This window comes from Dasypus novemcinctus, chromosome 16, assembly GCF_030445035.2.
Source record: "Dasypus novemcinctus isolate mDasNov1 chromosome 16, mDasNov1.1.hap2, whole genome shotgun sequence".
Taxonomy (NCBI): Eukaryota; Metazoa; Chordata; class Mammalia; order Cingulata; family Dasypodidae; genus Dasypus; species Dasypus novemcinctus.
The window spans coordinates 59,803,737-59,875,825 of NC_080688.1; positions in this window are offsets into that span (position 1 = coordinate 59,803,737).

Genomic DNA, 72,089 nt, shown 5'->3' on the forward strand with positions numbered 1-72,089 from the left:
AAAAGAAATTCCAGGAAATTCATCACCATGACATTCCTTGTGTCTTGAGGTCACTAGCTGGTCCTCCTTCATCTCTCTACTTTTCAGAGTCTCTTTATGCTTATTTTATATATAATGTTCAAGCATTTAGTTGTACTTAATAGGAGAAATAAGGACAAGTATGATCACTCCATCTTCCCTGAAAGTTTTATTCAACCACATTCACATTTTTAAATGCACCATTAAATTAATTATCAGAAAGAATTTTCACAAAATGAAATTACTCTGAAATATTTTAAATGATTGCTCTATTTGTATTAAATGGAAGCGTATGAAATTGCCAATAGTCAATAGTTTTTGACCTATAGAAATGGCAATTTCACTAGGAAAATTATTTTCTATATAACATTAAAAAGTATGATATGGAAAGATGTTATGTAATAATGTCATAGCAATCCAAGTCACAGAGAGGACCAGGGGATTCAATCACAGATAATTTCCATGACATCACAGCAATTTTGCTAGCACCCACAAATCGAGACTTTCTTGGCTATTGTTATGTTTTAATGAATCCAACTATTTAAATGGTTTGGTTGCAAATTTCAGGTAAAGCTTCAAAGAATAGTTTGTAGACCATGCTTCCAGCACATTTAGGAGACATTCTCATAATGTAGACATAATAGCATTGTTAATTATTAAGGAAATTTTCTGTCAAATGACAGTAAAATGTCCCACATGAACAAAGTTCATTTATTACAATTGTTTTCCAAAAGATGGAAGTAAACTGTCTTAAAAGGGGACCACCTTTTTATAATGTGGACAGTTATATCTCTGGGCTAGTAATAACATATAATTATTAAATCAACTGGGTTCTTAGGTCATTAAGATAGCTAATATTGAAGATAATTTAATTGGGATAAGTGTGGTTCTAGGTAATGTTAAAAGCAGCACCTACATAAAGCACAGAAAGGACATTCATTCTGCTTTTTTATCTGCACAGATTCAGTGTCTCTAAGCCACGAGATGACTGACAGCCAGGAATAGACCTGAGTACAACCTTTTTCTTCATGGAAGGGGTTACAAGGTTTTTTAAAGGGGAAGCATTAATTGTTCCTAATAAACCACATCCACCAGGTTTATATTAAGAGTTAGTATTTCCCAGATTCTGGAAATTAATTTTCATGATTTAAGAACAATTTCTACTCATTTTCAATTTTTATCCTTACTATATCTTCACAGATATTTTAAAGAAAACTGTATGTGATTGCATCAGTGGCCAGATGACATTTTAAATAAATAGTTGCCTACCAAGACACTTTTTTTTCCACCAATTCTCCAGCCAACATCTTAAAGTTCAGTAAGTGCTTTCTGAATTTTAGGTACAAAGATAGCTCACTTAAGAAAACTGCCAGGGTCAATGGCTAAATGGTATTCAAGTCAGGGAGGAGGTTAGTGGATGGATGCTGGACACATATGCACTTTAGATTGGCACTCTTTCTAGAGTGGGACAAATTGTTCCTAACTCTTGCCTAGTAGTTACTGTTAGAAATACAAACCCATTAAATCCAATAGTGACCTCAGCATCAAGCCTCTCCCAAATAGCTTCCAGTTTCACAGCTTGAATCTCCAATTTCATTGATTCAACCCCATCGCCTCTCTAGATGGTCTTCATGATGAGATTTTTTCCCCATGGACTGAACTTGATTTTGAAAATCCCACTCTTGGTAATCACAGTGCTTTGAACTCATTCCCAGGCATGAGTTTCTACTGACGATTGTCAGTCAAGCTGTTCACTTCCAGCTGTAAAAGTTCAGAATCATTGGACACAATTAAGAACAAGAGAAGAAATCTTCCATTATATAAATGGTGGTGATGTAATTGGAAAGAATCACTCATTTGATTACACATAATTTCTGCAGTTTCATTTGTAAAATCTGTCTTTCTAACTTCTCTATAATGCTATAAGAGGAACCATCATGTATTTTTCTTCTATTATCACTCATAGGGTCTCTGCTTAGGGTTGGGCATAGTGTTAACAGTTAATTGATGCTTATTGGCTTAGCTAAATGAGTCTTAGCTATTCAACTATATTATGTAGTTTAATTATTTAAAGAGGAATGATGATTAGCTACATGTGGATTGTTATTCTCACTGAGGCTTACCATAAGAAAAAAAACTCTGCTAAGTACAGGGGAAACAAAAGAGGAGTAACAAGAAGAACTTTGTTGTCAACAGTTTTACAGACTAGTAGAAGAAATCAGATGCAAAATATAAAGTGATGCATCATGGGAGAGATACAGATACAGAGCTAGAGGAGATCAGAAAAGAAAAAGACTTATGGAAGAGATGAGTTTTGTACTAGGATTTTAAAAGCTAAGTAGGAATTAGATGTGCTGCAATGAAAGGATGGCATTTTAAAAATTATTTATTGATTTCATAATTTAATCATATCATGCACTTAGTCAATGCTTACCTTGTTACTTGGATGATGCTTATGCTTATCTCCATCAAATGACGTCTGAGATAGCAGAAATAGTATCAGACAGAGTTCAGAGACCAAAGCAGGATTTCCTGGAGGCCTTGCTTAGCTAAGAAAGAAGCCAGAAATGCAGAAGGATGACATGCCAACTCTAAAATTATTATCTTAAAATGTACTTTTGGAGAAATAGTTGCATATTTAAAAAACTTTTTTGTTAAAAATGATTGCTGAGGTCATTCTATGTACAAGGTACTTTATTAATCTCTACCGTATGTATAAAGGCAATCATTAACTAATGTATTATATCAGCTATTGAAAAAATATTATATGGCAAGCAAATGCACTATACTGCTATGCATTAAATATTATAATGGAGCTATGTTCAGTGAATTTGTTATGGCATACAGATGTGGGAAAATTAATTTTGCATGTGAAAGTCAGGGGAAACTAGAGACAAGAAAACACATTTGAACTAGACCTTAAAGAATGAAAAGCAATTTGAGACTTCACCAAGTGGACGATATATATACAGGTTGGGGCATTCCATGACAAAGGGTACAGCAGGAACAAGGCAAGGAGTCACGAACATTAGGGTATCATCACGATTTGGCCAGGGTCTTGTGTGTCTAAAGAAGAGAAAGTTCAGTAGCACCCGAGATTTAAAAGGCTTGCTGTAACACAGATCTGGAAGTATAGACAAGGTCAAGGTGGGATATATGTATTTTAGAGTCATAAATGTAAAGACAGCAATTATTCAGGAAAAACCTTTGAATGGGTTGAAGAATCAGCACTGAGACATAAATACCAGCTCCAAAACTTATATAGTTCTGTTTATAAGTTACTTACTTCCCTAAATTTCAGGTTGTCTTTTATAAACAAGTATGAGAGCATTATCCACTTCATTGGTATATTGTGATGGCTAACTGTGAAAGCATCTTTTTGCAAGCCACAGAACAGAGACTGGCATAGAGTAGAACTAAAAAATAACAGTTATCATTAATAGTAAAGAAGGATAAAAGTAGAACCCTAGAAAATATCAATACTGTTATGGGTCAAATTGTGTCACCCGAAAAGACATGTTTAAGCCCTGTCATGTGAATGTAACCGTATTTGGAAATAAGGCCTTTTAAGATGTTATTAGTTAAAATGAGGCCAGACTGGATTAGGGTGGACCCTAATGCAATGTGACTGGTGTCCTTATAAGAAGGGGAGAACTGCACACAGAGACACAAGGGCAAAGGCCACGTGAAAAGTGAGGCAGAGATTAAAGTCTGAGTATTGCCAGCAAACCACACTAGGTAGTGTCAAGGAGGAGTTCTCCCCTACAGGTTTTGGATTTCTAGTTCCATAACTGTGAGGCAATAAATTTCTGCTGTTTTAAACCACCCAGTTTGTAGTACTTTGTTACAGAGCCTCTAGGTAACTAAGACCAACAATAAAGCAATGAAAAGCAAAAAGGAGAAAGAAATTAAAGAGGTAGCAAAAGCCAATGGGTAAGTGACTTTATAGAGCCTTACAGAAAGAAGAGTTTCAAAATATGGAAGGATGAGCATTTCAGATTCTTTTAGATTTCTAATATGTCCAGGAAGAAGGAGCCTTGAAAGGAAACTGCAAGATTTGACAATTAGCAAAACTTTGTTGACCTTTTGTTAGAACGGTTTCAGCTGGACTGTGGGGGTGGAAAGTTGATGTCTAGGCTCAGAGGTAAGCAAGGGGATGGAGAGTCAGATTATAATTGTCACAGCAAGGAAACAGAGCTGGCGCTTAAGTGAGAATGGGATAGAGGATATAGTTTCATAAGGATGTGGATGTCTTATACACATTGTCAGGCAAAAGGAATTCCATCAGTGGAGGAGGAGCAATTAAAGAGAGAAAGATGAGGTATTTGATGGAAAATGTCCAAAGATTTAAAAACTAGGATTAAAGGTACAAGTGGAGAAATTCACTGTGAGAAAAGGTAGGGAAGCCTCTTTGATTTAGACGGAAAAAAAAATGGATAAAAATATAGACTGGAGATAGTGGAAGATATGTGAGGGCATTATGCTTAATGGCTTCTATTTCCTGAGAAGTGGTAATCTGAATGCCTGAAAGTGAAGGGTTATTGACAGGGGAACCTGAAAGAGAGTGGTAAAGCCTTGGAACTGCTTGGAAAGAAAAGGTTGTGGGATAGGAAAGTGTTTTTAGGAAAAGTAAAAATTTTGTAAAACATTTATGGATGACCACATGATATGGGAATGTATTAATGAAACAATGAGTCCATCAAAACAGCTAAGTAGGTTTTCTCTGGGTGTCCTAGAAGACTCAATAACGCAAAGAGAGAAAAATAAACAATTGAATCCAGAGGTGGAAGAATTGAGAACCCTCAGAGTCTTTTAAAGAGTTTGACCATGAGTTTTAGCCTAGGAAAGGAGGTATTGAAGCCTTGAGGGAATAGAAGAATAAAAGATATAGCTATGCCCTCAAGAAGCTTATACATAGAAGGGAGAGGAGACTAGGGCACAAGTAAAGACAAAATTACGAATATGTACCAAGTACTATAAGAGTGATTAAAAATAAGTATTATATAAGGGCCCAGAAAATAAATAAAAATAATTAAAACCAAGGTGATCAGAAAAGTTTATGTGATGAAACTGACATTGAATATGGGACTTTTAGGAAAGATTAAGAGCATAGTCATGCTCTTGCAATTAACAGAAAATTCTTCTTGCTTTTATTTTGAACATACTTTATTTTCCTATTCTTTGATTTATAGTGGTAAGATTTTGGAAATCACTTTCCATCAAATCAGGCACTCAAATGAAGACCCCAAAATAACCTAGATATTGGGCAACATTATGAAAAGTCCAATGACTTGTAAGTCTTAGGCCCAAAGCAGGATAGGAACCTCTATTCTGATTACAATAGAAAACTAGGGTGAACAATAAACAACACTAAGTAATATTTATTGTTAGTTATTCAGTAGATTCTAAGCTGTGAAATGGAAAGAGGTCAATAGGAGAGGGGAAGGGTAGGATGTGGGCCAACTGCCAGGAAGGGGTCATCTGATTTGTGAAGCTAACTTTTCACCACTTAGCTTTCATAACTAGGTATGTGCTACTGATAAGCCAAGCCAAGGAGAAAGAAATGAGTAAGAGCAGAGAAGACAATTTTCAGGTATCAGGGACAGAGAGACTTCCAGCATGAAAAGTAACTGGAAGCCGGTGTAGCATAGTGAAAAGCCAAAGAGAGGAACAATTGTGATTTTTTTGATTCATGAATTAAGGAACCAGAACAGAACTGATATTAGGGTGGCCATAGAAAAGAAGATGCAAAAACCCAGGAATGGAGGGAATGAACTAGGAGACCAAAACCATATTAAATCTTTAAGATCGTTCTGGAAGAAAATAAGAATCCTACTAGTCTGGGTGTTGGTGCCAAGTAAAAGCTACCATGGGTTACAAACTGTATACATTCACCAAGCATCCTAAGCAGATAAATTGAACAAATTCCAAACTTGGATATCTCACATGGGAATATCTAAGGTAGGAGCTTAGATAAATGGACTAGAGAAAACAGACTTAGTGCTATGTATATTTTAGTAAATATAAATTATTTAAAATTGATAGCAAATTCCAGTAGATTTTCTATCTATATGTACAAGAGATGCCTTCAGGACTATCTCTCACAAACACTTGTGTGAAGATCATAGAAATTTAAACTTCTCCAATATTGCATGTAAATGAACACACTCAAGTTGGGGTGGTATGTTGAGAAGCTGTAAATACATAGAGGCATAAATCAGGGAGAAACTAAACCAATCAGGCTAAAACTAGGAGTGGGCAAAGGGTGGTACAGAAAGATCTATTTGAAAAATATCCACTAGTGCTATTTCTTCAGGATGTCAGAGATTACTCTTGAAACTATTTCACCTAGGTAGAATTGCTTGCTGTCAAAGCCTTCTTGAGAACAGAAGCATAGCTCAGTCCCTCCAGGTAGCATTCAAGAACTTAATTATAAAATGTTAAACTAGTTCTGAAACACTGGATGTAAAAAGAGCTGTAAAAATAAAATGCTTTCCAATCCCCTTTTTTCTTCTTGTAAAGACACTAAATGTCAAAAAAGTTCAGCTCAAATGATGAAGAATTTTATCCATCACAGATCCTCATTCTTTCCAATTCCCAAATCCAGGCTGATGCAATGTCCCCAAGAGGCACCCACTCTTCTTTTCACCATAATATCACTGCAGAGGAAAACAACGAGGTTAACTTCTTGATGTTTTCCAGCTCTCCACTATGATTTTCCCAATGGAAATCTTCTGAGAGATAAGATATAAAGGGAAATGTTCTATTAATATTGTACTTGTAGAAAAAAAGAACTGCTAATCCAGACTGTATCCAATGGACCTAAATGATTCACATCTTCCTAAGTTCAAACACTGTTGATGAGATTGTGTTCTCAAAGATCCCTCCATGGGTACTTATATTCATTTTTATATTAAATCTATCACTCCCACTCCCACATGCTGTACTCACTCTCAACAAAAACTCTTTGGTTCTATATAGTACCACTTAGCAGTTAAGATCTTAGACCTCTAAATTGGGCTGGCTTGAGTTAAAATTCAGACTTCACCATTCACTAAGCCTCAGTTTCCTCATCAGTAAATTGAGGCTATTGTTAGCTCAAAGGGTGGTCGAGAAGATTAAATGAAATGATGTCAGTAAAGTGATTAAGAAATTGTAAGTGGTGTAATTGGTAAAATTATTACTATGATTGCAATTTTCAAGGGGAATTTTCCTTCTATTCTATCTATATTTATTAGCCTTTCAAGTTATAGCTTAAGTCCCATTTTCCCCACAATTTCACCATTTGCTGCATTTACTTTTTAACATACATATTATATGAATCTAAGTAATTTTAGTATCTGATAATATCCATATATTATTTCTTTATATATATATATTTGCCATAACTAGATACTTAATAACTCAGAGGCAGGGTTACAGCTTTTGTATAAACATTTGGATTCCTCTAACAATTTGCCACAAATAAGGCACATCATAGATATTTTAATAAATCTGGAATGATCGAACATATAATGCCTTTATCTATGAAATGATGACTCTCAGGACACAAAGAATAAAGAATGAAAAGATCTCATTGACCCTTATAAATTCAAAATTATTTCAGGGCAACATCCTGTTGGAATTATTGAAAATCTTGATGTTTGGTTTATTCTCTCTAACATCCAATCAATTTTAGACTTCTGTAAATCCTGGCACATTAGCAAAGACAACTAACAATGTTCTCTATAATTCCCATAGTATTGACGAGCAACATGGGAAAAATGTGGAAAACCCCTGCATTAGTCCTAGAAGATAATATCATTCATATGCAAAAAATGTTGAGGACATTTTTCATGATAAATGGTGTCATATCTTTCTCCTATTAAAGAGTAATATACTTAGGAAATAATTAGGGAAATGATGACAAACCACTTAACCTCACTAATGTGGGAGGGATAAAGCAAACTTCAGGGTTAATCCAATCAGATGGCAGAATACTAACTAGGAGTCTGACTTCCTCTGAAAAGGTGCTTGGAAAGAACAGAAAATTGCATCTTTGTAGAAGAGCTTCTACCCAGAGGTAGAATTCTACTCATTAAGGGAATGAGAGAGAAAAAACAAAATCAACCAGGCAAGACCTTTTCTGCCAAGATCTGATGTTTGCATTGACTAAGAAGCAAGGGCTGAGGTTCATCTTTCTTGGGGATTGGCCCATTGAGCAGACCACTTTTATTTGGGTATTATGGTCACAGCAAGCCCAGAGTAAGTGCAGTGGAATGCACCCTAAGGATGTATGTGTATGAAAACCAGGTGGCTGGAGTGCAGGTGGAATTGTTGGCAACAGGCAATGACTCATTTCTGAACAGAGAAAAATGAAAATGGCTGTAAAAAGATACCACAACGCAGGGGGAACACTTCTATTAAGATTTCAAGAAATGGTCATTTTGACTAATATCGCTAAGCAAAACGGGAGAAAATTTTAGAACATGTCTAAGTGTTTATAAAAAGATTCAAGAGACCAGAATAGCTAAGAGAGTAGAACAAGCAATAATAAAAGAAGAATAATGTGAGATGAGGAAAGCCCACATAGAAATAAAAATTGATTTGCTAAATTAAGAAGCAGTGAGGAACAGATAGTTAATGTAGAACAACTTGCAGTGCTGTCACATGATAACAATGTAAATGATTAGAGAAGATCTGAGTTATATAAAGGACAAATGCAGGATATCCTGAAATTTACAAGAATCTCAGAATATCACTACTAACAGAATTGGAACAGTGATTGATGAATTGCATAATCTGAGGGTATAAATCACCATACATCAAGGAATATTAAAGAAAAGAGTTCATATTCAGATGCAATCTTTAATTTTTTTTGAATTTCAAAGATGAAAATAAAATGATATAAAGTAAAAAAAGGACTTTACTACAAATAATAACAATTAATAAAAGCTGACTTCAGATCTTTTCTTGTATCATTAATACCAATAGACAAGCAATAAATATCCACAGCATATGAAGGGATATGATTTTGACCAAATATTCCATACTCAGCCACATTGTTCATATCTGAGTGAAACAGATCTCTTCAAGGATTTAGGAATACAAAATACCTAAGATGCATGTGCCTTAACTGAAGGAATTACAAGATATACTTTAGAAAGCCATAAAATAAAGAAAAATAAAGAACTAATGAATGGAGACGCATCATATATCAAAAGTTGAATTGATAATAAAAAGTATCCTTTAAGTAATTAGGCCAAAATAAATTCTAAAAATCAAATATACACTACAAAATAGGGTAATATTTTTATTTTAGCTTTGAAACTCTAGATAAAATGTTTAAGAACTTGAAGTGGTATGAAAGAATAAAAGGAGGTAAAATTATAACAATTAATTGTGAATTGATCCAAGAGTTATCTATCAGAATGAATATAATTTTTGGTGGCACATATTGGGAATATGTACGTTTTCTTCCAACCAATATTGACTTTTAAAGGAATTCAAACAAAAATTCCTGCAGGGAGAATATGCAAGCAATTTCTGAAACATAAATGTATTGAAGATTTTTACTTAAAAATTGAAATAAATAAGTATGACTCATTGACAGTGACATACATAAGTGAAAATAATTTTTTTAAAACTTCAGAAAAATCATTTAATAAAACATAAATTTACCTCAATCATTGTAAAACAGAATAGATAATTAAAAAATAAATATTGAGACAAATGACAGTTGTGGTTTAAAAAATATTTTTAAAACAAAAACAAAAAACCCAGAAAATGGCATAATATTATCTCATAGCATATTATAAAATACATTCCATATAAGGACATAAATATAATGAATCATAAACGTTATTGGATTAAAATGTTGAAGAATTTTAACATCTTGTAGAGAAGACCTTTCTGAATATAACACCAATGGGAAAATTATAAGGACATTAATAGGTAAATTTGGCAAGAGAAAAATTAAAAGCAAAACTAAATTGCAAAGTGGGAATATGTTCTATGTCTTTCCCTGAGAAAATAATAATATCTTAATAGATAAATATTTATTTAAACTTTAAAATAAAAATTTTTAAAAAAGAGAAATTGACCACTGTTTAAAATTTCTTTGCTAGTAAGGCCTTCCTTGTCTTTGTAGTTCAGAATAAATCCTTCTTCCATCTGCTTCCATAGCATTCTAGCCTGTTACATTCTTAGACACTCTTACAATGACTTAATATCTTCTCCCCCTCCAGACAACATGGACCTTACCCATCTTGTTCATTTCTACATCCCTAATTCTTAGTACATGGTCTGATGGAGATACAAATTAATGCATTTGGTGTCACTGTTGAAGAATATGGATAAGAATTCACAAATCCATACATACAGATGATTAAATGAAAAATTTATATTTCACTAGCAATAGAAATGCATATTTAAAAATAAGATTGAGCAACATTGTTCACTATTAGCAAGCGAGATACAGTAAGAACCTACCATAAGTGAGAATATAAATTTTTAAAAAAGATTTATTTATTTATTTCTCTCCCCTTCCCCCCTCCACCCCTGTTGTTGGTTCTCTGTGTCTTGCGCGTGGGGCTCCCTACGTGGGGGACACCCTACGCGGGGGACACTCCTGCATGGCAGGGCACTTCATCGCGCGCATCAGTACTGCGCATGGGCCAGCTCCACACGGGTCGAGGAGGCCCAGGGTTTGAACTGTGGACCTCCCATGTGGTAGACGGATGCCCTAACCACTGGGCCAAGTCCACTGCTGAGAATATAAATTGATGCTATCTTGATAAATATCAGCTGGAAATGTGTGTTGAAAGACTTGTTCTTTGAACTAGGTATTGTACTTATAGGAACTTATCTGAAGGAACTAATTATGATTATATTCTGAGATTTTCCTATTAGGATGTTCCTATCACCACAGCATTGCTATAATGAAGAATCAAAGTGAAAGCAATCTAAATGTTCAAACTTATGTTATTGGGTAAATAAATTGACATATATTACCATAACAGAATATTTAGCTTTTAATATGATTTTGTGTAAGAATATTTAATGACATGCATGTTCTTCCTAACAGATATTAAATGCAGGTAACAGCATATAATGGGACAAACCTTAGCATCCAACAGAAATACATAAGGAACAACTTTAATGTAGTTATGGAAATATTTGCAAATTCCCTGATATGATGATGAAAGTAGGGTACAGAAAGAGACCTTTAAGCTGTGAGTTGAAATTTCATTTTTGAAGAAGTTTTGGACCACAGAGGGGTTCAACTATGTCAGGGGAGGAACACTGGTTTGGAGTGTTATTGAAGGGGGACACATGGTTGGGAGGGAGTTCTCCAGGGCAGGTATATAGGGTATATAAAAATGTTCAGATATTCGTTGAATATTTTCATAGCAGTTAGAGTTAAAATCAACAACTGAGTGAGTGCTGAGTTCCTAGCCAGGGGAGGTCTGTCACATTCCCCAATGGAACAGCACCAATACTCCAAGTGCAAGGGCAAAGACCAGTGAAGAAGGATGGTCCAATGATGAGCCCTTGATACTGATCACTATGCTTATGAGCCTGTGTGCCTGAAATTTCAACTAGGCCTAGAGCTGCAGGGTGCCTAACAGTTACCTCCTGAGAGTCTCACATGTGGCCATTCTCTAAGCCAAACTCAGCATGTAAATGCATTACCTTTTCCCCAGCGTGGACATGACTCCCAGGGATGAGCCTTCCTGATGTTGAAGGATTACTACCAATCGCCAGCTGGGGATGCAACTAGAAAAAGACCTTGAATAAAAGGGGGAAATGGTAAAGACAAATAAGTTTACATGGCTAAGAGACTTCAAAATGAGTCAGGAGGTCATCAGAGGGGTCACACTTACGCATGCCTCAGTAGGATCCCAGAGACAGCCAAAGTAGATACAACCTCAGGTACTCGTGCTCCTGAGGGCTACAGAGACACACGGGTTTTACAGTCATGGCAGATGGCTCTGGAGTTCAGTGCCTTGTCAGTGGGTCCTACTTTAGAATTTGCACTCCTGAGTGTGATGAAGTTGGACTCAGATGTGACCTTTCTACACATGTGACTTCTGCCACTTTTACTGAACCTGTGATTGGTGCTGGGGTTGTATTCTCAGGAGACTTGAATCTCTGGACTGGCCATGTGCCAGCTGGACCCTGAGCTTCAGCAGAGTTGCTACACCTACTCTCTGGTTCATTCGACCTACCCAGATCAGCTAACAGGGAGGTGAAGATGGTCAACCACCACACCAGGGAAATAAGAGTGCCTACAACTGCAAACAGGAGAATCGCATCCATCAGTCATGTGGGGTCTAAGCTCCCTCTAGATTTAGAGGTGGAGTGGACATCATTATTGCAGGGTCCACAGGATGGAGGAACAAAATATGGATTAGAGTGGTCTTACTGGTATTCTGCTATAGAACTTTTGTGACTCTAGCAATGTAAGAAAATGTATTCTTGATGTGGAGACAGTGGCCATGGTAATTGCTGAGGGCAGGGAGAGGGAAGAAGAGATGTGATGTGGTGGCATTTTCTGGACTTGGAGTTGTCCTAAATGATATTGCAAGGACAGATGCTGGACATTATATATCCTTCCATAACCCACTGAATGGACTAGGGGAGAGTGTAAACTACAATGTAAACTCTAATCCATGTAGTGCAGTAGTGCTTCAAAATTTATTCATCAACTGCAATGAATGTGCCATAATGATGAAAGAGGTTGTTGATGTGGGAGGAGTGGGGGGGGTGGAGGGTGGGGTATATGGGAACCTCTTATTTTTTCATGTAACCTTTTTTGTGATCTATGTATCTTTAAAAAAAAAGACACACAAAAAAAGAACTGAGTAGGACAGAACTGGTGTGTTATCTGTTTATTTATTTTTTAAAAGAATGGTTTGTGTCCTTTAGGACAGTTGTTTGTTTTTAGTAAGTTTAGCATTCCCCTTACTTTTTTAATTTGAACAATTCATTTGCTTAGGAGGGAAAAAAAGAACCTCATGTTTAAATAATTACTTCAGTGTGCAAAGTGAAGTCATTCACAAGAGCTGGGGCTGGAAATCTGTTCCTTTTTCAGTTGAAGAGGAAGGGGCATTTCATAATGCTTGGCTTGGGAGATTCAGCATTCATACCACCTAAGTCCCTGCCAAGAGAAGAACTGGAAAGCCCAGGGAGGGGAAGAAGACTGATTGATTGATTGATTGATTGATTGATTGATTGATTGATATGCTTACTTCCTTATAGCCATCAATATTTTTGCTTGTGGTTTCTGACCTCCGGTCTATTTTTTTCTGTTTTTTGTTTTTGTTTTTGTTTTGTTTTGTTTTTAAGCAGGGGTATGTGGAAGTAACTTACTTCATTATCATTTTATCTTTTAAAATGCATAGATTTTCCCAACACACTCCCATCTTCCTCCCCTGGCAAATTCCACCCCCACCCTCACCCCCCAAAAAAATTATCTTTCAAAGCTTTAGTTATAATTATCTCCTATCAAACAAACATAGAGAAAAACCATTGGAGATTCATATTATTCTAAACAATTTATGAGAAAGTCTGCCAGATTGTATTTCCCAGTAGAAAGTACTGGACCATTTTTATAAATGATTTATTATTGTTTTCTTCTGCAGGCACCAATAGATGAGACAGAAAAATCAAAGTTAATTAAATAAAATGTAATCAAGTTTATTTTTCTTTAAAGCATATTTGGTATATATTGTATACACCATTGCATTTTATAAATGCATTTACAGGATTTTGTATTCTCTATGTATATGTATATGCATATAGATGTGCAATATTCCTTTTAAAAAACATTTTCACTCATCTCATATTTGGGATGTGACTATAAAAGGTAGTAATGGAAACCAGGAAAGCATGCCAACCCCTAAGCTGATAGAGACATCTGAAAGAAATTAGAGACATTTTCAGAAGTACTTTTGCCCTCCATCCCTGTGCCCCTGGCTGTGTGTTCTTTGTACCCTGGATTCCAGCTTCAGTGTTGCTGCCAGACATGCACAACCAGTGGGTGGGGCTCACATCTCCTTCACTGATCAAATGCAGGAGGAAGACATGGGCTAGGGCCCCTTGCCATGACTGTGTGTGCCACTGATTCTAACAAGTTTGTGTGAGTATAAATACACGCACACTCACTCACACAAGTTCATTCACACACTTCTTTGTAAGAAGGGAATGGGATGGGAAAAAGGTTATTAGGATTTTCAAGAGAGAAATGTCTTTGAATAAATGGCATACAGCTTGCTAAAACACAATAATAATCAGGACAAGAACAAATGCCTGTGGAGTCAAAGTTTGTTTTTGGACATGCTATACATCTCATTTCAGAGCTTCCTCACCCCCACTTTTGTCTCCAGTAGTTGCCTCTTCCACATTCTCTGGCCACTTAATCTGACTCCCATTAAAATCAGACATTGCTCTTAGTAAAGAAGTAATTTTAAAACTTGCTTCTCTGTGCTGCTTGTGATCTAGAAGGGGGCTGCACCTCTTGCTTACCTATGTGGTCTCAGAATCACCTTCCTGACTTTGCCCTGTGCTGCTCTGGCTTGCATCAGAAAGCATGGGCCCTCACAAGTTTTATTTCCTGGAAGCCCTTGCCAACTCTCAAGTTAGCTTTGGCCCTGGGAAGCAATGGAGGGAGACTTAGAACAGGGATAGGGGAGGAATAGCATGTTGTCTCACTCCTTTTTGCTGTTGGTGGCTTCGGAGACAGTTGATATATCTCCTCTGTGTCCCATCTCCCTCCAGGAGTACCTCCTTGTTAGCTTCCATCCCCTGCATGTGGCTTCAGCACCTGGGCTCTGGTAACCCTCCTCATTCCATCGTCTTCTAGACCTAGAGGAGGTAGTGACATCTTTTTCTTGCTTATCTCTTAGAGACCTCATTGCCCTCTATTCAACTTTCAGCTATTATAACACCCTTATAAGTAGTTTATTATATTAGCAACCAGGGGTAGAACAATTTTGGAGAGGTTTGGTGCCTGACATGGATCTTGCAAAACTCTAAATGCAAGTGAGCTACTCAGCCTGTACACAGGGCTTCTTTTGCCTAAAATGGCTACAGAAAAGTTTCATTTATAGTTCAACATAGGCTTCCAGGTTATTCCCAGTACACTTGGCACTTGGCAGTTTTGTTTGCCTGGAGAGTACATCAAGAACCCTAAAATAAAGTAAATGAAATCTTATTTTCTGAGGGATTTTGAGCCTATTTAAAAAACAGTATAGAGTGCTAAACCAAATTCATAAATATGAACATATTTGCAATCAAAAGAATCTTGAAATGGAAGATAGGAATTTGATGGTCTAACATATGAGTCATCTAATGTTGCAATAAGGCCTTGAAGAAAAAACACTCCAAAACTCAGTGGCACACAGCAAGTATTACTTTTCTCAGGCTCAAGTCTGAAGATTGGTTGCAGATCTGCTGAGCTCAACTGAACTCATCTGGGCTTGGCTCCAGACTGGAGATTGGGTTCTGACCTCCTCAATGTCTTCTCATCATTTTTCTTGGGCTAGTGCCTGCTCCTAGTGTGTTTTCTTGGTGAATGACAGGAGTACAAGAGGGTGAGTGGAAATGTGTGATGCATATTGACACCTGGACCTGGAACAGGCAGACTGACACTTTTGTGCACATTGCATTGGCCAATGCAAGTTACACGGTTGAGCCTCAACACACATAGAGCAGGATAATAATACACTTTGCCCTCTCCAATGGATGGTGTCACAGAGTCCCATGGCAGAAGATAAAGAAGTATAATTCTAACAAAGGGAGGGCATGAAGATTTTTGAACACAGATTCTAATGACCAACCTCTGTGTTTGAACCTATCATCAAGCAGTCTACTGAATTTCAGAAAAAGTGGGGCCCATTTTATGTAAAAAAAAAACAAAAAAGAAGAAATTGGATTTAATTGTATCCAATGTCCTGTCAAATTCTTCAATAATTTAGAAAGAGTGGTAAATTCTTTTATACTATGTGCACACCTTTGTATTATGTAATAACAAAGGTTTTGCTCATCAAATGAATAAAGTTAATAGCACAGCTCTGGAAAATTGAACTACTTCAGAGACAGAACAAGCCTTTGAAAGTTTTTTAAAAATTATAATACATAATGTTAATTACAAATGAATTGTTTTCATTCACTAATACAGCCCTGAAAAGAACATTTACTTGGAAACATTTGTTATCCAATTAATTTGATATATTACATTTATGACATTTTGATTAGACATGTCACTAGTTCAGATGGCTCCACACTCCAATTTGCTCCCATTTTCAAGATTTGATAAGACAACAGTTCTTATTTGCTCATCAGACAGCCAGGCATAGTCCAGTATCTAGAGCCTTTTATGAGATTAGGGCATCTGGTTTCCAGTTCTGGATCTGTCACCTAATAGCCATGATAGTCTGGGAACTGATGGGTTTGCATCTCTTTTGCACAATGGGGAGGAGTTGCAGCTGAGCCACTTCACTCAGAGGATAAGAGAGATGATCACAGGAGCTCCCATGTGAAAACATTTTGACAAACTAAGCTCTGAACACATTTAATGGTTTTGTAGTGAGGACATAATTGTTGTATCCTTCCAACAGCCATCTCTCGGAGCATTTGCCTTGCTCATGCATTTGGGGAGATGGCATATTTGGCACCCTAACCCAAATCTTCAAAGGGCTTTTCCAGTTCTCTAATTACCTTCCTTAGAGGTTTTTCACCAATCTGCACATATGAAAACTAAATAACAGTAATTATCTAAAATGGTCCTAGAGTCCACTTCATTCAAATATAAGAAAAGAGCTTCCAAAGCTGGAAAGGAGAGGAAATCTTACACAATCAGTTGTTTTACATGAAGAAGTAGTTCTATGGATTTGGCATGCAGAATCTACAGCTGAAGACCAGAGCTTTGGTACTGAGTCCAAAGCCTGAACTTGGGGGAAAACTGGGTGCCTGGATTCTAGCTCAGGCTTAGACCCAACAGAGAAAAGTGACTTAACAACTACAAATTGTGTTTTTCCTCTCTTGAAAACCACTCTATATCTTCCTTTACCCTCAGAATGTAGTCCAGACATCTTCAAATAATGTACAAGTCATTTTGTGATCTGACTACCTTACCTGTTTACCTACCTAGCCTATTTGCCTTACATGTGAGATTTTAGCTATAGAGAATTGTAACAATTATACAGTTCTCTGAAATTGCTTTGCTCTTTCTCACCACCTGCTCCCTGAGTTTGCAATGGATTTTTCTCCTTCCCCCTCTTCTACTTATCCTTTCAACACAACTTGGATTCCTACCAAATCTTTGAATCTGAGCTTAGATGTCTGTTCTTTGGTGAGTCATTCTTGACCTTCCACTCTAGGGCTGGGCTGGATGTATGGTCTGCTGGACTAGTACTAGTATATCGTACCTAAAAGCTGAGGTGGAGTTGTCTCCTAACTAGTCTGTCTCCCAAATAGTCTGTAAGTTCAATGTGAATAAACTCTATTTTTAATGGCTGTTTAGTCCCAAGTATGGCAACCTAAAATCTGGCAGTGTGGAAGTTACTAAATGGTGTCACCCAATCCGGAAAAATTTCCACATTCTTGGCCTTGTCTAAATGCCTTTTCTCTGTATTGTTATCATTTCATAGTTACATCTTTCATTAAGTACATTTTAGTACTATTGTTTATGTGGTTGTCTTCCCCATTATACTACAATTTTCTCAAAGGCAGAAACAAGGAATCATTTATCTTTGGGTGTCTAATTTCAAGCATAATATTCAAATACAAAAGAGTACATGCTAAAATCTGAAACAAGAGTAATAATGGGGACAGATATTGAAGAATATGCTATGACTTCTTCATAGGTTGTTTTACAAGTAACAAAATAAAATGAAATTGATCATAAAATCTGGACAAAGCAAGCAAACAAGGTTTTACTACAAAAGCCAATAGTATGATTTTTCCTGTGTATAAATTTATAGGAGCTTAATCATTGTCATTTTTTTTTTAAGGATTTATGTTCACTGCTTATCTATTTCCTGCAATCATCAGAAAACCAAGGTGTTAAAGTTAAGGAAACAGATGTCTAGAGCAATCATGAGGTCTAGATGTTTATATCTAGAAAGAATAATGCATATCATTGAGTGACTGGAGCCTGGTTTTCATAATGAAATATAAAGCAAATACTTGAAAATGATTGTATTACTATAGTGTTCAATCTTATCCAACAATTTCATGCAAAAGAACTAATGAGATTCCAGGAGGAATCTTTTCTACTACTTCTCCAAAGGAAGAACTGTCACCAACTAAGCAGAAGTCTGAGATTCCTTTCCAAAATGGGAAAAATCATTTGTTAAGCTCAAATTACATATTTTGAGGGAAAATAACTCTCAAAGGAATACAATGAGGAATAAATTGCTAATATTAAAACTAATTTCAAAGCAAATTTGGTAAGGGAGGGAGATCCTTGAACCTTGTCAGGTGCCTCCCAGGACGAAGAGCTTGGATCTTCAGTGTTTGAACTTCGCTGCTGGACAAGAGTATTCCCAATGGGAAGGCCTTGCCATCAGGTTCTCCTCTTCTCACTGCTAACGGCCTCCCACCTATGTATTGCCCTTTGTGGTCCCTACCTGGGAGCACTTCACTCTTCTTGAGTCACTGCTAATGCCAGAGGTTTAGGGATGTATAGAAGACTTGGGTGTGGGGATATGGGGTAGGAGAGAGTCATTTCAGGGCAGGGGTGGTGGTAGGGTGAGGATATGTGGCAGGGTAGCCTAGAATGAAGAAAAACAAGTAACTGAATCCAAGTATAACCAATTCACATTGTGTATATATTTTAAGACTGTTCTTTTGGCCACCTTAAATTTCAAGGCAGAAAAGAAAGGCAGGCTTCTGTTTCCTTTCCTCATTACCTCAAGGCATTAACCTACTTTGAACTAAGTCTATCAGATAAACTAGTTCCACACCCAAGAGGCATTATTATCACACAGTTCAAAAGTGTTCAACATATGGACATCATCAAAACCCAAAGTGACTTTATGTTCCTTGTTTCTAGTAAACTATTAAAGAAACCTAATCAAGACACATGCCTGTGTCAGGGGCTAGGCAATGCAACATTAAATGAACCATTGAGTTGTGTGCAGATCTTGTAAGGCTCCACAAACTCATGTTAATTTTATAGAGACAAATTGAAAGACCCAGTATCTTCATTAGGGTACAGTTCTCATTTTAAAAATAAGTAAATAAACCCAAGAAGTCATGATGTAAAACAGGAGCTATATCTTCAAATCACATCCATATTGGCATTTCACTACTGTAGTCTGATTATATTGTTAATTAATTCTTGAAATGCACCGTAAGCCAAAGGGACAATTTGAGAAGAGTACTTGTCATTTAATTAGTAAATTAAGTTTTTTTCTTTTTTTGCATCTCAAATGTTTTTCCATTTAATTAGTATGTACTGTAGGCCAAAATCGCATACCAGCTGGATATTCTCAGGATAAACAATTTTGCTTATTTCTTTCATTTATCAAGCCAGTAAACTTTCAGAAAGAGGGTAAGCTTGGATGATATGTAGTTCAGGGAATAAGAATATGAAAATACAGTGTCATGGATAACCATATATTTTGGGGAGTGGGAAGGAGGGAAATTCAGGTTTTAAGGTGCTACTATCAAATCTATACCACAGAATGGTACAGCTTGAAGATCTTTAAGGCTAGTCCATTTTTTTTTTCTTAGAGTAAAATATTGTGTCTTAAAGAAGTAAAGCAGCACATTGGAAGTCACACACCTAGTTAAGTAGAATGACCAAAACTATTATCTAGGACTCTTGACTCTAAAGACAATGCTTTTTCAGTTATCCATGTGTTCATTAGAAAGCATGTAAAGCATCCCTGTAAGGATATATAGAAGTCTTGCGGAATGCATGTGGGAGGGACTTTATGGTTTCAAATAGTATTTTAAGACCTTGGAATACTGGGAATTAACTGGATTAAATTGGGCTTTAATGGCTTATAAATTAATAATTCACATCTCTAAATGAAGAACTGGGAGCGGTTTTATTATTTTGGAGCAAAGTTCCATGAATGTTTCTTAATATAATACAGGATATGTCAGTTCAGTGTTAACTCATATGTGCAGTGTCTCTATTTTCTCCTAATTAAACACAGAAACTGCTGATTTGGGAACAAAAATAGAATCTGATGAAGTCTGAATTTCTTCCCAGAAAATATTTTGTCTTTGCCTCCAGATGTCAAGAGTGACACATGAGTACAGCTTGTTTGGGGGAAGGACCAAATAGCTACCCTTCCAGGAAGGCAGTCCTAGGCTGGAAAAGGTCACTGATTACCTTGCCTTTTGGTCCTGCAAACTGAGGCCACAATCCAAGACGTTTTATGAAAACATGGCTCCTGCCGGATGGTTGCCCGAGTTGTTCTGACCCCTTCCATAAGCATTCATAAGAATCAATAAGGGAGTTGACTATAAATTACTCAATTAAACAATAATTAGTAAGTACAAATGATAAAAAAGCTTGAAGGGGCAAATGTAACATAAAATCCTCTGGATATTATAATTAATGTAGGGTAAAGAAGTCATATATGCATTAAACATTGATTAAAATAATAAAAACATGTGTGTGCTAAGTAAATGACTAATGAGAGGTGTATAATAGAAGGACTTGAGAATGGGGAGATGGGTATGTGTTGACAGGTTATATACCTAGAAAGACATGTGGAAATGGGCAGGAAGTAGGCCTTGAAAGTTGGTTTGCTCTTGGCTCCAGTAAAAACTCAGGCCATGTTTCTGTCCTTGCTGCCTGCTCATAGGAATTTTGAACTCTTTCTTCCTTGAGATCTATGCAGGCTTGCCATCTACGTCCTTACTACTTGCCTCCACTTCTTTATTTTGGATTCTTCTGGAGGTGATTACTGTGTCAGCAGTGTGTCCTAGGGTTTGCATCTTTCCTTACTGTATGTCCTGGCCTTGACCCTTTGACTCTACCTGGTGTCCAGGTCATCTCCAGTCTCATTTATCCCATTATCAAACCAGCGATATCCACAAAGACACTAGTACTGACTATGAGATCACTTTGGCTGATTTCAAGTTCCCACAGAAGCCTTGCCTATGTCCAGGCTTACAAATAATTGTCTAATAAATAGTGTCTTTTTAACCAAGTAATCACTGCCTCAGTTTTTAGGCAAGAGAACTTAGCTAGATAATATCTAAGGATCCCTTAATGTCTCGATGCTATGATCATGATTAGATCATTGATTATTTGTAAGTAAACAGATCCTTCTAAATTGCTGGAAAGTATTTAAAATCAGATTGTAGTCATAATTATTTTAACCCTCTGCCCTCACCCTATGAGCTTCTTTACCCAATTACTTAGACTTGTTTTTTTAAATGATTTTAACCAAAGTTGACTTATGATTAAAATATCAAGAATTCCAAAGTAGTTCAACCTGAATCTTTGAAGTTATTAAATGGAAATCTGCATAAAGCTGAAATGTTCTTAAAAGCTTCTTGCCTTCTATTGTCATCTCAAGGGCACTGGGGTCATTTTATCCATTTTTGTTGTTGTCGTGTCAGGCAAAATACAGACTGGATTTTTATTTCAAACACCAATCAAGGCTTAATTCCCTGGCCAGTAATTATTGCTAGGTCATCACAGATAAACTCTTTATTACCTCTAAGCTTCATTATTCTCATTTGTAAAATGAGGTTAATGACACCTTTACTTACCTTGTAGGATTATTGTGAGTGAAATGAAATGATACAAACTGAGCTACAGGTAGAGAGAGAGGTTCAACTTAAATATCACATTTGGCTTCTTTTTAAATTAATTGTTTTTCTATGCTCTCAAAAATTTTTAAATCTGATCTATAGATGTGTAGGATAATAATTCCGTTGCAAAATTTATTCTTTTTTATCCCTTTGTGAAAATCATGGGATCAGGGATAATCATCAATATTTACATGCTAAAGTAAAATTTCCAAATTAAAAATGTTTCCTACAGTATGACAAAAATGTATAAATTGGAATATAAAATTGGAAAGCCCTCCTTTTGGTTGATTTATCCTGGAGTACTAATCCCTGCATTTATCCAAAAAGCACTAATTGTTCTTTTAATATATGCCATACATTATTTTCTGTAAGAGTATTCAAAATATATATTTCTTTATTTTTTTTTTTAAGATTTTTTTTTTCTCTTCCCTTTCCCCTCCACCCCGGTTTTCTGTTCTCTGTGTCTATTTGCTGTGTGTTCTTCTTTGTCTGCTTCTGTTGTTGTCAGCAGCAAGGGAATCTGTGTTTCTTTTTGTTGCGTCATCTTGTTGTGTCAGCTCTCCATGTGGGTAGTGCCATTCTTAGGCAGGCTGCACTTTCTTTTGTGCTGGGTGGCTCTCCTTATGGGGCGCACTCCTTGCGCGTGGGACTCCCCTATGCGGGGGACACCTCTGCATGGCACGGCACTCCTTGCACGCATCAGCACTGCGCATGGGCCAGCTCCACACGGGCCAAGGAGGCCCGGGGTTTGAACCACGGACCTCCCATGTGGTAGACGGACGCCCTAACCCCTGGGCCAAGTCCGCTCCCAAATTATGTATTTCTTATTCTCAGCATGATAAAATCGAATGGAGGAAGATTCAGGTAAATAAACAAGAAAATGTGGTGAATTCTATAATAAAAACATTTATCACATTTGTATGTGAACTGAGAAGAAACAAGGCCTCTTTCTGGAAGACATAATAGAAGATTTTCTTCAACAGGTGAAATTTAGCCAACATGTACTTCCATGATTGTTGTGAAGGGAAATAAATGGATTAGAATTGTCTATCTGAAAGTAAAAGCTTCTCTGTAGAAGTGACAGTAATTACTTTTGCTCATATTTACTTTTTAGCTAAAGCAAGTCACATTTCCAAGGATAATTGGAAAGGGGTGAATGTGTATATGCCCAAAAGTAGTAGAAAATCAAATATTGGTAAACAGTCACAATGTCTGCTACAGAGTAGGTGTACATTTCTTCATTCCTCTATTTTTCCTGATCTCAAACTCCATGCTAACAAGAAATCTTATGACTTTTTCCCAAAATAATATTATGCAAATCAGAATATTCTATTACTTCTCTGCTAAAGCTCTGAAAGATTTTCCAAATGCACTTAAAATATCATCCCAACTCACAGCTGACAAAACTCTGCCTGTTCTAGCTGCTGCCCACTTTCTTGACTTCACTTCCTACCACATTCTCTTTTGCCTTGATACCTAACATGACTTTTGTCCAGTTCCTGGATCATTTCAAGATCATTTCTGCCCTAAGGTTTTGCACTTGCTGTTATGTGTGGACCCCTCTATTCTGTCTATGCCTGGTTGACACTTTGTGAAACTCAGGTCCCACTTCATGAAGCAACTCTTTATTTAGGCTACCATGAGAAAACCCACATCCCTGAGCCTCTCTCTACCTGTCATTTGATTTTATTGCCTTTGTATAGTTTATGAATAATTAATATTATCTAACAGAGTTCTATGTTTGCTTATTTTGTTTATTGTCTCTCCTCATCAACTCTTACTCTCTAAAATGTGAGCTCTACAAAGCAGCAACTTTATATGTTTTGTAAGCTGCTTTTTCCCCCAACAGCCTGAACAGAGCCTGGCACATAATAAGCATTTAACAAATACTTTTAAATTAGTTAATTGTTTGCAATAACAAGAAGAGAGTCTAGAGAATTCCAAAAGTGTAGAATATCAGAAGGATTCATGGGCCTGCAAACTTTTCTAAGTCTAGATAGTAAATATTTTAAGCTTTGCAGGACAAGATAATCACTGTTACAACTACTCAACTCAGCACCATACCAGCTCTACCTATGTAGCGCCAAAAACATAATTGGTGCAACTGTGTTACAACAAAACTTCACTTACAAGAACTGAGAGCAGCTGGATTGGCTTATTAGCCATTGTAAACCAAACCCTGGTGTAGATCCACATGAGTGTTTGAGGAGCTTAAGACTTTAAGAGCACATTCTTAACAGTTAAGTTACTTGCATCCAAGTCCTAGTTCTACCACAAACATCACTAATCTTCAAAATCCTCTTCTGTAAAATGGAGCTAATAAAAAATCCCAACATATATTGGAATTAAGTAAGAAATTATTTAATTTACAGAAAAGATACTACAGTGTATTGTACATAGTAAAGGATTTAATAAGTATTCACATATTTCACAGTAAATTATTATGATGAAGTTACTACAATAGATTTTAACAAACCATGATGGCAAAGGACATAGGAAAAGAGCAGGTGTCATTTAAAAATTTGGAAAGTGGAATTGGCAGTTCCTCATAACTAAAATGTGTTAATGACAGTGAGATCCTTAGATCATCAGAATTTCTTCATCTTGGAATAGTCTGCCCCACTTCTTTCCTCTACAAATCCTATTCAGTTTTAAGTACAAGCTCCAAATCCACTACCTTTGAGATATCTTTCCACTTCATCAACAGAATAATCATCATTAAATGCAATATAAGGCTTGGATTCCTTCTAATTCTACTTTCTAATGTTATCAACTGTTTACATATTTGTCTCCCTCACTGCATTATAAAATCTTTGAGAACAGGTTGCATTTTGTAATGTTGTTGTTGTTTACCTATTTCTTTATTTTTTCATAGTATATCTCATTATATTTGGCACAGTGACATGTATATATTATATAAATGCTTATGGACTGATTGAATGATGCAATGAATGAATGATCTTATGAATAAGATCTAGCACTTGCTAGAGTCCCCCATCAATAAAACATCCACAGACTCAACTTCATGGGTCAAAACAATATTTTGATAATTTGTCCTGTTTTTCTCCCAGCATCTGCTTGCTGTGATGAAGCATCATCTTGGCTTCTCACATGCCCATTTCATTAGGATATGTCTCTCTTTACTCCTTACTCCCCATCACACAAAAGTCCCATTGCCTGCTTTGTGTGAAACTTGGAGCTATAAAAGTAACACAAAGATCTTATGTATGATAATTAATGGGAACAAAATGTCTTGGATGAAATATTACTGGCAAAAGGAGGTACAACCAGATGTTGTGCAATGCAAGACCCACCAGAAAGTAATAAACTACTCTGAGCCAGGCTTCTCTAATTCAGCAATGTTTATTTTAAAAAATCAAATGAAAAAAAAACTTAAAATAGTTTTAAAGACTTTGCATTTTGGGAAAGCAGTGGGTTTTCCCCCAGTGTTTCAAAAGTTTAAACTGTTTTAGCCAAACCATTGTAAAATAGGTTTATTCTGGGAGAGGTACATTTTAAAGAAGCAAGTTAATCCATAAGATCTTTCTGGCATTATTTTTATCATTATAAAATTATACATATTTATTATAGATTATTTTAAAACTGCAAAGCTATAAAGATGAAAAGAAAAATTTCTCATAAACGTAAGGGCCAAAATTAACATTTTTATATATTTCCTTTTAGACAATTCGTATGCTTATATTTGTAATGGAATATTTTCTTTTTCCTTTAAGAAATGTTTCCTTGCTGTGGACTCAAGGAAGTTGGAGCCTATAAGGAAAGGAACCTATTTTCCAAATTTTTAAGTTATTAACTTACTATGATCTAGGCCTGGTGGGGTATGTCAAAGAGTTCTAAAATGTTCCAGGGGAACTCAGGATAGGAATTAGAGTCATGAGCACATCACCTCTTTTGGTCCCACTTACTGTGGGAAGAAGGGAGGAGGTAAAGCTGCGAGGTCAGAAACAAGGGTTATAGTCATTTTCCATTTTCACCATAGGGCAATCTCAGGGGTTGGGGAAGAGCAATTTAGAAGCATGTAAAGAAGAATGAAGGAACCTCAAAACATTAGTGTAAGTAGGACAAGGAAAATATGGGGAAGTTAAACAAGAACCTAGATTTTGGCTTTGAGCTCCGTCTAACAGTATGGAGTATGAAGTGAGGGCAGAAGGAGTTTAGGTATTATGGCTAAAATGGAGCCTCTCTACGGTCAGAACACAATTTTGCTATGACTGATGAACTTATAGCTGGGGCATTGACTAAGACCACAGATGCCAGTGATTGGATCAGCATGTTTCCATAGATAACAACAAAAAAAGAGAAAGTTGTGCCTCAGTGGGCACTAGTCTAGGAGACCAGCCATTCTACAGCATGGACCAGTGAAGGTTGGAAGATACTTCAAGAACATGAATCTCCTCATTCTGCTTTTGCTCCCTATAGTCCAACACCATTTTGGAGAAAAGCATGTGTGGGAATGGATGACAGAATATTATTCATCCTTAATATATATTAAGACACTAATATCTATCAAATTAAAAGTAATTTGTTTTTCCTTTCCGGTTCTTGTGAAGCATGTTTATCAAACATGGGAAGTAAAATACCTCCCACAGTAAGTAGTGTGAATAAATTGACTCTTCTACATATATTCTGCATAAAGTAAATATATGCAATTTTTAAAATTGAAGACATTCAATATTACATACCAATACTCCTATCAAAATGAATAATTAATATAAGTAAATCTTACTTTTCGATAGTTGGCACATAGTAGGCTTTCATGAATATTTGAATAAAGCAAATGAGCTCATTGTTGCTTTATATGTATGGTCAATTTTTCAATTTTATATTTTTTCCTTTTTGGTCATTTTTAGTTTTCCCCATTCCTATTAACACTGAGATTTTATTGTTTCTCACATTCATTCAGCTGAATCCCCTTCTTCCCATGCTAATTCCCATTGCTACACATTTGCTCTGGTATTCCCACAGGAAAAATTTCATGGTATCTCTTTTCTATAAGTTCAAAATCTTCTTGAATTTTCATAGTGCATTTTAAATTATTATTATTTTGTGCTTCTACTAGACAATAAGGCATTGTGGCATACTGGCTTTCAATTCAGAAAATCTGGGTTGAATTTTGGTTCTGGCACTTTCCAACTGTGTGCCGTTGGGTCAAAACACTTATCCTTTCCATGCCTCTGTTAACTCACCTACAATGAAAATATTGACAACTACCTACCTAAATATGTGCATTCATACCTTCATCTATCTATTGAGTGTATACTATGGGCTAAGCTTTTTTCTAGGGATAAATGGCCACTCAACTATCACAGTGTATTTGTACAATAAACTTTGCACATTATAGGTACAGAAATGATGCTTATTGATTGCAGGATGTGCAAAGCAAAACGAAAGCATTAGCATCATGTCCGAGAAGCTTCATTTTTTCCCCTTATACATCAAGGTGGCACTTTGACCACTGTTAATAAGGCAGTGCCACTTCTCTTCCTTTCTAATGGGCAGAGATAAACTTTGCTAAAGCATCTATGTATTTTCTCACTATATGATTTCCCAATATGGAAACTGTCAGACAATGGCCGAAATTAACTGACTAACTCAGAGAAGATCGAACCGCTGTCCTTGGCTTCATTAATATGGTGAGCTGAATAGTCAGGTTGACCAACAACAGAAATGCCATCCATTCAGCTGATGTGTCCCTGTGATGTCTATTTACAGGCATATCTGAACCCTGAAATCTATTTCCAAGAACCGCCCCCGGAGAGAATCATTTGGAAGTCACCGTCAGTCCGGTCTAATGCATTTCTATTTAGGGATCTAATGTCTGACAAAAATAATGTCTTTATCATTTATTTAATACATAAATGGCTCTTTTGTCTGATTCCCCAAACTTGGCAAAGTAAAGGCCATCCATTAATCACTTTACCCTTCAGGGAAACAGCCTTTCAGTCTGTGAGGATTGTAGCTTCAGTCGCTCAGGTATGTGGTCTGATTCAATAAAAACTTGGAACTGAAGTTCTGTTAAAGGCTTTGTAATTGGCATTGTTACGGATATAGATAATAGGATGGGAACAAAAATAGACCATTTATCCCTTAGATGTAGCAGATTTACTGAAGCATGACATGGGGACATATAGGTTTGCAATGAAAGTGACAGGTTCCAGGAATAGAATCCCTTGTGACTCTTCATTTCATTTTTTTTGCAGACATATAAAAGGTTCTAATAAAAAGATTCTATGTTACCTCTATCTTAATGTATCTAAAATAGAACTTCTTATCTTAACCAACTCCAATTTTGGTTGCCCCCAGTTAACATTAACTTTGCCATTCTCCACACTCCATGCTATGAAAGATGGGTGGACTCTGACTTGTGCAGTTCTCTTTTATCTCTAATCTTAATTGTTTAGCATATAACTTGGATATTCTACTTTCTCCAAATCCCCACTGCTGTCTCCACACATGCACAATTATAAGCTGCTTAGAAAACATGCCACTTTAATAAGAGGATACACAAATGCTTATAAAAGTAGGGTGAAATATAAATGTGTAAATTCTAAACAAAATATTTGCAAATAAAATTCAAAGGTATATTAAAGAATAATATATCATGACAAATTTGGGCATATTTTAGAAAGTCAAGGTTGGTATAACTTCTGAAAATTAGTGTAATTTACCACATTAACAGAATAAAGTAAAAAGAAAAATCCTATGATTTTCTCAAAAGATAGAAAATAAGCATTTGGTAAATTTCAATACTCATTCATGACTTTAAAAAATGCTGAGCAAACGGTAATTTGAATTAAGTTCTCAAATGTAATCAAATATATCTACAATGCTCCTACATCAAACATTACATTGGTGATATTTTGACATCTTTTCTCTTGAAATTAGGGAAAAGACAAAATAATGATTTTTTAAAAATGTTAAACCCACCTTGCCATTCTATCAAAAAACTTCTATTAAACCTTATCTTAGAGAATCTAGTAAGTGCAGTTAGGCAAATAGAAAAATTAAAAAAAAACAGTTAAGGATTGAACAAAAGAAAATAAAACTCTATTTTTATAGATAACATTATAGAATATGCAAAATAATCTAGGTACAAAAATGAATTAATTTAGGAAAATCATAATTTTATCAGGGAAATATATATATTTGAAAGACTGAAATAAAATAGAAAATTTAAAATAGTTAAACATAGGATTTCACAACAAAAAATCCAAAATCTAAGAATAAATCCAATTGAAAGAAAATAACAACAAAAAAAACACTGCAGCACAAATCTATAAAACATTTCTGAGAGAAATAAGACCTGAATAAATGTTCTTAGATTGAAAATCAGAATGAATCTCAAGTGATCTATATGGTGAATGCAATCCCAGTCAAATTTTTACCAGGTTTCTTTTTTCTTTTCTTCCTTCTTCTCTCCCTTCCTTTCTTTCCTCTCACTCTCCCTCCCTCCTTCCTTCCTTCCATCATTCCTTCCTTCCTTTTGAAATTGAGAAGCCATTCTAAAATTTATATGGAAATACAGAGAAAGAAACAAACAAACAAAAAAAAGCAAAGACAATCTGAAGGAATCATACTACTATATTTGAAAACTTTTGTAAAACAATAATTAAGAAGATATTGCCACACGTATAGAAATTCTTCAATTGGAAGAAAACAGAGATCCCAGAAACAGTCCAAGATGCAAGTGGCCAACTGACCTTTACCTCTTACCACTTAGAAAAATAAATTTCAGGTGGACCATAGGTTTCTATGTTAAGGATGAAGCAATAATGTTTCTAGAAGACAGTTCTGGAGAGTATTGTTTGGCCTAATTTAAATAGAGTTCTTCAAAAAGCAATAAACAGCATAAAATTATGATGTTATGATAATTTTGACTAGATTTAATTAAGATATCATTAAAAATATTGTGGAAAGAAATATCACAGAGAGGGGAAAGATATTTCAATAAATAAAATTGGCAAAAAATTCCTATCTAGATAACACAAAGATTTCCAATGAATCAATAAAAATTAGAAAATTCAAATAAATGAAATGGGCAGACAATTCACCAAAGAAGATGGACAATAAATGTATAAAATGCATATGATATTTATTGTCATAAATGTATGAAAATGTGCTCCACCTCATTTGTCACCAGGAAAAAGTAAATTAAAGTCACAGTACGATAGTACTATTAGAATAGACAAAATTAAAAAGCACCACTTTGGAAAACTGTTGTTTTCTAAAAAATCTTATACATGTCCTATGACTCTTCACTTCTACTCCTAAGTACAGTCCCAGGAGAAATAAATATGAGTGTGTGCTAAAACACATGTTCAAGAATGCTTACAGCAGCATTCATCTTAATAGCCCCAATTTGGGGAAAAAAAAAACAAAACCCTCAATGTCTGTTAATAGTAGAATGTGAAAAAATGTAGCAGTATATATATTAGTACATTAGAATAATGCATAGCAATGAAAACAGAGCTATTACAACATGGAACAACTTGGACAAGCTTATAAATGTGTTGGTGAATGAAATATGTGGAGAATATGGACTAAACCCATTTGCATAATGTTATCAATAGTCACAACTCATTTATGATGTTCAATATCAGAATATCAGAATAGTGGTTATCTAGATAAAAGGGGAATTACTTTTTGGGGGGAAGTATGTGAATGACATGTGTGGTGTTTGATATTTAAGAGAGTCAACTACAGTGTGAAGAACTTGGAGTCTAAAAACCTGAGTTCAGATTCCAGTTTAATGACTACTGTTCGAATTGTACAAAGTATACTCTCCAAACTTAGTTTTTGGCTCATAAATAGAAAAATATATGAAAAAAATAAAGTGCCCAAATAATGCTTACATAGAATATAGCTTTAATAATCATTAGTTATATTTGAATATAATAAAAAGACCAGATTAGTTCTGTTAAGTTCCTTGATCTTAGCTATATGATGTAGTGGCTGCCGTGTACAGCCCAGACTTCCACCCTCCACGCTGCAGCCTCATTTCCCCAACTGTTAGGGGTGGCGACAGCTGGTAGCCCCCTCTCTCGAAGACCTGCCCTTGGCTAAGAAGAATGACATGATCTAAGATAATGGGGGAAGCCCACATCCAAGGCAGGTTAATGCTTTAGTAGAAACCCTGACCTTCTTGCCTCTTTTTAAGACAACTCCGAATGGCTGTCCATTTTGATGGACTCCCTAATAAATTCCCTGCATGCAAATCTCTCTCCAAGTTTGCTTCCTGGGGACCCCATCCTACAGCATCTGCTTTACTCTCAGATAATACTAATCTGTATATATATTTTTGTAGTATAAATGGGTTGAACTATTTTTAAAGAAAATCAGGGAGTCAGACTTCTGCAGGGTTAGAGGAGAGTAGTAATAAATTGAACTTACAATGTCTTTAATAAATTCATAATATCTATCCTTTGGTATGCAGAGTATTATATTCCCTCTCTATTAACTTATCAAGTTAATCGAGATTGGCAGTTATAAGTACCATGTCTCTTAATTATTTTGTAGCTAAAGGATATAAAAGCCTAGCATACAATACTTGTAAGTGACCATTATCATACTGACTACTTCTTTTGCTTCTTTTGAAATAAAATACATTTTACTTATAATGTTTTGTTTTGAAATAATTTCAGACTTACAAAAATTTTGCAAAAATAGTATAAGGAATCCCATATACTCTTTGCACATATTCCCCAAATGTTGAAATTTCACCATGGCCTCTCTTGTTCTCTCATTTCTCTCTCTTTCACACTGTCTCTCTGTCCCACCCACCCCCACCTCTTAGATAGGTGATAGATAATATCTTGGTTTGTGAGGTTGTTAAGACAGATACTTCTCAATGAATTGGCTTTACAGTAGGAATTTCCTTGCTCACAGTTTTTGGGGCTAGAAGGTCTGCTTCCTCCCAGTTGTTACCTTGCTGTGCCACATTCCTTGGATATCCTTGGCATTGCATTTTTGCTTGCCATCTTTTGCCAATGTCTCTCCTTTCTCTTCAGAATCTGCTGACTTCTGCCTCCAGGCTCCTCCCCATGGCTTTCTCTTACTATATCTGAATTTCTTCACAGTAATGCAGATAAAGACCAAGAGCCTATCTAAATTGGGGTACATAATTTAATGCACTACAGATAGATAGGTTAGATAGATTAGATGCATAGGTAGATATTGATTTTTTTTCTAAATAATTTCAGAGGAGATTGGATACATAATGCTTTGTAATCTCTAAACCATTCAGTGTAAATGTCCTAAAACAATGGCATTCTGTAACTAACCACAGTAAAATTCTGAAATCAGGAAATTGTACCTAATATACAATTATCTAATCCATAGAATTTATGTAAATTTTGTCAATAGTCTCACAAAAGTCCTTTACTGAGAAACCAAACCAGACCAATTTCTGCTCTGGTATCCAGATCAAGAAAAATGTCACATTTAGTTGTCATTGACATTTTAGTGTCCTTTACTTTGGAAGAGTACTTTAATCTTTCTTTGGATTTCTTGACATTAACAATTTTGCAGAGTACAATTTTGTGATTTTTCCCTCAGAGTGTCCCTCAACTTAAGTTTGCTTAATATTTCCTCATGATGAGATTCAAGTTATGATTTTTGGCAGAAATACCATAGAATTTATGTTGTGTTCTTCTTTCATCAAATCAAAAAGTGCATGAGCTCTAATTGTTTCATTACTAAAAATTTTAACTTTGATTCTTTGACTAAAGTGGTAGCTGCCTGATTTCTTTCCTGTAAAATTACCCTTTTTCACTTTGTTATCAGTATACTGGATGGTGATACTTGGGATTTATGTACATATGCTATAGCTCACCAAACATTCTGCTATTAGCATCCAATGATGATACTTGCCTGAATCAATTATTTCTATGGTAGTTCCCAGATGGTGATTTTCTAACTTCATTATTCCTTTTGCATGTATTAGTTGACCATTCTATTGTAATATTCTTCATTTATTTTTTGTTTATTTATATTAGCATGGGTTCATGAATCCTATTTTATTTTATGGATTATATATCTTTACAATTAACATTAATTTTTTTATGTTTAAATTGTTTCACATTTTACAAGTGAAGGTCCCTTTAAGCTGGTTACAGCAACCCCTCACCATGTCCCTCAATTTTTTATCATTTTATTTTCTGACATTGTAAAATGTTTCAAGCTTATCTTGTAGTTTTCCTATCACATCTCTATATTCAGCATTTCTCAAAGAAATTTGGGTTGTTTAAGTGAATAATGGTATCTAGAAACTAAACCCTGGGTGCCAGCTGTACTTAACATCTTTGGGTGCCTTTGCCTCTCTAGGCTTTTTTAGCAGACAGCACACGGAGTTATGTGTATTTGTATACACACATGCAAAACCACAGATATATGTACATGCACTTATAGGCATTTCTATATCTAACTATATATAAAATTTTTTTTTTTACTAGGAAAAACTAGGAAATTATACAATATCAAGATTATAATCCAACACCAAAAATTCATTATAGTCTTCTCTTTCCATATTTTTAACTCCCTTCTCTGAAAAATAGGAAACCAGGCTCCACTAGCCACAATAAATTTACTGATTTGCTCAATCATGGAAAAAAGATGAAATAATTTGAGCATTATCAATAGATACCACTGTGAAAACCAAATCTATTAACAAAAGTTCAATATTTGTTTAAAGTTATTTAAGTACTTGGTCTACATGTATATAGTCAAATTAATGTGTTTCAGAATTATTTGGATTAGTTTCTTTTTCCCTCTTCACTTTAGGTCATTTCTTCCCCCAACATGGTTTTAGTTGTTTTGATTTGTGTTCCATTATGCCCATTATTGCTGTTGTTTTCCTTTTTGAGAAACATAACATAGTTCTACAATTCAGAACTATCCTTAGAAAAATATCACTCACTTCCCCATCTCTTCTACTCTATTCCTATCCCTACAGCATTTTTGCACCATTCTTATTTGCCCCTTGTAAGAAACCAGTCTCTCAGGATTTGGAGTTGTCCTGGGTGGTGCTGCAGGGACAGATGCTGGATGTCGTGCGTCCTGCCATGGCCCACTGGGTGGACTGGGGGACAGTGTGGACTACAATGTGGACCACAGTCCAAGGGGTGCAATGGTGCTCCAGAATGTATTCACCAGATGCAGTGGATGTGCCACGATGATGGAAAAGGTTGTTGATGTGGGAGGGGTGGGGTGGTGGGCTGGGGAGGTACATGGGGACCTCATATTTTTTAAATATAACATTTAAAATAAAATAAAGAAGAAAAAAAAAATCCCCCCAAAAATAAAGAACTTCTTTTGGATATGGGAAAAAAAAGAAGAAAAGGAAACCTGTCTCACTGTTCTTTGTTTTCTTTTTCCTTCTTTTTTGGAGAAAATATAACAGATATATAAGTGCTTTCTTACTCCTCCCCCTCTCTTTTTATTATCCAAAAAGTAGCATTCTATAGATACATTTTTGCACTTTGCTTTTATCCACTTAACAGTATGTTACCGAGATCCCTATGTTTCATAGAGATACTCCTCATTTTGTTTTTTCACAGTTACATTGTACTTTATTTGTTGTATATCCTGTAATTTTTCAATCACTTTCCTCCATAAGGGCATTAGGTGGTTTCCAATATTTTACAGTTGTATCAAAGTTGAAACTCATTGTTGTGGTTGTAAATAGATTTTCATGTTTAGATCCCTGAACACCATTAGTAGTATATTCTTTTGTATACTGTGAGGAATGGAGATCTAATTTAATCTTTTCCAAATAGCTAAGCTGTTATTCTGGCACCATATATTAAACACACACACACACACACACAAACTATATCCTAACATTCAATTTGTACATGTACCTTTTCTGGAATTTCTATTTTGTTTCTTTGATATCTATTATTAGCCAGTATGACACTGTTTTACTCATAGAGGCTTTTCATCTGTTTTAATATTTGATATGGCTGAGTGGCCCCTTGCAGTTTTTCTTATTTAGATTTTTTTCTGGAAAATTTGGTATGTTTTCTTGAACTTTAGTACCACATTCTATAAATCATAAAGAAGATTATTGATATTTTATAGAAATTGCATTGCATTTATAAATTGTCAAGGAAAACTGACATCTTTATAATGGTGAGTTGTTCTATTCAGGAACACGAGATATCTTTTTTTTTTCAGTATCATATCCTTTTTAAAATTTTATTTTATTATTCTCTTTTTTAAAAAGAAACATGGATCAAACAAAATGTTACATTTTAAAAGGAGATGTATTTTTATTAATTCAAGTATATTTTCAAGAGTGCTTCAAGGTTACATATGCTTTGCACCTTTCTTATTAAGTTTTTTTGGAAGCATTATATATTCTTTGTTGCTATTGTAATGGAGTTTTCTATATCATTATATCCCCTAACTGGTTGTAAATGAAGGCTATTAATTTCTGCATTTTAATTTCATATCCTGCCACCTTATTATTTTATTGTTTGAGCTATTTTTGCCATTAATTTTCTAAGGATTTCCATCTAGACTAACAAATCATATCCAAAGACATAGATTTACTTCAGTCATTCTTTGTCACTGTCAATACTTGTTTGAATTTTGCTTTGTCTTATGTGGGGATTCCAAATTTCTTAATTATTATTTCTGTTTGCCTATATAACTTTGTCCTTCACTTTAGTTTTACCCTTTCTAAATCAGTTATTTCAGGTATGTCTCTTGTATACCTCATTTAATGGAATATATATATGTGAGCAAAGACCATTGTTATTTATTGATTGATATAACTGCTATATTTGGTTTCAACTCTGTCAAACTTCATGTTACATTTTCAGTGCATACTGTGTTATCTTTGCTGTATTTCTTTACATCATATGTCATCTTTGCTCTTTTTAAAAAAAATTTTCTTGGTATTTTGGAATGGTTGTAGTTTTGTTCCAGTGGTTACCTTTTTCCTTAAATCTTTAAATTTCCTTAGTCAATTGTTTTCTTATTTACCCTTTTATTTTCTATATCAATCTATATCAGTTATAGACTTTGTTTTAGACTTCCATCTACAATTACGTGTACATTAAGTGTTCACTGTCAGCTATTTTGCTGAAGTTTTTCTAGTCACCTTTTTATTTGGATGAAGCTCATCCTCTAGTCCAGGGACCAGAATTTTTTTGTCTATAATTAGCCATATAGTGAATATTTTAGACTTTACAAGACATACGGGCCCTGAAGCTACTACCCACTTCTACTGTTGTAGCTGGTATATAGCAAAAGTAGCCATAGACGATAGTTAAACTCATTAATGTGGCTGCATTCCAATAAGACTTTACTTACAAAAACAAAACTACAAAGTTTGCTGACTGCTTGTCTAGTAGATTGCTTGAGAATGATCAAAATCCAGGTATACAAAAGTCACTGAACTCTTACATCTTTTGAAACTTTTTCTTTATCCTTGAAAGTTGAAGAGTAACATTACTGGATATAAAATCCTTGTTTCCTACTTTCTTTCCCTGACTTTTTTGAAAATGTTACTGAAAGGTTACCTTTCCAAGAGCTCATTCTCTAATACATCGAAAAATTTTAACTACTTTTTCCCATTGTCTCCTCTGGTCTACCATGACACTGTTTCAAAAATGGTAGACTATATGTATTTTTCTCAGAGGATTTAGCTCAATATTCTCTTGCCAAGAGCTCTCCTCTTCTCTCCTCTGTGCAGTTTTTCTGAGATTGTGTTCCTCTATGAATAAACTCTCTGGTGTTTTGTGTTCATTTACCTACTAATGGCTCTTCATTAATCTTCTAGTTATTCATATCATTAGAAGACATTTATAGTTATATACAGCATTTTTCATAATAAGTAATACTGCATAAAACTACCTATACTACTTTATTTCCCATTTTTCAAGATTCACAGTGGTAAAGAAATCAAGAATACACTCCCTTTATCACTGTCTTTTCACGAGCTTCTCTCTTGTCTTATGATTGTGACTGTAAGAGAAAAGTTCTTCAAAAAGCAAAATAGAATGCTGCTTTGAGGTTTTGTAATTAGTGGAAACTGTAACACTTCTTGTGGCAAAACCAAGAAGGGAATAACAACATGAAACATTATGGAGTCAGTCCTGTGGATGCCAAGGCTCCATACGAATATTCCTACGCCCAAGTGTAGCATGGAAGTGGTATCAAAGCAAAGGCTCACATGCACTGGACTATAAATGACAATTAGTGGGATTAAAAGATGAAGATGAGTAAACTCTCCTTGTATTTAAATGATTCTGCTCTTTAAAAGAACCCTGGACTCCTACTTAATCTGGAGATAGAAAGTTAAAAAAAATCACTAATTATGACTAAAAATGAAGATCTCCAACTAGGTAGGAAGAATGATGAATAAAAATAAGTTTTAAAAATCAAATTAACAGGGGGTGGAGCCAAGATGCCTTCAGAGTAAGGAGCTCCTGGAATTAGCTCATGAAACAAGGCAGTTGGTGGTCACCCAGAGCTACCCAAAGCACCTGTTTGGAGGACCCAGGAGAACAGAGGAGTATCCTGCAACATCCTTGAGTGTGGAAGGAGGAGACTACCCATCTGCACAGAGGAATTGTGAGTAGAGCACTCCACACTGCAGAGGTCAGTGCCCATGGCATGCAAGCCACCTCAGGATCTATTCTGTGGTTGGAGTTGGAAGTTCCATTTCCACCAATAAAAACAAGAGATGGACTGTGTTTACCCAGCCTCTCTGGGTAACTGCAGGTGCTTTTGGCCCATACAACCTGGTCTGGTGGGTACTTGTGGACCCACCCTCACCCCCCAACAGGAAAGAAGGGGACTGGTCTTTTCACAGCCTTTTGGGGCAATGGCAGACCTTTGGTCTGCATGGACTTAACTATTGGATGACTATGAATCCACCCCCACCCCCAAAAGGATAAGAGGGGTCTGGTATCTCCATAGCCTTTCTGAACAATGGTGGGTACTTTCAGCCAACAAAGACTAAAATTTTGGGTGCCCGTGGATCCAACCCCATGCCTTCAGAGGATAGAAGGGGACTGGTCTTTATTCAGCCTCTCCAAGCAATGACAGATATTTTTGGCCTAAAAGGACTACCTGTTGAGACCCCATAGAACCACCCCTACTACCCAATAGGATAGGAGGGGGCTGGTGCTTTCTCAGCATCTCTGGGCAACGTTGGATACTTTCAACCTACAGGACTGAACTGTTGAGCATTTGTGGTTCTGTTCCCACTCCCTAAAGGGAAGAAGGGACAGTACTCCCTCAGCCTCTCAGGTCAACTGCAGGCATATTTGGCCCACAGAAATTAGATGGTTGGGCACTCCAGAGTGTCTATTCCCACCCCCTGGCAGGGAGAGAGTCTGGTGCTACATCAGTTTACTTGAGCAACTGTGGTCATTTTGGGCCCACAAAGCATAGATTGTTGACCAAAAACTCTAGCTCCATCCCTGCCTAAGGTAGAGGAGGAAAGAGTGTGAAGCTTCATCAGTATCTCTGGCTGACTACAGACAGTCTTGTTGTGCCCAGCTTGGATTATTATACACAGCTGCAACTCTGTCCCTACCCCTGACAGAGGAGAAAGGTGGGAGAAGCTTCATCACTTCCTGGGGCATTGTGGGGAGCTTCAGCCTCCATAGCTTACAGCACCAACTACAACCTTGGCTCCTACTACACAACCAGCAAGGGAGAAAAGATAAGAAATCCCTAAACTGAAGGGAGAAACTGCACCCAGAATACATACATTTAGCAAGCCATATATGGAAACACCAACAAAAAATTACAACCCATACCAAGGAACAGGAAGAGATGTCCCAATGAAAGGAACAAGATAAACCTGCACTGAGGAAAAGACGTAAGTAGTTGCCTTGCCAATTTGCATAGAGGGCAACAATTACAGTGATGGAAGGCAAAACATCAAAAACAAAGCTTATGCATTTTTAAATTTTTTGATACCCCAATTTATTTTTACCTTATTTTTCCAAATTAATATGTATTCTATATCTAACCTTTAAACTCATCACTATATTCCATCTTACTATTAATGGAACCTGGCAATATACTGGGCTTCACTTTTCAGGAAGTTTTGGCTCACAGAGAGGTTCAACAATGGCAGCGGAGGAATACTGGTGTGGGGTGTTCTTTACAGAGGACACATGGTTGGCAGGGAGTTCTACAGGGCATATGTCCAGGGTACATAAAAATGTTTGGATATTTTCATAGTGGAAACAATGAAAAACAACAACTGTGGGAGTGCTGAGTTCCAAGCCAGGGGAGCTCTATCACAGTCCCTAAAGGAACAGCAACAATCTCCCGAGTGCAATGGCAAAGACCAAAAAGAAGGAAGGTCCAACAATGAGCCATTGATACTGATGACTATGCTTGTGAGCCTGTGCACCTGAAATAAGAACAAGGTCTAGAGCTGTAGGGTGCCTAAGAGTTTCCTCCTGAGAGCCTTGGTGTTGCTCAAATGTGGCCAGTCTCGAAGCCAAACTCAGCATGTAAATGCATTGCCTTCCCCCCAGCGTGGGACATGACTCCCAGATATGAGCCTCCCTGTGCCAAGGGATTATTACCAAGAACCAGCTGATGATGTAACTAGAAAATGACCTTGAATAAAAGGGTCAACTTGGACCAGCAGAATATCTCAATCTACATATAATAACAGGAACTAAAAATGCTTTTTGACCTGAATCAAGGGAGAAATGGAAAGGACAAATGAGTTCATATGGCTATGAGTCTCCAAAAAGAGCTGGGAGGTTATCAGAGGGGTTGCCCTTATGCACACCTCAGCAGAGTCCCAGAGACAGATAAAGTAGATAAAACCCTGGGTATTGGTTCTTCTTAGGGCTACAGAGACCCACAGGTTCTATGGTCATGGCAGATGGAGTTCAGTGCCATGTCAGTTGGCCCTACTTTGGAGTTTGTGTTTCTATGTGATGGAGCTGGACTCAGATGTGATCTTTGGTCACAAGCCTCTCCTGTTACTTTTACCAGAACTGTAGTTGGTGCTGGGGTTTAATGTGTACCCAGGGGACCTGAATCTCTGGACTGACCATATGATAGCCACGCCCTGAGCCTCAACAGACTTCAGCTCCTACACTCTGGTTTATTGGACTTAACCCACTCAGGTAACATGAAGTTGAAGAAGGTCAACCACCATACCATGGAGCCAAGAATGCCTACAACTGAAAGCAGGAGGATCGCATCCAGCATCCATGTGGAACCTAAGCCCCCTCTTGTTACAGATGTGGAGTGTACACAACCATTCCAAGGTCCACAGGATGGAGGAATAGAGTATGGATTAGCTTGGATTTACTGATAATCTATTCATGAACTATTGTGATTAGTAATTGAAGAAAATGTGGCATTGGTGTGGAGAAAGTGGCCATGGTGGTTGCTGGGGGTAGGGAATGGGAGGAAAGGATGAGATGTGGAGACATTTTCGGGACTTGAGGTTGTCCTGAGTGATACTGTAGGGACAGTTACCAGACATTGTGTGCCCTCCCATGGCCCACTGAGTGAAACATGGTAGAGTGTGGACTATGATGTGGACCATTGACCATGCGGTGCAGCAGTGCTCTGAGATGTATTCACCAAATGCAATGAATATCTCATGATGATGGAGAAGATTGTTTTTATGGGGGGAGAAGTGGGGTGAGGTGGGTGGGGGGTATATGGGGACCTCATATTTTTTTAATGTAATATAAAAAATATAAATAAGGACAAAAAGAAAAAGAAGAAAAGAAAAAGATAAACCTGCAGAAGACATAAAGGAGTTGAGACAACTAATCTTAGATATTCAAACAAATCTCCTTAATAAATTCAATGAGAAGGCTAAAGAGATTAAGGATATTAAGAAGACATTGGATAAGCACAAAGAAGAATTTGAAAGCATACATAAAAAATAACAGAATTTATGGGATTGAAAGGTGCAATAAATGAAATTAAAAATACACTGGAGGCATAAAACAGCAGATCTGAGGAAGCAGAAAAAAGGATTGGTGAGCTCGAAGATACAGTCTCCAAAAGTGAACAAACAAAAAAGCAGATGAAGAGAAGAATGGACAAAATTAAACAAGTTCTCAGGGAATTAAATGACAGCAAGAGACATGCAAACATATGTGTCATGGGTGTCCCACAAGGAGAAGACAAGGGAAAAGGGGCAAAAGGAATATTTGAAGAAATAATGGTGGAAAATTTCCCAACCCTATGAAGCACATAGATATCTGTGTCCAAGAAGCACAATGTACTCCCATCCGAATAAATCCAAATAGACCAACTCTGAGACACATACTAATCAGAATATCAAATCCCAGAGACAAAGAGAGAATTCTGAGAGCAGCAAGAGAAGAGCAATGCATACCATATAAGGGATACCCAATAAGATTAAGTGCCAGTTTCTCATCAGAAACCATGGAGGCAAGAAGGCTGTGGTATAACACATTTAAGATACTGCAGGAGAAAAACTGCCAGCCAAGAATTTTATACCCAGCAAAAGTATCTTTTGATACTTTTAAAAATAAGGGTGAGATTAGAATATTCACAGATAAACAGAAACTGAAAGAGTTTATAACAAAAGACCAGCTTTGTAGAAAATACTAAAGGGAGTGTTACCACCTGAAAAGAAAAGACAGGAGAGAGAGGTCTGGAAGAGAATCTAGAAATGATAACTGTATCAGGAACAATAACTAAAAGTGTCAAATATAAAATGACAGATAAAACACAAAGATCAAAATGGATGAAATAAGAACTGCCTTTACAGTACTAACATTGAATGTTAATGGATTAAACTCCCCATTCAAAAGACGCAGACTGGCAGTATGGATAAGAAAATATAAGCCATCTATATGTTGTCTGAAGAGATTTATCTTAGACCCAAGGATCCCAATAAATTGAAAGTGAAAGTTGGAAAAAGATATTCCACACATGGAGTAACCAAAAAAAAAAAAAAAAAAGCTGGGGAAGCTATCCTTATAGCAGGTAATATAGACTTTAAAAGCAAAACTGTTATTAGAGACAAGGAAGAACTTTACATATTAATAAAAGGGATGATTCACTAGGAAGAAATAACAATCATAAATATATATGCATCTAACCAGGATGCCCCAAGATACATGAGGCAAACACTGGCAAAACTGAAGGGAGAAATAGACATCTCTACAATAATAGTTGGAGACTTCAATACACCACTCTTAGCATTGAATAGAACATCTGGGCAAAAGATCAATAAAGAAACAGAGAGCTTGGATAATATGATAAATGGACTAAACCTAATAGGCATATACAGAACATTGCACCCCAAAACAGCAGGATATGCATTCTTTTCAAGTGCTCATAGATCTTTCTCCAAAATAGACCATCTGCTGGGTCACAAAGCAGATCTCAATAAATTCCACAAAATTGAAATTATACAAAGCACTTTCTCTGATCATAATGGAATAAAGTTGGAAATCAACAAGTGGCATATAAATAATCAGGGGGTTAAAGAAGAAATTTCAGGAGAAATTAATAAATATCTTGAGACAAATGACAATGACAGTACAACATATCAGAACCTATGGGACGTTGTGAAGGCAGTGTTGAGAGGAAAGTTTATAGCCCTCAAAGCACACATTAAAAAAAGAAGAATTAGCTAAAATCAATGACCTAACTACACAGCTGGAGGAGCTAGAAAAAGAACAGCAAACTAATCTCAAGGCAAATAGAAGGAATGAAATAACAAAGATCAGAGCACAAATAAATGAAATTGAGAAAAAAGAAAACAATAGAGAAAATTAACAAAACCAAAAGTTGTTTCTTTGAGAAGATTAACAAAATCAACAAACCCTTAGCTAGACTGACACAGAAAAAAAGAAAGAAGATGCACATAAATGAAACAAAAAATGAAAAGGGAAACCTTACTACTGATTCCACAAGAATAAGAGAGATCATAAGAGGATACTATGAACAACTTTATGCTAAAAAACTGCAATGTAGATGAAATGGAAAAATTCCTAGGAATGTACAAACAATCTACACTGATGCTAGAAGAAATAGAAGACCTCAACAAACCAATCACAAGTAAAGGGATTGAAACAGTCATCAAACAGCTCCCCAAAATGAAAAGTCCAGAACCAGACGGTTTCACAGGTGAGTTCTACCAAGCACTCAAAGAAGATTAAATACAAGACTTAATCAAGTTCTTCCAAAAATTTTAACAAGAAGGAATGCTACCAAACTCATTCTATGAAGCCAATATCACCCTAATACCAAAGCCAGATAAATATATTACAAAAAGAAAATTACAGACCCATTTCTCTAATGAATACAGATGCAAAAATCCTCAATAAAATACTTACTAATCAAATCAAACCACACATTAAAAGAATTATCCATCATGATCAAGTGGGTTTTATACAAGTCATGCAAGGCTGGTTCAACACAAGAAAATCAATCAGCATAATACACCACATTAATAATCAATGAAGAAAAAACACATGATCCTATCAAGTCATGCAGAAAAGGCATTTGACAAAATACAGCATCCTTTCTTGATAAAAACACTACAAAAAATAGGAATTGAAGGAAACTTTCTCAACATTATAAAGGTCATATATGAAAAACCCAGAGCTAACATTGTACTCAATGGTGAAAGACTAAAAGCTTTCCCATTGAGATCAGGGACAAGACAAGGATGCCCATTGTCACCACTGTTGTTTGATATAGTGCTAGAGGTTCTAGCTAGAGCAATCAGGCAAGAAAAAGAAATAAAATACATCTAAATTGGAAAGCAAGAATTAAAACTTTCACTATTTGCAGATGATATGATTGTATATCTAGATAGTCCCAAAAAACCTATAACAAAGCTGCAAGAGCTAATAAATGATTTCAGTAAAGAGTCAGGATACAAGATCAATACACAAAAATCTGTGGTGTTTCTATACACTAATAATGCACAATCTGAGGAGGAAGTCAGGAAAAAAAATTCCATTTACAATAGCAACTGAAAAAATCAAATATTTAGGAATAATTTTATCCAAGGATGCAAAGCACTTGTATTCAGAAAACTATAATACATTGTTAAAAGAAGTAAAAAAAGACCTAAATAATTGGATGAACATTCCATGCTCATGGATTGGAAGACTAAATATCATTAAGATGTCAATTGTGCCCAAACTGATATACAGATTCAATGCATTCCCAATAAAAATTCCACCAGCATTTGTTAAGGAAATGGAAAATGCAATTATCCAATTTATCTGGAAGGGTAAGAGGCCCAAATATCCAGAAACATCTTAAAAATGAAATTGAAGTTGGAGGACTCTCACTTCCAGACTTTAAATCATATTACCTACAGTGATAAAAAAACAGCATGGTATTGGCATAAAGATAGACACATAGACCAATGGAACTGAATTAATGATTCAGAAACAGACTCTCACATCTATGTCCTAAATATAAAAGGAAGTACAATAAAGCTCCTAGAAGAAAATGTAGGGAAACATCTTAAAGACCTGGTGGTAGATGGTGGATTCTTAAACTTTACACCAATGGCATGAGCAACAAAAGAAAAACTGGATAAATGGGACCTCCTCAAACTTAAGCATTTCTGTGATTCAAAGGACTTCATCAAGAAGGTGAAGAGGCAGCCCATTTGACTGGAGAAAATATTTGGAAACCACTTATCCGATAAGATTTTTATTTCCATTCTATATAAAGAGATCATACAACTCAACAATAAAAGAGCAAGCAATCCAATTAAAAAATGGGCAAAAGATTTAAATAGACATTTCCCCAAAGAGGAAATGCAAATGGCCAAAAAGCACATGAAAAAAATGTTCCATATCACAGCTATTAGGGAAATGCAAATTAAAGCAACAATGAGGTATCATCTATCACCATATAGAATAGCCATTAAAAAAAAACAGACAACAATTAATGCTGGAGAGGATGTAGAGAAATAGGAGCACTCCTTCACTGTTGGTGGGAGTGTAAAATGGAGCAGCCTCTGTGGAAGACAGTTTGGCATTTCCTCAGGAAGATAAAATAGAACTGCCATATGATCCAGCAATTCCTCTACTAGGAATATTTCCAGAAGAACTGAAAACTAGGACATGCACACCTATGTTCATAGTTGCATTGTTCACAATTGCCAAAAGATGGAAACAACCCAAGTGTCCATCTACCAATGAACTGATAAACAAAATGTGGCATATACAAATAATGAAATACTATGATGCAGGAAGAGAAAAATGAAATTGGGACATATGTGATAACATGGATGAGTCTTGAAGACATTATACTAAGTGAATTAAGCAAAACACAAAAAGACAAATATTGCATTGTCTCATTAATATGAACCAAATACAAATAATAAACACATGGAATTAAAAACTAGAGTATAGGTTATTAGGAGATAAGAGAAGTGTTGAGAAGAACTATGGATGCTTTATGTATGTAGAAGTTTTAATTAACTTGACAGTAATACTGTGGAGATGGGTAGAGTTGATAGTAATATGTTATAGTGAGTAGCAACTGGTTTATAAATGGGATTGTGGCTGAAAAAACGTAGTCTGGGAAAGTAATGTCAATAGAAAGAAAGCTAAAGAATAATCTAGGGACTGAATAATACGGTGAACCCAGAGGCAGTTGATAATTGTGATTAGGGTACAAATGCAAGAGTCCTTCTGTGAGCTAGAGCAGAGGTATATCACTATTGCAGGGTGATGGGAATATGGAGAAGCATGGGAAAACTACAAATGGTATGACTTTCACTTCATCTACTTCTATTCCAGCAATCCTGCTCTTATTCAGGTTCTTTTTGAGTCAATGAACTTGTGTGAAAATTTCAGCCTTGAGAACCAAAGGTTTGATACTTTATGGATTTTGACTTAATGGTTGCATCCTTAAAATTAAACTATCTTAAGGCAATCAGTCCATCTCAGAGCAAAATTGACTGGTGTTTAAAAGTGCAGGAAAAACAGAAAGAGGTAATTTGATAGTTGTTTCATCTTCAATCATTTTGCTCATGCTGTTTTAACATCACGGTTGCCAAAAGTACATTATAATTAATGTATTTGTATGAAAGTACCTTAAAGATATAAAGATCTAAAGCAGTAAGCTAGGGATGAGGGAGGTGAAATATTTTCCCTTATTTCTACTTGTTTTTCCCATAGAGGAACTTTACAAAGATATTTTACACACAGCAAGTGCTCAATAAATGTGTTTTGAATTGAATTATACATATGAATTTTCTTTACCCATCTGTCCTACCCTTTCATTTATGGGTGATTTAAATCTTATAAAATAAAACTTGAGTATAAATATTGAAGAATTTGTGATGAAAAAAAAATATCTAGTAGAATGGGTTGAACAATGTAAACATTTCCCCAGTATTGTCTATTTGAAATTTTTCACTCAACCTATATCTGTGGTGTTACAGAAGAACTGCAGGTCTGACTGAAAAACCCAAGTGATACTCAGAGAGAGGGAGGAACTCAGGTTTTATTACACACACGGACCCAGAGGGGAGTTTGGTCTCCAAATTCTGGGCCCTGAGCTGTGGCTTTCAGAGGCCTATGTAGGGGGTGGGAAGTAAGAGGGAGTACAGAAGCAAATTTTGCTGTTAGCTGAGATAAATGGACACAGTCTGAGGCAACGACTGCTAACTGAGATTAGTCTGCTGACTCACACAAGCAAGTTCTTACAGGTGCATACCCTGCGACCCACAGCACACACCCACACGCCAAGGGCTGCATTATCAGAAAGCAGATAGTTTCAGTATTGCACAATGAGAAAGAAGGAAGGGAAAGGGGATTCTGTCCAGAAAGGGGAAGGAGATTCCTTCAACATTCCCCCTTTGATGCCCTTAATAATTTTTACTGGGTATCACCCTTTGGCACAGAGTACTGTTCACTTGTGCCTAGCGATTGATATTTCACCTGAGGCATCACTTGGCGCTTTAGGTCATTTAAACAGGAGGTGACATACCACATCAGGTATTGCAGGATGCATGGCCCAAAGGTTATGAGGAAGAAAATTGTGGCTATTACCGGCATGAATGGCAATATCCAGGAAAGGAGATATTGCAGGCAGCTTCCACTGGCAGCTGCCTGGTAAGCTCAATCTGGGTGGGCTTTAGCTCTTTCTTTTAGCACAGCTATTTTGTCCTTGACTATACCTGAAGAGTTGGTGTAAAAGCAGCACACTTCTTCCAGGGCCTGACAAATACCCCCTTGGCTGGCAGTCAGCAAGTCTAAGCCTCATCTCTTCTGCAGTACCACCTTTGCAAGTGAGTCTGTTTGGTTTTGAATCCCACTGAGAACCCCTGTTATTTCCTCGAGGTCCTTTGATGTTTCCCATGCCAGGTTTTGAAAGTCCTGCTGACCTACTGCAAGAGAGGCCCTGGCCACTGCCTCACTTGTGGCCATTGTCAATTCCAGGAGTATAGGGATTGCCTGTACTGCTCATTTGGTTTGGGAGAGTTCTCCAGGCAGCTTGTTCCCATATACCAAGAATGATGGTACTGGCCAAGCTAGGTAGCATATGCCTTGGCCTTCCAGGGGCAAGCATCGGTACCCTTGAGTACCACAGATCCAGAGGGTGGAGTTCTTGGCACACCATCCAGTTCCCTTAAATGGGTAAGTGGTATTGCAGTCTGTTTCCCGAGGCGGAGGGCAGCGGGTGGGTGTGTAGGTGTGGGGTCGGGTCCTGGGGTCATATTCATATAGGTAAGTAGTTACCCTGCGGGCTCAGTTACACAGATGGAGAGGGGTTTATTGTCAGTCTCTGAGCCACTCCTAAGGTATGAGGTTATGTCCTTGGAGATGGGCACAGGAAAGATGGTCAGGCTGGGAGAAGCCCATAACCAGCAGGAGATTGCAACACTGGGCAGGGTCTTATTCAGAAGCTGATGGAAATTTTGGACTTGGCTCAGGTTATATATTTCAGGGTATCTTCCTGAGCTTAGCCTCAAGCTTTTGAGTGGCTTTGCTTACATTTCTTAGTAGGACCTTTCCAGGGGAGAGGACTATCTGAGCTAAGGGGGCCACTGGCACCTGAACCTGAACCAGCTGAATTAGTATGAAGTCATGCGGGTATTTACCTACTGAGACATATATTCCTATGCTGAGTCTTTCTCCTACCTCAGCCCTCCAAAAGGTGTCAGTCCAATTTAAAAGGATGAGATTTCCTTGGATGCAAAGGTCCTGGCCACACTGGGGTGGGTCGGGGGTGTTCTGCAACAGGTAGTGGGAGTTGCTTGGGACTCATATTGGTCTCCAGGCTGTGGTGGTTGCTGTCAGATATGACCACTCACTGCAGAAGTGTTCCCCACCCAATCCTTTTCACAGATACTTCTCATAGGTGCGATAAACTCGGCATCCTGAGCATTCATGAGCCTCTCTCCTTATTGCTTGACATACGTTAAACAAAACGGAGGCATACATGGCCCCTGCTGGAAAAGGAGCTGAGGCATTTAGGACATCCTGCTTCCCCAGACCTTATTAACCTGTATCTTTCAGTAAGTTGGGGGTTTGGTCTCAAGCGACCAGGTTAGGAGGGGAAGCAGAAGCAACTCAAGGTAATGAAGCATCCTACTATGCCCCAGTATGCAATAGCAATCAGGACCCTGTTCCCAATAGTCCAGTCCATGGGAGCCACAGCAGTGAGCTTGACTCCAAATGTAGTGGCAATTAGGCAGTACAAGGATAGGCTCCACCAGGAACAGGAGTCCATTCAGCTATTGCTTTGCATGGCCTGTGTCTGGGGTTTCTGAGTGATTTGCACCTTCAGGGGATGGTTGGGTACAGGTTGGGCTGCCCAGTCATCTGGTTCTTCACTGGGATGTGTCTTCTTGACTCTGGAGTGATGGACCCAAGGGACAATGTCTGCAACCTTAAGAGCAGTGGGAGTTACAAGGATCCCTGTGTGTGGCTCTGTCCAGGAAAGCTGGAGGTGTTCCTTCCTCCAGTCTTTAATCCAGACTTGGTCCCCAGGTAGGTGGTGGATGGGGTGTCCCAGGGGAATGAGGTTCCAGGACAAAACAGTTTTGTATATCTCGGCTAGGACCCCCCAACTGTTGGAGGAGGGAATCCTGGTTAGCTTCCCCTAGGAACCTACAGTTTCCCTTAAATGCCTGAACAATCGGGGTGGATGTCCAAACAAGATCTCGAAGGGTGAATTACCAATGGGTTCTGGGGTACACCTCACCCAGAGAAGGGCTAAGGAAAGCAAGTCCACCCAAGGGAGACCAGTTTCTTGGCAGAACTTTGCTAGAATGGTTTTGAGGGTTTGATTCATGTGTTTGACTTTCCCTGAGCTCTGGGGCCTCTAGGCGGCATGAAGTTTCCACTTGAAGTTGCCAGTTCTTGGACTATGGTTGTGACAAAAGCTGAGCCGTTGTCGCTTCCTATTGACATTGGCAACCCATGTCATGGACAATTTCCCTGAGTAAGGCCTTAGTTACTTCTCTTGCCTTCTCGGTGCAGGTGGGGAACGCCTCAACCCAACCGGAGAAAGTACATACCATTACCAACAGGTATTTGTTCAACAGGCTTGGTTTCATTTTCATAAAATCCATGACTAGGAGTCCTGGACTCCTGCCTGAATGCATGGGCCTGCACAGAGCTGTTTTTAGCGCAAACCTGGCATAGGTTGCTGACGGTGGCACAGAGGGAGGCCGGTCGCGCTATGTAGTAGTATTTTCCCAGCGGGGTTTCTAGTGCAGTCTTTCTCACAGGTGAGTGAGCCGATGGTGCAGCTGGACTGGAGCATAGGTGGCTCCCTTTGGCCCAAAGACCCAATTACCTGAAAGCATCCAAGCTCCTTCAGAGATTCGGCTTCCTCCCTCTCCTTCAAACCAGTCCTGTTCTTCTTTGGTGTAGATCAGCAGGTCAGATCTTTGTCCTAAGAGGGATAACTGCGAGACTAATTCTCGGGCCAGCTTTCTGTAGTTCTTCTCCTGCCACTTGTTTCACAGCCTCATCTGCAAACCTGTTTCCTCTGGCAACCATGTCTTCACCCCTTTGATGCCCCTGGCAATGGACAACAGCAACTTTAGCTGGCTCCCAGATTGCCTCTAGCAGCTGAAGAATTTCCTCTTTGTTCTTGATTCCCTTCTGAGCAGGGGGATCAGGCATTCAGGCAGGTATAAGAATTCATGTTCAGAGATACTTGCAACAGTGTTGAGGGCTTGACATGTTCAACTGCCCTAATGCATTGGGAGCCACCATTTCTCTCGAGAGATACAATTCCCTCTATTTGAGAACATCAGTCCTCCCCAGGATGTGGGTATATCTTCACTCTCATTATATGGGTTTCTATCCAATGATATAACCCACTATGGCAAAAGGAGCACTCACACACTACCTAGGAGCCTGTTCTGTGTTGGATTATCCTCTTTAAGAATCTTAAATGGGTAACCTTCCTTATTATATTTTTGAAGAAGTTTTCTCAGCATTATACTCTCAACCAAATGCCTGACAATCTCCAGGGAACCAAGAGTGCCTACAACTGAAAGCAGGAGAATTGCATCCAGCATCCATGTGGAATCTAAGCCTCCTCTTGATACAGATGTGGAGTGGACACAACCATTCTAAGGTCCACAGGATGGAGGAATAGAGTATGGATTAAAGTGGACTTACTGATATTCTATTCATGAAATATTGTGATTAGTAATCGAAGAAAATGTGGCATCGGTGTGGAGAAAGTGGCCATGGTGGCTGCTGGGGGTAGGGAGTGGGAGGAAGAGATGTGATGTAGGGGCATTTTCGGGGTTTGGAGATGTCCTGGGTAGTGCTACAGGGACAGTTACCAGACATTGTATGTTCTCCCATGGCCCACTGGGTATGGACTGTGGGAGAGTGTGGGCTATGGTGTAGACCATTGACCATGAGGTGCAGGGGTGCTGAGATGTATTCACCAAATGCAATAAATGTCTCATGATGATGGAGGAGGTTGTTGTTATGGGGGAAGGAGTGGGGTGAGGGGGTTGGGGGGTATATGGGGACCTCATTTTTTAAAGTAAAATTTAAAAAATAAAGACCAAAAAAAAAAAAGAATTCATGGGTCACCTCATGGCCATCAAGCTGGCAGGTCCTTGATTGTCAAAATGGTTGTGAGTCCAATCAGCGCCCCAGTGGCTCCTATGATATTAACAGTTTTCTGCTGAAGGGGGTGACGGGGGTCATGACCACAGAGTGCTCTGCACCAGTGTCTACCATAAAGTTCACTCTATGGCCCCTAACTTGTAACCTGACCATGGGCTCATGGAGGCCAAGGTTCAATGAGCCTGGTCGCCCCTATTCAGTGTCCAGGTTTGCCAGTCTGATCAGATGATCCTGGGCTCAGGCCAGTATTTTCCTCTCAGAGTGTCTCCTCTGTGCACCTGAGTCTTTTAGGGGCACTCATTTCTTCCAGTGTCTGCTCTCCTTGTAATAGGCACATTGGTCTCTGGCCAGTGGGACCCTCTTGGCATTGGTCCCCCCTTCCAGGTGGCCCTACTCATCTGGTGGGGTTAGGTTTCCCCAGGGCTGCTGCCAGTAAGAAGGCCTACTGCTTTAGCTTCTTCCTGGCTTCCCATTCAGCGACCTCGTCTCGACTGACAAAGACCTTGTTTGCAACTTCTAGCAGTTGGATGATACTCATGCCTGCGAAGCCATCAAGCTTTTGTAGCCTCCTTTTGATGTCTGCAGCTGCCTGTGCAATGAAAGCGACATTCACCATCCTCTGATTTTCTGGAGCTACTGGATCAAAGGGAGTGTAAACCCAGAAGGCCCCGCAGAGCTATCTGTAGTAGTCCCCTGGAGATTCTTCAGGCTTCTGAATAACCAAGGTGTCTTTGTCCATGTTCATGGGCTGCTTGGCGCCCTCTTGGAACCCTCAAAGGATTGCCTCCTGGTAGTGTCAGAGCGCATTTTGCCCTTGTTTGGTGCTGAAATCCCAGTCAGGCTGGGTGTCTGGGACTGCTGTTCGGGCCCATTCTTCTGGGTCCAGAAGGCCAGGTGGGGCGTGCTGCTGCAGCCACTTCCAGGCCTTCGTCAGAACGTGCTGTCTCTCCTCCATATTGAACAGAGTTAGGAGGAGTTCGTGACAGTCACCCCAGGTGGGACAATGGGTCTGAAATATGGATTCCATGAGGTTGATGAGGGCCTGGGGCTTTCCAGAGTAAGAGGGAATATGGTGTTTACAACTCAGGAGGTCTGCGGTTGTAAAGGGCTGATAGTAGAGGATAGGCTGACCAGGCTGGAGGGTCCTATTTTTGTCCAGATGGGGCAGGCCTTGTGTCTCCTGGATGGGCATCTGGAAAGCTGGCTGAGGTGACCAGAGCCTCCTGGCCACCAGTGTCCCTGAGTTTCCCCCGAAGTGGACACATGGTCCAAGTTGGTAGATGGTGCAGGGGGCACGGCAGGAGGGTTTGCCCATGGTTCTGGGCCTGGAGGAGAGACTGAAGGAGGGGGGCTCTCTGGGAGGCCTGTTAATGCACCAGGGTTTGGGGGAAGGGCCAGTGCAGTAGGGGCATATGGTGGTGGTGGTGGCAGGGGGTAGGGGGGCGGGGAGGCGGGTTCCTCTTCTGCCAGTCCTTGGTGAATGACCGGCTTCTGAAGCCTCGCCTCCTGAGTTACTAAAATCCTACTCTGTCCCTTTTTCCCAGCACATAATCAAACTCACGGGGGCAGTGTTTGGGCAATCTCTAACCAGTGGTCAATGTAAGGAAACTGGTCAGGTTGCCCTGGATCTCCGGTAACCACTAACCATACCGCACAAACCCTGGGTATGTCCAGGTTCCTCTCTGAAGGCCAGTCAACACCGAAAGCTGGTGACTCCGATTTACAGAGTGTTTGGAGTTTTCTTGGATTCATCTGGATGCCATAATCTCCAGAGCCCTTTTTAAAATTCTTAAGCATACAGGTCAAAACGGTGGGTTTTGACTGTGACGAACGCGTCCCTGTGTCAGTGGCATGAGGCAGACAAAGGATGGGGGTGCCCCTTTCAGGTCTCAGATGCCCGCCTGTCCGCATCTCTCTTGAGAACTTAGGCTCATCTTGGCTAAGGCATCCGTGCAGAGTCCGGACTGGCCATTATGCCATATGACGTCGCCGTAGAAGGCAGGTTAGCATCCACTCAGACTCTGTAGCACAAGCCGTGCAGCCACAGGCTGGTACGACAGGCGCAAGCCCCTTCCGTCCTCACTCACTCACACACTCACTCAGAGTTTAAACATGACCTCTCATGGGTCTGCCCTGTTCTGTGTTCTTGTTAACCGAGAAATGAGAAGGTGATCAGTCTTCTCTTTCATCCGGAGATGGGCCTGACTGGGAATGGATTCGGCACCTGGGGCCTTACGTTTTCTGAAGTCTTCTGGTATCGTTCCGTCCCTTTCTCCACTGAGTTGGGCCAGGTCACAGGGATGCAGCCCTGCGCGACACTCCTTGGAAGGAGGTCCTGTCAAGTAGACAGGTGGAGCCTACCTCATTCATCTGGACCTCACCACCGGCCGCATCCGCTGTCTCCCAAGCTAGAGGTGCAACGGGCCTGCTCAGTTGGGTTTTGCGGTCAGAGAAGCAAATGTTACAGAAGAAGTCCAGGTCTGACCAAAAAACCCAAGCGATACTTGGAGAGATGGAGGAACTCAGGTTTTGTTATGCATGCAGACCCAGAGGAGAGTTTGGTCTCCAAATTCTGGACCCTGAGCTGCGGCTTTCAGAGGCTTATATAGGGGACAGGAAGCAAGCAGGAGTACAGAAGCAAATTTTGCTGTTAGCTGAGATACATAGATACAGGCTGAGGCAACGGCTGCTAACTGAGATTAGCCTGCTGACTCACACAAGCATGTTCTTACAGGTGCACACCCTGTGGCCCACAGCACACATACACACCCAAGGGCTGCATTATCAGAAAGCAGCTCATTTCAGTATTGCGCAATGGGAAAGAAGGAAGGGGAAGGGGATTACTTCAACAATGGAGTAGGGTATGGGGATGGAGGAAATCAATGACAAAGTCAATTATTTCCAGCTCATGTATATGTGATGTGGCAAGGCAGTTCCCTTCATTTGTCTCCATTCCATTTTCTCCCCAAACAGGATAATAATGCTTAATCCATAGGGTTTTTGTAAGGCTTAGTGTTATAATTGGTCTAGTATTTCCTGGCACATTATGTAGTTTACAATTAGCTGTTTTTTCCCTCAATTTATTTTTTTTTCATTTGAGAAGTTGTGGGTTTATAGAACAATTATGCATAAAAGACAGAATTCCCATAAACCACCTTATTATTAGCACCCTGAATTGGTATAGAACATTTGTAACAATTAATGATTGCACAGTTTTATAATTATACTATTAACTATAGCCCATTGTTTAACCTAGGGTTCACTGGATTTTTTTAAGTTTTTATTCTATTACCTTATAAACTATCTAACATCTATCCCCTTTTAATCAGATTTATGTATATATTTCAGTGCTGTTAATTATATTCACAATGCTATGTTACCATCACCACCATCCATAACCAAAACATTGCCATTAATCCAAGAACATTATGTATTTTAAACCTTAGTTTTCCATTCCCTATACCCACCTTGTTCTCTGATAACCTACAGTCTAGATTCTGACTTATGAGTTTGCTTATTCTAGTTGTTTCAAATCACTGAAGTCATACAATATTTGCCTCTTTGAGTCATCTTTCAATCAACATAATGTAATCCATGTTCATCCATGTTGTCAAATGTATCAGGACTTCATTCCTTTTTACAGCTGAATAATATTCCATTGTATGTATATACCACATTTTGTTTATCCATTCATCAGCTGATGGGTAGTTGGGTTTCTTCCATCTTTTGGCAGTTGTGAATAGTGCTGTTATGAATATCAATGTGAAAATAGCCTTTTGAGTCCTTACTTTCAATTCTTATGGGTACATACCTAGTAGTGGGATTGCTAGGTCATATGGTAGTTCTATACTTAGATTTATGAGGAACTGCCAGATTGTCTTCCACAGAGGCTGCACCAATGTACATTGCCAAATGCAATGAATGAATGTCACCATTTTTGCATCCTCTCCAACATTTGCTATTTTCTAGTTGTTGTTTTTTGTTTTTGTTTTTAATAACAGCCATTCTAGTGGTTATGAAGTGGTTTCTCCTTGTGGTTTTGATTTGCATTTCCCAGATGGATAATGATATGCTTTCCATTTGTATATTTTCTTTGAAGAGATGTCTGTTCAAGTCTTTGCTCATTTTTTAAAATTGGATTGTTTATCTTTTTGTTGTTAAGGCAAGGGATTTCTTTAGACATGTGGGATATTAATCCTTTATCAGATATGTGGTTTTCATATATTTTCTCCTATTGTGTAGGTTGGCTTTTTATTTTTTATTTTTTTTATTTTTTGTCTTTATTCATTTTTTTAATATTATACTCAAAAAATATGAGGTCCCCATATACCCCCTACCCCCCTCACCCCAGTCCTCCCCCCATAGCAACATTCTCCTCCATCATCATGAGACATTCATTGCATTTGGTGAATACATCTCTGAGCATTGTTGCACCTCATGGTCAATGGTCCACATCACAGCCCACACTCTCCCACATTCCATCCAGTGGGCCATGGAAGGACATACAATGTCCAGTAATTGTCCCTGAAGCACCACCCAGGACAGCTCCATGTCCCAAAAACGCCTCAACATCTCATCTCTTCCTCCCATTCCCCACACCCAGCAGCCACCATGGCCAATTTCTCCACACCAATGCCACATTTTCTTCAATTACTAATCATAATAGTTCATGAATAGAATATCAGTAAGTCCACTCTAATCCATATTCTATTCCTTCATCCTGTGGACCTTGGATTGGTTGTATCCACTCCACATCTATATCAAGAGGGGGCTTAAATTCCACATGGATGCTGGATGCAATCCTCCTGCTTTCCGTTGTAGACACTCTTGGTCACATGTTGTGGTGGTTAACCTTCTTCAACTCAATGTTAGCTGAGTGGGGTATGTCCAATAAACCAGAGTGTAGGAGCTGAAGTCTGTTGAGGCTCAGGGCCTGGCTATCATATGATCAGTCCAGAGATTCAGATCCTCTGGGTATATATTAAACCCCAGCACCAACTACAATTCTGGTAAAGTAACAGGAAAGGCTTGTGAGAAAAGATTACATCTCGGGAAACGGACTTGGCCCAGTGGTTAGGGCATCCGTCTACCACATGGGAGGTCTGTGGTTCAAACCCCGGTCCTCCTTGACCCGTGTGGAGCTGGCCCATGCGCAGTGCTGATGCGCGCAAGGAGTGCCCTGCCACGCAGGGGTGTCCCCCGCGTAAGGGAGCCCCACGCGCAAGGAGTGTACCCCGTAAGGAGAGCCGCCCAGCACGAAAGAAAGTGCAGCCTGCCCAGGAATGGCGCCGCCCACACTTCCCCGTGCAGCTGACGACAACAGAAGCGGACAAAGAAACAAGATGCAGCAAATAGACACAGAGAACAGACAACCGGGGGGGGGGGGGGGGAGGGGGGAGGGAGAATTAAGTAAATAAATAAATCTTTAAAAAAAAAAAAAAAAAAAAAGATTACATCTGAGTCCAGCTCCATCACATAGAAACACAAACTCCAAGGAAGGGCCAACTGACTTGGCACTGAACTCCATCTGCCATGACCATAGAACCTGTGGGTCTCTGTAGCCCTAAGAAGAACCAATACCCGGGGTTGTATCTACTTTATCTGTCTCTGGGACTCTGCTGAGGTGTGCATAAGGGCAACCCCTCTGATAACCTCCCGGCTCTTTTTGGAGACTCATAGCCATATAGACTCATTTGTTCTTTCCATTTCCCCCTTGATCAGGTCCAAAAGCATTTTAAACTCCTGTTATTATATGTAGATTGAGATATTGTGCTGGTCTGAGTTGAACCTTTTATTCAAGGTCTTTTTCTAGTCACATCATCAGCTGGTACTTGGTAGTAATCCCTTGGTGCCAGGGATGCTCATCCCTAGGAGTCATGCCGCATGCTGGGGGGAAGGCAACACATTTACTTGCTGAGTTTGGCTTCGAGACTGGCCACATTTGAGCAACATGGAGGCTCTCAGGAGGTAACTCTTAGGCACCCTGCAGCTCTAGGCCTTCTTCTTATTTCAGGTGCACAGGCTCACAAGCATAGTCATTGGTATTAAGGGTTCATTGTTGGACCTTCATTCTTTTTTGGTTTTTGCCGTTGCACTTGGGGGATTGTTGCTGTTCCTTTAGGGACTGTGATAGAGCTCCCCTGGCTAGGAACTCAGCACTCCCACAGTTGTTGTTTTTCATTGTTTCCACTATGAAAATATCCAAACATTTTAATGTACCCTGGACATATGCCCTGTAGAACTCCCTGCCAACCATGTGTCCTCTGTAAAGAACACCCCACACCAGTATTCCTCTGCTGCCATTGTTGAATCTCTCTGTGATCCAAAACTTCCTGAAAAGTGAAGCCCAATATATTGACAGGCTCCCTCAATAGTAAAATAGAATATAGCAATGAGTTTAAAGGTTAGATACAGAATACATATTAATTTGGAAAAATTCAACATCCTATCTTTTTCTTTTCTTTTTTCTAATTATTAAGCTTATCTTCACAAGAGTTTTAGATTACAGTACTTCATATATACAATATGCAGTACTCCCACATATCCAACATAAAACCTTTTCCCTTCCACAGCAATAAACTTTTTACATATTCATACTATATTTACTGAAACTGATGTACAGATATTGAGACAATAGCTTTCAAACAAGGTAAAATTTGTGTTTACATTGTGGTTTATATTTTAGACTATACAATTTTCTAAATTTTTAGTTATCTTAAGTTTTACTTTATGATTTACATTTTAGCCTATCAACCCCTATATATTTTTGGTGTAATTTTACATGTCTTACATCCATCCTTGTGTGCTCTTGCAAAACACTTCTATTGCCTACACAGTTATATTGGTTCTACCTATTCAATACCTCTTTCCCCCTCCTCTTAGGACCCACAGTGACAGTCAATCTTCATTGCTTGAAGGGCCATGTTCAGAGATACTTGCAACAGTGTTGAGGGCCTGACATGCTCTACTACCCTAATGCCCTGGGAGCCACCATTTCTCTTGAGAGATACAGTTCCCTCTATTTGATGGCATCAGTCCTCCCCAGGATGTGGGTATACCTTCACTCTCATTATATGGGCCTCTATCCAATGATACAACCCACTCTGGCAAAATGAGCATTCACATATTCCCTAGGAGCCTGTCCTGCATCAGATTATCCCCTTTAAGCATCTTAAAGAGGTAATTTTCCTTATTATATTTTTGGAAAGGTTTTCTCAGCATTATACTCTCAACCAAATACCTGACAATCTCCTATGTTCGTATGTTGCCCCACCCTCCCCCCAATTTCTTGGGCAATATTGCCCATCCTCCCATCCCTAGCCCCCTCAAGCCCACAAAGCCTCACCCAAAGGTAAGGCTTTTTAATTTCATGATAAAGTCCTTTGATGCATAATATCTTTCAAGTTTGATGAAGTCCCATTTATCTATTTTCTTATTTGTTACCTGTGCTTTGGCTGTAAAGTCTTAGATCATTGACTAACACAAATTCCTGAAGATTCTTCCCTTTGTTTTCTTCTAGGAGTTTGATAATTCAAGCTCTTCTATTTAGGTCTTTGAGACATTTTGAGTTGATATTTGTATATAGTGTGAGATAGGGGATTTTCTTCTCTCTTTTTTTTTTTTTTTTGCAAATGGAAAACCTGTTTTTTTTTTCCCCCAGCACCATTTGTTGAAGAGACTATTTTTTCCCAATGGAATGGTCTTTGCCACCTTGTCAAAAATCATCATTTGGCTGTAAGTGTGAGGACAGATTTCTGAACTCTCAATTTGATTCCATTGGCCTGTAAGTCTGTCCTTGTGCCAGTAGCATGCTGTTCTGGTTAGTGTGAGCTATTGGTCTGTAATCTTCTTGTGATATTTTATCTGTCGTTGGTATGAGGGTGATGTTGGCCTCATAGAACGAATTAGGGAATGTTACTTCCTCTTTAATTTTTTGGAAACTTTTGAGTAGAAGTGGAGTTAAATCTTTTTGGAATGCTTGGTAAACATCCCTTGTGAAGCATCTAGTCCTGGGGTTTTCTTTGTTGAAAGGATTTTGTTGACTGATTCAGTCTCCTTTACAGTAATTGTTTTGTTGAGATCTTCTATTTCTTCTTCTTTTTTTTTTTGACATATAGTAAGTCTTTCCAATTCTGTTTTTTTATTAGAGAATGTGAGCATGATTAACCTTTTTTTTTTTTTTAAATTAGCGTCCGGTTTTATTTTTCATTCTAAGGAAATCCAGATTCATGGAGAAGTAGTTGCAAATCATGTTTTCTTTTTTATTCCTGCCCCACTCCCTGTTGTTTTTGCTGTCTGTGTCCATTTGATGTGTGATCTTCTGTATCTATTTCTGTTTTTGTCTTCTCTTTTCATCTTTCTCCTCTAGGATACACTGGGATTCAATCCTGGGGATCTCTGATGTAGAAATAGGTTCCCTGTCAATAGTGCCACCTCAGTTCCTGGTCTCTGCTGCACTTCACCTTGACTCTCCCCTTCATCTCTCTTTTGTTGTGTCATCATCTTGCTGCGTGACTCATTGGCACAGGCACTGGGTCACCATTCAGGCACTTGGCTTGCTGTGTGGCTACTCAGCTCACCACGCAGGCACTGGCTCACCATGCAGGCATGGCTCACCATGGGGTCACCCACATGGGCACTCGGCTCACCATGCAGGCACTGGGCTTACTGCATGGGCACTTGGCTCACCATGCAGGCATGCTTTCTCTTCTTTTTCATCAGGAGGCCCCAGGGATACAACCTGGGTCCTCCCATATAGTAGGCAGAAGTCTTATCACTTGAGCCACATCTGCTTCCCATGATTAACTCTTTTTTTTTCCAATTGATAAAAATATTTATTGAAAACCAGTTGATAGATCTTATAAGAGTCAAAATAAACAGGGTCAATTTCCCTTTCAACTTGAAAATTCAGATTTCCAATGCAACATGCTTTTAAACAAAACAAAACAAAACTTCCTTCTTTCTAACATTCCCCTTGCCACCACCTTAGTTCAGAGCATAATCAGTGACAGAGGTTGTAGGCAAAATAACTATCATCATTTATTGGACAACTTCCATATGCTAGCCTATTTTACCCTCACAACTACCATAGAAGGAAGTATTTCCAACTTTATTATTTTCCTAATTGTGTAGATGAAAAAAATGGCTTTCATATCTCAGGTCCACCGGATAGAGGAACACAACATGGACCGGAGTGGATCCGCTGGCAGTCCATCTAGAACTGCCAGGACTCTAGCAATGCAGGCAATTATATTGTTGATGTGGAGACAGCGGCGACGGGAGCTGCTGAGGGCAGGGAGAGGGAGGAAGAGGTATGATACGGGGAATCCTTGGAACTTGGAGCCATCACAAATGATACCACAGGAACAGACGCAGGACACTGCATATCCTGCCATAACCCACTGGATGGACTGGGAGAGAGCGTGAACTACAATGCAAACCACAGTCCATGTGGTGCCACAGTGTCCCAGGGTGCACCCACAAAATGCAACAAATGTGCCCTACCGGTGAAAGGGGATGTCGACATGGGAGGAATGGGGTTGGGGGAGGTGAGTGGGGTGTATGGGAACCTCTCATGTTTTTTTTTTTAATTTTATTTTTATTTTTGTAGGTGGTTCATTATTATTTTTTCTTTATTTTTTTAATGTTACATTCAAAAAATATGAGGTCCCCATATATCCCCCTCCACCTCCCCCCATCGTCCCCCCACAACAACAACCTCCTCAATCATCATGAGATATTCACTGCACTCGGTGAACACATCTCCAAGCACCACCGCACCTCATGGTCAATGGTCCACACCATAGACCACACTCTCCCACAGTCCACCCAGTGGGCCACGGGAGGACACACAACATCCGGCAACCGCCCCCACAGCACCACCCAGGACAACTCCGAGTCCTGAAAAGGCCCCCACATCACATCTCCCCCTCACAATTCCCACCCCAACAGCCACCATGGCCACCCTCTCCACACCAATGCCACACTCTTCTCAACTACTAATCACAACAGTTCATGAACAGAACACCAGCAAGTCCACTCCAATCCATACTCCACTCCTCCATCCTATGGACTCTGGAATGGTTGTGTCCCCTCCACATCTATATCAAGAGGGGGCTTAGATTTCACATGGATGCTGGATGCAATTCTCCTGCTTTTAGTTACAGGCACTCTTGGCTCCCTGGTGTGGTTGCTGACCTCCATGTAAGCTGAGTGGTGTAAGTCCAATAAACCAGAGTGTAGGAGTTGCAAGTCTGTTGAGGCTCAGGGCCTGGCTATCACATGGTCAGTCCAGAGATCCATGATTAACTCTTAATAAATAATCTTTACTTCCCATTTTCTGACTACTTTTCCCAGGTTGGTGGGAAGTATTAAAGATTCTTTCCTTTATATTTGCTTTTTTTCCCTCTTTTTTTAATGAACAAAAAGATGCAGGGGTGGGGGAATGTAAATGCATACAGAGCATGAGGAGATAGTTTCAGAGTATTAACATCTACTCAGAGAGCCTCAATTTATATATATATGCCCCCAAATTCTAACTGTTTCAGTTCCTTCTTTCCTTCTCTCAAAAGTCAAGCAAGACAGTTCCATCCATCTACCCCATCTCAATAGGAAGCAGAGTGGACATAACCATCCCAAATCCTCAAGAGAGAGTAATGAACAAACACATGGGAGAATGCAACTGTGAACTAAAGTATTATTATTCTTATTCTTGTAATGGTAGAAATTATAACACTGATGTAAAGACAGGGTCACCAAAGGTTCTGAGGAAAAAGAGAGGGAAGAATAGATATAACATGGGGCATTTTTGGGACATTGGTATTGTTCTGTGTAACATTGCAATGATGGATACAGGTCATTATACGTTTTGTCAAAACCTATAAAATTGGGAAGCAGACTTGGCCCAGTGGTTAGGGTGTCCGTCTACCACATGGGAGGTCCATGATTCAAACCCCGGGTCTCCTTGACCCGTGTGGAGCTGGCCCATGAGCAGTGCTGATGCGCACAAGGAGTGCCGTGCCACACAGGGGTGTCTCCCGCATAGGGGAGTCCCATGCGCAAGGAGTGCACCCCGTAAGGAGAGCCACCCAGTGTGAAAGAAAGTGCAGCCTGTCCAGGAATGGCACCACACACACAGAGAGCTGACACAGCAAGATGACACAACAAAAAGAAACACAGATTCCCATGCTGCTGACAACAACAGAAGCGGACAAAGAGAAGAATACGCAGCAAATGGACACAGAGAACAGACAACTGGGGCGGGTGGGGGGGAAGGGGAGAGAAATAAAGAAAATGAAAAAAAGAGCCTTGCCTCTAAAACATTTTAAAAATTTAAAAAAAAAAACCTATAAAATTGTGTGGAGCAAAGTGTAAACTATAATATAAACTATATTCCATGGTTAGTAGCAATGCTTCAATATGTGTTCATCAATTATAACAAATGTACCACACTAAAATGAAAATGTTGTTAAAGGAGTAAAGTGTAGGAAGGGGAAGTGGGGCATATGGGATTCCCCTATATTTTCAATATAAATTTTAAATAACCTAAAGCTTTTTTAGAACTAAAGAAATAATAACTTTAAAAAAAGTAAGTGCCTATTTCTTATCAGAAACCAGGGAGGAAAAGGCAGTGGGAAGACATATTTAATGTATAAAAACAAACCACCAACAAAAAAAAAAACCTTCTTCACAGACCTAAGTAGAACCACAAGTATAAAACTTCCAGAAGAAAACAAAGGAAAGCATTTCACAACTTTGTATTAGGCAATTGTTTCTTAGACTTTATATCAAAAGCGTGAATAACAAAAGAAAAAGTAGATAAATGGGATTTCCTAAAAATTAAAAACTTCTGTGCATCAAAGGAATTCATTGTGAAAGTAAAAACCCAAACTACAGAATGGGAGAAAATACTTTGGAGTCATATATCTGATAAGGGTTTAATATCTATAATATATCAAGAAATCCTACAATTCAACAACAAAAAGATAAACCACCCAGTTAGAAATGAGCAAAAGTCTTGAATAGACACTTCTCCGAAGAAGATACACAAATTTCCAAAAAACACAGGAAAAGATGCTTAACATCATTAGCCATTAGAGATATACAAATCAAAATCACAGTGAGATGTCACTTTGCTTTCACTGGACAGGCTACTATTAAAAACAAGCAAAAATAACTATTTCGCAAGATGTGGAGAAATAGGAACACTAGTTCATATTTTTTAAATATTGAATTGTGTAGCCACTTTGGAACAGAGCTTGACTGTACCTCAGAAAGTGAAGTACAGAATTATCTTACAACCCAGAAATCCCATTTCTAAGTATATATTCCAGAAATTAAAAGCAGGGACTTGAACAGATATTTGCACACCAAAGTTCGTGGTGGCATTATTCACTGTAGCCAATAGGTGGAATCAAACCAAGTGTTCATCAACAGAAGAATGGATAAACCAAGTGTAGTATATACATGCATTAGAATCCTATTCAGTAAGGAAAAAGGATGAAATTCTAATACTTGCAACAACACAAATCAAACTTGAGAACATCAGCCTGAGTGAAATAAGCTAGACACATGAAAAATATTGCATGTCACTGATAAATAATTAAATTAAGTAAATTCATAGACTTAGATATTAGAATAGAGTTTACTAGGGCCTGGAGTAGAGATAAGAAAGGGGGAGTTAATGCTAAACTGATACAGCATTTCTGTTTGGGGTGGTGGAAAAGTTTTGGTAATGGACAGTGGTGATAGTAGCACAATATTATGAATGTAATTAAATGTACCAAATCATATATTTGAATATTGATATAAAGGGAAATATTAGGTTATATCTGTATGTTTATAGAATAAAAATTTTTAAAAAATTAAACCATAGTACTATACAATACAGTGAGACTTCATTTAATCTATATACCACAATTATAACAAAATTTTAAATGTATTGTAGCAGAGATAGCACACTAATATAAAATTTTAATACTGGGGGGGTGGTGTTATGTGGAAACCATATTTTCTGCATGACTTTACTTAATCTATAGCTTCTCCTATAAAACAAAAACAAAAACAAAAGGGTCACATGGAAGGAAGTGGCAGAGGTGAATTTTAATGAGGCTTCAAATCAAAACCTTGGAACTATTCTTGCCTTTTTTCCCCTCTCACCTCGCACATCCAATTATCAGCAAATCAAAATATGTCCTAAAATGGTGATGATGGCAGTACAACATTGTGACCATAATTAACACCATGGAATCAAGTATTTGAAAGTAGTTAAAATGGGAAATGTTGTGTAGTAGGAATGTTTCCAAACAGAAATTTATATAAACAAAACAAAAGAAACAAGCAACGAAAAAAGAATAGACTTCCTCTTGAAGTTCTTTATTGAAGCTTACATAAAGTGATAGAAAAATTAGATAGTACATTTCCTAATTTCTAATGAGAAAACACCTGTCATGTAGGCCAGAATACTGAGCGACCATCATTATATTCTTTCCAGAGAAGTATACTATAGGGGAGCCCAAATTGTAATTGGAAGGTTGAGTGGAGGACATGGAATCAGATATTTTGGGAATTCCAAGTTGATTCTACTCTGGCCACAGGGACAAAATTCCCTGTGTATGGGATCTAGGGCCTCCATCCCTGGAAAGTGGACATGGGCCACTTTGAGTTCTTTTGACTTCTCCTGTCTTCTTCAATTGGTATAATTAGATATCTACTTTATCAATCACATGTCTTTATCAACCACTGTCTAAAGGTAACAGACACTAGATTAGAGTTGTATAGCTACTCAAATTATTTATCTACATTATTTTAGCCTCTTATTTACTACCAGAGATAGATAACAATATGTATTGTATATGGATTTTATCTCTTTATCTTGTAGAGTACAAACTTATTTTAAGTTCTTTTCAATGCTAAGGAGAGGAACACTTCCTTTACTAAGCATTGCACCTGAATTCCACTGAAACTGTTCAACTGAGGCATGTATATATGAGAGACAAAAGGTCCTGTGAATTTATACACAATCCTGTAAACTTTAAAACCATGCATTATACCAGAACTAATTAACTCCTGAGAGCTAATTGTACACCTGAAAACAAATATACAACAATGAAGTGTTAACTCATCTCTTATTTAAATTTTGCTTCTGTTTTTTAAAAAAATGTTTACTCTCATTCTATACAAGTCTGTTTTTGGAACTAGGTCTTTTACACAGCTCTTGGTCCATTTGTTTCCAGGTTTTACCATCACACACCTCCATGACTTTCTCATTTACTTCCCTAAGGCCTCTGCTCCAAACACCTTCTCAGGGAACTTGGCCTGAAATGAACCATCTAAAATTGCCATCTTAGCCTAACTTGTCACCTCCACTCCTTGGTTTTCCTTAATCATGTTTGATATTATCAATATCACCATCTGACGTGCTGTATATTTAGCCTATTTTTATTCTTTCTTCTCTTTTACTATACTGTAAGATCTATGAAAAGAAGGATTTTTGTTTGTTGTTTAGTTTTGCTTACTGTTATGTTTACTTTTATATCTATGGCCCTGAGAAGAGTTCCTAGCATGTGGCAGGGACTCAATAAATATTTATTGAATAAACAATGAAATTTTCCAAAATTATTTGTGGAAAAGACCCACAAAGGAAAGACTCATTATGGTTATAAATTAAAAGGAAGTAGATCTTATGTTTTAAGTTGAGCCTATAATGTTGAGCACAGCAGAGTACACAGCCCAGGCATGAGTCTCTTTGAAACATCTGACTAGTTCATAATGCTCATTTCAAGTAATTTTGTACAGTTTAGTCTTACCTCCTTAATTTTTATCTTCTCAGTATGTAAGTCCTTTACAAAAAGGAAATCCTCTCCTCCTTCCCGACTTTCTAATGCTATTAGAGGAATAAAATTCATTGAAAGGGATCCAAACCTGATAGAAGATAGATATTAATAGCTAAAAGAATCGCAGGCATAACAACTTAGAAGAGAGTCTTTCTTTATCACTGCTTACAACTATCTCTCCTTATTCTACTAAGATTTAGGTTTGACTGAAATTTCTGGTATGGCATTTATAAGAATGTGTACCATTGTCATTATACTTGTCTTTAGTACGTTCCCCCTTCCCTGCAGGGTCTTCCACTACATGTAAGAGATTGGAATCCCAAAAGTCTCATCAAACTCCTGACTTGATGCTTAACCCTAAAACGAATCTAATTTCAAATGTGAAATAGTCTCAGATATAAATGGACAAAAGGAAGCTTGTGACTAGATAACACGATACAGAAGGAAAATAATTTATTTCCCACTCTAACAGGGAAATACACAAAAGAAATTGTTTATCTTTGTGGAACATAATTCACAGGGTCACATTAATTCCCCAATACTTGCCAGTCCCATCACTGAGTCTTCATTGGCCATAAAGTGTACGAAAATAGCATTATCCTGATTGTGATTGTGTTTAGTCTTATGAATAGAAACTGTGCATTTACATATAATAAAAGGTTGATACAACTAATTTGTCAACTAAGAAATATCTTTATATTAGGGTTTTATATCTTTGTCTGCTTCTTAAAGATTATTAAAAGAATGACTGCGATAAAGTAGTAAAGAAAGATTCTTTGGAAATAAAATAAAATTGTATCATAAATGTTATATAATAGTAAGCAGATTATTGCAATAGTTTTGTTTTACTGGGTGTATGACTGCATTTAATACACTGCTACAGATAAATAATTCACCAGAAAAAAAAAAAAAAGGTTTAAAGGTAAATGATCTAATTGTACAAGCAGTTGATTTTATAATACAGTTAAAATAAAATTTGATGGTAATCAAAAATATGAAAATGGAAACAGAGTGAAGTTAATAAAAGGTAGCATGCATAGTTGTGTAGGTAATTTTCTAGGATGGCATTAAAATGAAATGCAAAGCAAATGAAATAAAAAATCTATTCAAATGCCTTATGGAATCATAAATTGCAATGACATTACAATGAAAACAACATGATTTGCCTAGTCAAAGCCAATTATTTTAAGGGAAAGAGAGCAAGAGAGAAAGCTATGGACATCATAAACACTGTCAGTCCAAATCTTCATCTCTTTGGCAGTTAAGCCATGTTAATCTACTTTTTTAACATAATTCTTCATAAAAATATTCTAAGCTAATAACTTAGGATTGTGAGTTCAAAACAATAAAAAATATCTGTTCTCAGGGACTGCTTTAGGAGTTGTCTTTTATTTTTATTTGTCTGTTTATATTACCATCCACAGCTTTAAAATAGACACAGTATTTTTTTTTAATATAGACACTATTGTATCTGACAGTTATTAAGTTATTTTCTTTCATTTGGCCTCAAATACCCTGCTAGTAAACATAATTTAATCCCCCCAATAAAGTTATCACTTAATAAATGTTCTAACACCTAGCCCAAATAGAATAATAATATAGTGACAAGGGAATTGAGCTAGCAATTATGGGACCTGAGTTCTAGATGTAGTCTGATAGTGATGAGCTGTGAGACCTTGTTTAAGTAACTTCAATTTTCTGGGCTTCAACTTTCTTAGCCACCACCTGAATTATTTGAACCAGATAATTTCCAATGACTCTACTAGTTTTAGCTTCCCATGGTTCTATATTTGAAGATGTCATACCTTCATGATGTAATGTGATCCTTAAAACAACTCCATTTATATAATACTAGACAGAGGTGGTATTAAGTTAACCCTATAATCTTATGTTTATAGGGTTAGCTAAAAATTAGATGACATTTTATTCAGAAAATAGTTATTGGATATCTGCAGTGTTTGGCGAAGTGTAGTGATGAACAAGACAATGGCACTGCCATCATAGAGTTTTTAATCTAGTGTCAAACCTGACCTTTGATCCAGACTAGCTCTTCCCAAACAGCAAGATGATAAAAGACCTTAACCTGACACACTAACCCTCAATCAAATAGTCTTAAAAACCTTCTGAAGTTAAATTAGCAATAGCAGTCTCAAATATCCTGCAAAAAGAAACCCATTTAACTTTGATCAGTCCCTAGTTTCACAACTATATTTCATTTTAAATTGTTCACCCACCTTCTCCTCCTTCTAACACATTGTGAAAATGTTTTCACGGAACACAGCTTAGAAAACTATGATTTGAACTAATGTCTTAAATTTGGCTGCAGACTGTTAATTTAAGGAAGAACACTAAGACATATCAGAGCTGGATTTGGGCCACAATTAGCAAGGCATGAGAAATTTATGCTTATGCTATTTTTTCAAAGATTTTGCAAATCCTGTCCAAAACCTGGCTTCTCTGTATTTTCCCATAAACATCATGCTATGCAAAGAGAAAATAAACCTGTTAGATTATTTCTGCCCAGGGAGTAGAAAGCATTATTTATTTTCTGCCCAGTTCTCAGGTACTGACAGAGATACAGTAGTCCCAATTAGGCACATCTTTTTGCCCATGAGTTCTTCCTAAACAAAATACCCTTTTCCCATTAGTTTTTCTTTCCTTTTTGTTCAGTGGAAAACTTATTTTTGTATTTTTGACAAATTTTTCTTTCTCTGATATGTACACCATTAATTTAAATGGAAACAATTTCTTCTCCAGAATGGAAATGTTTTGTCAAAGTGTTTGAAAGAAAAACAAATGGCCAGAATGTTTCAAATATGGCAAACCTGTACACATAATAGCTATAGTAAAACACATTTAAAAACATAGTCTTAACACCCCTGCACACTTACATGGCTACTATTTGCCAAGGGCTGTAGCAATTTAACAACTAGAAGAGCAACAAAATGCAGGTGTCATATTTCCATTCTCTGGCATCTGATTTTTCTCCCTGCTTGTCTAGGAATTCTTCAGTTTAATATTGCTGGGAATAGAAATAATGAAAAAAATCAATGGAATAGATTATTTTGACATTGTTTTTTGGATTTGTGTTTTTTAGGTCTCTCTACTTGTTCTGGTTGTGTTATATGTTTATGTGGTTGTGGGTGAGGGAGGTAAATGGACACATGGGTAGTCATATACAGAAAAAGAATTGTAGCCTCCAGAATCTGTGGCAAGACAGGCAGATTGTCAGACTGAGGGGATGCAGTGGGACCAAGGGACATGTGACATGGGTGGCCAATGAGGGGGACCCAACTAAGCCCTGGGCGAGAAGTGGAGCCACAAGGCAAGTGGTATGGGTGATCTGGAAGGGAGATTTTTTTGTCCATTTTTTTCCTTTTCCTCTTTTTTTCACTCTTCCCCCCCCCCCATTTTTTCCTTTTTTTCTTTTTTATTAGTTAAATATAGACAATTTTAAATGTCTATAATTTAGATTTAGAGTAAGCTGAAACAAGTGCTAAAGAAGAACTTTAACATAAAGCCAAACAACAGGAAAACCCTAGGCAAGAGAAAAAAAAACAACAGAGAAAATCCATCAGAATAAACAGATGCCTACATATTAGTAAAAAATCTGCAAGCTATGCTAAAAAACAGGGAGACATGTCCTATTCAAAGGAACAAATTAAAAACCTGGAGGAGATGTAGAACTTAGAATAACTAATTAAAAATGTCCACACAAATAATTAAATCCATTTAAGGAGATAAAAGAAGAGAGAAAGGACATTAAGAAGACATTGGGAGTGAATACAGAAGAAATTATAAACATGCATAAAGAAACCATATCTTATGGCAATGAAAGACACAATAGAAGAAATTAAAAATATACTAGAATCACACAACAGCAGATTTGAACAGGCACAGGAAAGAAGAAATGAATTAGAAACTAGAACATCCAAAATTGTACAGATAGAACAGATCATTTAAAAATGGGAAAACTTGAGCAGGGTCAAAAGGAATTGAATGACAGTGTAAAACACACCAAACATATGCATTATGGGTGTTCCAGAGAGAGAAGAGAAAGGAAAATGGGCAGGAGTGTTTGAGAAAATAACGGCCAAAACTTTCCCAAATTTTAGAAGGGATGTGGATGTACCTGTCTAGGAAGCACAGTGTACTGAAAACAGAGTAAATCAGAAGTACTCCAAGACATATACTAATCATAGTATTAAATTATAAAGATTAAGAGAGAATCTTTAGAGCAGCAAGAAAAAGAGATCCATCATACATAAGGAATGCTTGATAAGATTAAGTGCTAATTTCTCAACTGAAACCATGGAGATGAGAAAACAGTGGTATGACATTTTAACGTACTGAAAAAGAAAAATTGCCAGCCAAGAATGCTATACCCAGCAAAAGTATCCTTCAAAAATGAGGAAGAGTTTAAGAAATGAACAAACAAAAAAAGAAATTGAGAGAATTTGTCAAGAAGAGTCCTGGCCTGCAAGAAATACTAAAGGGAGTTCTGCAGGCTGAGATTTGGAGGAGAGTAAAGAAAGGAAAATTATTAGTGTGGCAGTTTGAGATTATTTTATGAATCTCAGAACAGAAGTCCCTAAGAGGCTCAAAGAACTGAGGCCCACAAAAAGACTAATCCTATGCTTGCTTGTTCAGAGCTGAGCTTCAAGAGATGGTAGATTCTGGAAGAGAAAGCAGAGACCTCCACAGAGATCGGTGGCCATCTTACTTCACCACATGGCAGCAATGTCAGGATCAGCAGTAGCTGACTTTGGTGAGAAAACATCTCTGCTGATGTCTCAATTTGGGCATTTCATGGTCTTGGAACTGTATGCTTTTACCCCTAAATAAATCCCCATCATAAAAACCAACAGATTTCTGGTACTTTGCATCAGCAGCCTTTTGACAAACCAAAACAATTAGTAAGAGTAACTAAAAGGGTATGAAGAGAAAAGAAAAAGATATGACATATAAAAGCCTAAAGGTAGAATGGTTGAAGTACTGCTTTTAAAATAGTAGCATTGAATGTTAAAGGATTAAACTTCCCAATTAAGAGACATAGATTGGCAGAATGGATAATAAAATATATATGCTGTTTCCAAGAGACTCATCTTAGACCCAAGGACACAAATAGTTGCAAGTGTAAGGTTGGAAAATGATTTTCCATGCAAACAGTACAAAAAGAAATGAAGTAGCTATACTAATATTGGAGAAAATAGACTTTAAATGAAAAGCTATTATGAGAGACAGAGAAAGACATTATGTATTAATAAAAGGGACAATCAACTAAGAAGAAAGAACAGTCATAAATATTTATGAATGTAACCAGGATGTCTCAAAATACATGAGCCAAATACTGGCAAAACTGAAGGGAGAAATAAATGCTGCTACAATAGTAGTAGGATCTATAACACACCACTCTCAGCAATAGGCAGAGACTTAATAAAGACACAGAGATCTTGAATAATATAATAAAGGAACTAGATCTATACAGAACACTGAACCCCAAATCAGCATGATATTCATTCTTCTTTAGTACTGATGGATCATTCTCAAGGGTAGACCACACGTTAGGTCATAGAACAAGTCTCGATGAATTTAGAAAAATTGAAATTACACAAAGCACTTTCTCTGACCATGGTGGAATGAAGCTGGAAATCAATTATTGGTGGATTATTAGAAAATTAACAATATATGGAAGTTAAACAATACACTCTTAAACAAACAGTCAAAGAGGAAATTGTAAGAAAAACAGGTAAAACCTCAAGGGGAATGAAAATGAGAACCTTACATATTAAAAATTATGGCAAGCAATGAAGACAATACTGAGAAGGAAGTTTATAGCCCTAAATGGCTACATTAAAAAAGAAGAAAGAACTAAAACAAAGACCTAACTGCATACCTGGAGAAAGTAGAAAAACAATAGCAAATTAATTCCAAGATAAGCTGAAGGAAAGAAATAACAGAGATTAGAGCAGAATAAAATAAAATTGAGAATTAAAAAAAATAGAATTAACAAAAACCACAACCTGGTTTTTTGAGAAGATTAATGAAATTGACAACCCCTTAGCTAGACTAACAAAGAAAAAAAGAGAGAAGATGCAAATCAATAAAATCAGTAATGAAAGAAAGAGGACATCACCACAGATTCCAAAGAAATAAAGAAGATATTAAGAGGATACTATAAATAAATGTATGCCAAAAAGTTGGACAACTAAGATGAAATGGACAAATTCCTAGAAACACACTGACAACCTACAATGATTAAAGAAATAGAAGTCCTCAACAAAACAATCACAAAAGGTGAAATTGAATCATTCATCAAAAACTTCCCAACAAAGAAAAACGAAGGACAAGATGGCTTCACAGGTGAACAATACCA